Raw genomic sequence first — 57,185 nt, 5'->3', positions numbered from 1 at the left:
TTCTGCTCTTATAAAATGAAGACTGAATCCTTTTGGAATTTGGACTGTGGTCAGACAAAACGAAGCATTTAAAGGCATCATCTTGGAAAATTGCAATGGATTTTTTTTTAATTTGCTGACATATTATACACTAAACAAATACCTGGTTTTCAAAGAACAACAGATTAGTCGACAATTAAAATCCTTATTAGTTGGATCCTGGACCCACTATACGTTTATTACTACTATGCGTATATTATAATTTAAGTTATGTAAGTTTTGTTACCCAGGTCCAGCTGTCATTGGGGCTGTCGTCCTCACTGTGGCTGCTGAAGTCTTGCTCTTCCTCTTCTAAGTGGCTCATGGTTCCATGTCGCACAATTCACAGTCCTGAGCTGCTGTATGGACTCTTCAGAAATATACTGTTTAGAATCTCAGAATACGGCAGTATATCTGAAGGAATCCTCTTTGAGTGGTCCATGCAGAAATATTCCGCAACTGCAAATGTCACGCTGGACAAACGAGCTGCTTGGTCCTCTGAGATGTGTGATGTCAAAAATATGAATTTGATGTTGACTCTTTCCAGTTCAGCTTTCTCTAAAAGTTCATCTTTGTCTGTTTAAAACAGTTCAACAACACTTGTTGACGGGTGCAAATTGCTGCTTGAACTCTGAAGATCCTACTCTACTAATTCTGATTACATCTCTCCTAAGTGATTCTGGAAATCTGAGGGACTGTTTCAGTGAGTTGCTGCTGTTTGTGCTACAAGCAGTGAGCATTTTAGACTAAATTTATCAAGTGTGTTCTGGGAATGGTTTACTTGGAGGAAATCTGAGAGGGTCCAGAGTTGCTGGGCACACACAGATACACACATGTCATGGAAGGGTAATGTTTGCCACTTGACTCTCTCCCCTTGTGATTCTTCATCTAATAGCCATTTGGACTTTGGAGGCTCTGTTTGCAGTCTCAAATATCTCCTGAACACTGACTGGCATTGAAGAACAGAGCTGCCTGATGGGGGACAATATCCTTGTTGAGCACTTTAGTCACATAAGGTTACACAAACTATACTCTGCAGTACAAGGTATTCTAGTAAGAACGGTCTCAACAGCCATAAATATTTTATTTGGAAACTTTGTGCCCTGTTATTCATTTGAAGTGACAGACAGTAACATCAAGTGTGCAAACAGCCATTTGTCAAACCAACCCTGGCCTTTAGGATGCAAGCCTCCAAGTATTTTAACAATTCTTCATGTGGGTATTGTGAAGTTCAGAAGCATCAGTTAAAGTCTGTTCAGTTCGGTGTCTGAAAGTCTGAAGGAACAATGCAAACACACACACACACACACACACATGAAAGCTATTTAAAATGTCTGTACATTTATACAATTAAAGACATACAAAAAAGTGTACATCATGAAACGCTACCAACACACAGTGGATATGTGTTTCTTCAGCAGTTACAAATTAAATCAACATCTACGGAGCATTAAGCATAACAAACGTTCTACATCCAAACAGAACACTTTTCTTGTACACAGAGATAATAAGGACTTTTTTTTATCTTTATTTATTTATTTTTTCCATACACAGCAAATCTGACAAAATATATCATATGTAAAAACACCAAATTCGGCTACCATTGCACACAGATGATTGTGTCTACCCTCTTTTAAAGCTTCTTATATTATGTGCGCCTACCTCCTTCAAATATACTGTATGGATCTATCAAGAGGTGTTTTTACAAGATGAATCATTTAATCTTTTATCACCACAAAACTCTGCAATGGGTATTTTTATTTTAGGAAAAAAACTTTGTAGTAGATAACTAAATAAATTACAGTGAGTGTAGGACTGGCACATAAACCACAGTAACTGTAAACAACACAACTTCTTTACCAGAAAAGCCCCCAGAACAATCTTTTGCTAACTCACAGGATTACCACCAATCAATAAAAGCCACCTAAAAAATATATTTAGCAAAATGATTTTCTCTCTCAAAGATTACATCCTTTACAAGATGAATGTGTCTGTCATGATGTTGGCAGCCTAGAATTGGACCTCACCTCCAAAGGTCCTTTTTGTGTGTCCGCAGTGATGTGTGGTAATGATCATTGTTTCATGTTCCATCGATGTTTCCAGAGGGTCTCACAGGTCTGGGTAATATGCATTGTCTACTGTCTTTTGCATATCTTGCATTGTCAATTCAGAAGCTGATGTTAGTGTGTACTGGCATGCTATAAAAACACACATTTATTCTTACTGGCAATTAAAGTGATTTCCATCTTGACTTTGACTCTCTGTGTTCCAGTCATATATGTTTTCCAGTCAGAAAGAAGAGCGGCCGGTCTTCCTTGGCGTTGGCAGTCTGGAATTCGTCGCTAAGTCTGAACCTCCACTCTTCTTCGAGCTCCAACCTGCCCACCGTCTGCCTCAAGGAGCTACGATCTGCACTGATGACACACAGAGTCGCACCTACAGGAAGGCAGACAGGAGTGAGAAGGATAGAGACTTAAACTTTGACACGGAAATCTAAATTACTTTAGGATGCCATCCTCACCATAAAAAAAATTAGATCACAGTTTCACTGTTTGTGTTTATTTAAAGATTCTTTGGTTCACATTTTTCTGTTTCATTCCACTATCTATAAAAATGACAGGTGTTGAAATCCTATTCTTGTTTTATGCCATAATGGAATTGTCCTTTGTGCTGTAAAGAAATTAAACAAATGTCTTGTCCAGCGTGTTGCTGTTGGAGGTGGCCAACCTCTTGGTCTGGGTGACTGCTTTGTCAATTAGTAACAATGCTAATATGTTAAAAGGAGAATGGTAATTTTTTGTTACTAAACTGCTACATGTAGTACATTCAAGGAATCAGAATGAGATCTAAGATGTCATGCATAGCTTGCTTTGTATAGTACTGTTTAGGGCTGACCCCCAATAGTCGAAGATTCGATAATTCGATGGGCGGAGCCTGATTCAACTGTCAATCTCACAGTCGAAGCTTCGCAGCAAAACAACGATCACGCCATTTTGGCGATATGGGGGTGCTCAACGTATGATTTTACATAGAACTACCAGTTTTCTCCCAATAAGTTAATATACAGCCTATTACAATTCATTTCAACGTTTAATGCTGTAAATAAACATTTAAAAAGAATAAAACTTCCAATAAATGTTTTTAAACTTTCGGATAGTTAATCACCGTTGATGAACCACACAAAGAATATTTTATCGTTTTTAAATAGCTGGCTACTTGAAATAGACCTGCGAGGAACCGCGACATGCATGCAGTTGTCGGTAGCAGTAATGCACGTAAAATTCTGCACAAGACCTCAGTGTAGATGGAAATTTACAGTGTAAGTTGAATGAATAGAGACTACAGCTCTGCAGCTTCTCAAGATTAAAGCGGAGCTACCATGTGTAACCCCCCCCCCCCGCTCGCAATCACTGCACACAAAAAAACTCAACTATAGGCAGGACTTGACGATTCTGATTCGACTCTGTAAATCCTTAGTCGGGGACAGCCCTAGTACTGTTACTCAAAAATACATCATTGCATGTCTGCATTTGGTCTGCCTTTGTACCTTTGAGGAAGGTGAACTTCTTGAGGAACCCAGGAGTCACGAAGGAGTCGGCGAAACAGAGGAGAAGGCCACTGAACAGCAGCCCCGTGGTGCCTATGTTGACAGAGTGAGGTCTGGAACTCACAAAACACACCGTCACCTGCAGGACACAAGAAGACTTTTATATGCTATATGTTGGAATTTATGGATATATGAACCTAGATACTGTTCAAAGGTTAATAGTCGATATTGAGGTTTCTGTCCCTCTACATGCTTGTGTGTGTGTATGTGTGCTGTATACCTCAGGTCCCAGATTGAGATAACAGTCCACAGACAGCACAGGGTGTGTGTAGTTCTTGGTGCTGAGTGGAAACAGCTTCTGGCTGGTGTGCTGGAGGTATTTTTCCAGGAGGAGCTGAGCTGGTGTAGCCAAGAAAAGGTGCTTGCTGTCTGGGGCACAGATGTACTGCGAGGGCCCCACTGAGGTAGGGACATCTGTCATCTGGAGAAATGTCAAACTTTTTTTAATAACCTTTGTTACCATAAACTTTTGTAAATAAAATGTCTTTCATTAGCTGTTACATGCATATTTAAGCAGAATTAAGAAACAGATTTGAAATGTTAATTCTGCTCTGTGAGTAATATGTGGTTATATTTTCATTTGTCTTCAGCATCTACCTTGGTCTTGATAATAAATGTCCTGTATCCTCCTATGGCGATCTGCTTCTTCATGACGCTGAAACTGTTAAAACGGCAGATGAGCAGTCCAGCACTGTGTAGCCTCAGGGTGAAATCAACATCATGACAGGTGAAGCGGTTCTGGTCGTACTGGACGTTCTGACTCCGGTCGACATTGAGGAGGAGGAAGTCATGAAGGTGGCCTCTGAAGAAGGGCTCCCTCTGTTTATTACCTGGAGGTAACAAAATAAATTGCAACTTTAAATTTATTTTAATCATATACCGGACAAGTTTATTTTTCATTCCGCTTTATTAGAAAAATAATTGACATGTTTCTCATTCTGATTCATAAAGTAGCAAAAAATTATCAAAGTTGCCTTTTAATGTCCCCTCAAATATATGATTTAAACACAGATTCGGTAAGCCTAAGCTTTACATCTTGTATTCTAAGGCAGTAACTGTGGCTAATGAGGGTTTGTTTAAAGATGTGAGCTATAGCTTGGAGCCAGACATTCAGTAAATATGTTTAAACACAAAAATACCACTCTGTATAGGTTGAGATATGATATGTACAACAAGTACAATCTACCCGCAATGTTTCAAGTATCCTGTGCATTCCAATACAGCCTTGCAAATTGTTTGACCTTAGTGAAGCTCATAACAATACATTTTTATTCAGACTGTGCGTGTGTATGTGATTCCACTGTATGGTCATTTTTGAGCTTATGGCTTAGAGAAAAATATATCATCTGTTAATTTGTTTAGTATTGACAAAACTGAAATAGTTTTCTGATAAATATAGTTTTCTGATAAGGTTTCTGATATCATGACCCCTGACCTGTGAGTCCACGACTGCTCCACTTCCTGATGCCACACAGTCCATAGTGGGCCAGGTCTGGACAGGCCTCCATGTGCTGTAAGACCTGCTTAAGTGACACGGCATGCTCCACTGGACCACTAATGACAGCAAAATGCAGCAAACAGTAGCTTTGTTAAAACCGACTCCTAAAATGAATAAACATATTCTTACTTTAAATACAAGCAACAGCTATTTTGTACTACACACTTATTCCTATAAATAAGGCATCTGTATGTACTTGTGTGCGTCGAGGTCCACTGCATTCCACATAACACACGAGTCGTCAGACAGGATGATGAAGGGCCAGACGTCATCTGCAGGGCCCCCTCCCTCCAAACGCCGACTGCGCTCCAGCTCCAAGTTGTGATATGAAAGCTCTTTAATCAGGAAGTGAGCAGCACCTGCAAGACAATGGGAATGGTATGATCGTGCTGTATGTGTCAGTGTAACTGCTAAACAGGCCTGCGTTAAAGATCTATGGAATTATGGAATCCCTACATATCTAACCCTAGTAGCAGTAACAAACCTATTCCAGCTCCATTGAAGACAGTGGGCAGTACCAGCATTATGTGGTTGGGCCAGTACTTCTTATATACAGCCATCTCGTACTCCTTGACCACCAGAATATGTAGGTGTGAGGCTCCATCCATAGCATGATACAGGTTAAACAGACCATGCTCATGACGGCCAGTGGTTGGGGTGAAGATTGGACTCTTGATGCAGTCTGGGCTCTGAGGAAGTGGACAAAAAAAATCAAACCGAATTCATACTTTAAAGTGTGGCTCATGACAAAATGATGCAAAATATTAATAACTTTATTGCAGACACAGGTCCATATAACACATCATACAGTACACAATACAAGGAAATACATAAATATAAAAAGTACAAAACAATACATACATACATTTAGATGTTTCAACACAATCTCCAAAAGGTAGAAGGGAAGAAAAAAGTAATGAACCACTGTCATCAATGGCAACAGACTTTTACATTACTAAATTTTGATTACAAAAGGCTGTCCTAATTTCAATATAAGCCATAATCCAGCCTGTAGCGCCACCTAGTGGAGCTCAAAGGTGTTGCACTGTGGTCATCCCTGCAAATCACCACTTTAATAAATTGGTAATGTGCAGAGGGATATGAGTCTGTACCTACGAGGGATTGTCTGTAAGGGTTCTCAGTCATCTAGGTCTTAGTTATCCAAGGAAGGTTAAAATCAAGGGCAACTGGACTAGTTTCAAGATACGCTAAAATGTTTCACCTCTCATCTGAGAGGGGTTAAGAGTAGATGTGTTTTCGTTAAGGAGGGATTAACTAAAACATATAATGTGACAACAGGAAATGAATATTTCATAATATCAGTGTTCATGTGAAACTTGGCTCAATGGGTGATGCAGATCACCTTCTAATTAAAATGTTTGTTTTTATTAATTTTGATCATTTATATACCTGTGAGATTGGCAGTAACATAAACATTTCGGCACATTTACTATCAAGGGTGACATGACCGATGTTCACAAAATGATACCCTCACTAACGGCTGTGATCTTCAGCATAAGGTGTCAATAGACTCCACCAGAAGTACTGGATAGTCAAACAGACTAAGACCCCCCACCCCAATTTGAGATAATTAAATCAGGGTTCACTAAGAAAAAAACATACCCAATCTGAGGTGAGAGGCAGCCGCATGCTCTCCAGCTGGCCTCCTGGTTGGCTGAAGCTGAAGTAGTGTTCTTTAGACTTTGGGATGATGAAGTAGAGCTGGATATCTTCCCCAAGCAGTAGATGAGTGAATGTGAAGGCATGCAGTGTTGACTCATACACCTGAATATAAGATTAGAGAGGGCATCCAGCATTACCTGTGGCATTTACACTTCAAAAGCAGTGTGTGTCATTTATCAGATTATAGGTTTGTTCTGCTAACCTGGTATCTTGGGTTGAAGCCCAGATACTGATGACACTGTTCACAGTGATGGTAGGTGTTGTAGGCTGCATATTTAGACAGCTTGATCCTAGATGTCCGCCTACGTAGGTACACATCCTCCTGGCGCATAGGGTTTCCTTGGAAAGACAACGGAGACAAAAACAAATTAGGACATTTTAGTACAGACAAATATTGATGTAGGTGTGTGCTACTGACCTGACTTTTGTACGTGTTTTTCTGACAGTGCCTACCTTCAGTGCTTGGTATATCTCCAGGGCTATAGACAGAGCTGATGTCGTCATATTTGGGGTCATGGAGGGCGTAGTCAAAGGGCATTGTCCTTATAATGTCTGGGTTGGGCCAGGGAGCATTGGGTGGGTGGTACTGCAGCCCTTCTGCCTGGGCACCTAAACACACAACATATTAAGTGTATGCATTACCCATGAGTTTATAACAGGGTGAATATTGAAGATTAGAATCTATTCTTGACACATCCTGACAAAATCCTAATCCTCACTGCAATAACAGCAAAACAAACAAAAAGAAAAGGGCTAGGGAAACAGTAGACATATAGGAAATGAATAGGAGTAAGGTCTTTAGAAAGCCTAGTCTCTGTAATTTACATAATGTAGGTGACTACTGCTGCAAATATACTGACTGTAGTTGATGTCTTCTTCATCGTAGATATCCACCTCCATCAGCCTGATCAGCATCCGAGACAGAATACCCAGGAAGTGTAAGTACGCTCCTGTCTTACCCACCTGACGGTGGAAAGAAAAAAAGTGAAATTAGTTTAAATATTAAGCATAGCACAAGCCTGAGTTTGAATAAAATCAAATATTTAGACAGAAAGTACCTGTGGGGGTCCACTGAGCAGCAGCCTGCGAGGGTGAAAGTTGTCACTTCGTCCTTCAGTGCGATTGCTGCTGTCCATGTGGTAAGAGCGGGGGACTGTCCACTGGCGATAGTACAATGACTGCTCTGTACATGTCATCATCTTACTCAGCAAGGGCCTGCACACAAAAGACATAGATCATACTGTAAGTACATTTCTCCCAGTGAGACTTCCAGCATCTAATCTTTCCAGGACACACTGAAAACTACAGTCCCCTCCAAAAGTATTGGAATGGTAAGGCAAATTCCTTTGTTTTTATTGTTCACTGAAGACATTTGGGTTTAAGATCAAAAGATGAGTATGAGACAAGTTAGGACATATCACCGTTTGTATTAGACCTCAGCATTCTTAGGTGAGCAAAAGTAATGGAACAAATAATCTTAAAGTAAATAAGATTTAATATTTGGTGGCTTAACCCTTGCTTGCAATAACTGCCTCAAGCCTGCGACACATTGACATCACCAAACTGTTGCATTCTTCATTTGTGATGCTATTCCAGGCTTTTACCGCAGCTTCTTTCAGTTCTTGTTTGTTTCGGGGTGTTTCTCCCTTCAGTCTCCTCTTAAGGAGGTGAAATGCATGCTCTCTGGGTTAAGGCCAGGTCATTGACTTGGCCAGTCTACACTTTTTCCCCCTGATGAAGTCCTTTGTTTTGTTGGCAGTGTGCTTTGGCTCATTGTCCTGCTGCATGATAAACTTCCTCCCGATTAGTTTCAATGCATTTCTCCGTAAATTGGCAGACAAAATGTTTCTGTCCACTTCTGAATTCATTCTGCTGCTACCATCATCAGTTACATCATCAATAAATATTAACGAGCCTGTTCCAGAAGCAGCCATGCACGCCCAAGCCATGACATCACCTCCTACATGCTTCACAGATGACCTTGTATGCTTCGGATCATAAGCAGTTCCTTTCTTTCTCCACACTTTGTTAGAAATTAATCTTGGTCTCATCAGTCCAATAGATTGTGTTGCAGACCTTTTGCAGCTCATCTCTGTACTTCTTTGCAAATTTCAATCTGGCCTTCCGATTCTTCCTGCTGATGAGTGGTTTGCATCTTGTGGTGTGGCCTCTATATTTCTGCTCTCTGAGTCTTCTTCCAACAGAGGATTGTGACACCTTCACCCCTGCACTGTGGAGGTCACCGGTGAAATCACTTACTGATGTTTTTGGGGTTTTCTTCACAGCTCTCGCAATATTTCTGTCATCAACTACTGTTGTTTTCCTTGGCCGACCTGTTGGATGTCTGTTGCTCAGTACACCAGTAGTTTCTTTCTTTTTCAGGACATTCCAAATTGTTGTGCTTGCTTTGCCCAATGTTTGTCCAATGGCTCTGGTCGATTTTCCTTCTTGTCTCACTTTGACAATGACTTGCTTTTCTCCCATAGACAGCTCTCTGGTCTCCATGTTGGTTTATCCTCTTTAACAGGAAATGCAGTCTTTATAGGTTTGAACCAAGGAGGAAAACTTAGACTAGTCATGCAGAGCTATTTAATGTTTGGACAATCAACCTAAAAGGCAACAACTGGGCAACAAGAAACATCTGTCAGTCACATGTTCCAATAGTTTTGCTCACTTGAAAAATGGGTGGGTTCAAACAAAGGGTGGTATGTCCTGAGTTGTTTAACATATCTAGATGTGAATACAAGGAAATGAGAGCTGAAATTCTGAACTCTCATACTCATCTTTTGATCTTAAACCCAAATGTCTTCAGAGAACAACTAAAACAAAGTAATTTGCCTTACCGTTCCAATACTTTTGGAGGGGACTGTACATGACAGAACAATACTACATACTGTGTGTTCTGATTTTTATAGAATAATGGAGTGCCTCACAGAAAAGACAGGATTAACTAATTCAGCCCCTAAGTCTTCTGTCCAGAGTTTGATTCCCGTGATACTATACTCATTGAACCCTCATGACCTTTCAGTTCAAAACATTAATGCCCACTGAGCCAATCCACAACTTAAACAGTTAGATTAAACCTTTGGTGGTCTGTCTACATTAATGCAAATTACCATACCCTTGCAATGAAAGGTACAGTAGGGAGACCATCAGACCACCACATTGTTTTAGGTTTCAGCTGTATACACTGGACGTTCTGTGAGAAAAGGACCACAATAATAAAAAATGTATCAAATCTATCGATATACAGTATATTTTGCTGTATGTGTAAAAATACCTTTTCATCATAATAACAGTTCACGAAAGTTCTAGATAGTGTTATATCTATAATATCATACTATAGGTTCAGTTTTACCTGAAGCTGCTTGCCCATGCGACAGACATGTGTGGCAGGAATGAAGTACATCGTGGAAGCCCGCTGCTGTCACCGGCTGTGATAACATCATAGAGGGCACGGGGGAGGAGCACAGAAGGCGGGCGACTCACTCCCCTTGCCCAGGAGCAGCTCAGATGGGGAGAGGAGGCTTGAGGGGACAAGGAGCCAGAGGAGGTGGATTTGGAGTGTTGGCGATGAGACTGGGCAGGGGGCGGTTGAGGCTGGGGTATTTGCATCTGGGAGAGGGACTGGTGCTGAGGAGGCATTTGAGTGTAAGGCTGGGAACTTGTTTGAGATAATGGCTGATTTTGACTCTGAATTTGGGATTGTGGCTGCAGCTGAGAGACTGGTTGGGTTTGGTGCTGTAGTGCAGATTGAGGATGAGGAAAAGATTGAGACGGTGTTGGAAGTTGAGTCTGTGATTGTGAGGGAGATTGTATGGTGTCCATGGTCCCTTTCTGAACATTTGGAGAGGTGGTGCTTTGGGCAGGGAAGGGATCTAAAGTGCCAGTGTCTGGGCATGACTGGAGCTGCTGGCTGGATGACAGAGGGGAGTCCCCTGGAAATGGAAGGAGGAAAAAAAAAGTAAGAAGAAAACAATAAATTAGCCACCAAATCAGATGAGCTATCCCTTCAAACAGCAAATGAACATTTCACAAATATTAAAATCTCAATACTTTATGTGCATCTCATCTCACCGTTCTCCTGTCCCTCCTCCTCCTCATTGTCAGTACTGCTGAGTTTCTCTGCGTCACTCTCCAGCACGTCACTTCCTGGTCCAGGGTTGTGTGGGGGTCGTGACTCAGCCCTCACTAGATAAGCCGCCAGCCCTAGCTCTTGCTCAAGTGTGGTTCGCTGAAGGTAGGAGCAGCTTATCACTCTAAGATCACAGTACTTCACTGACCTGTGGGCAGAATTAGTTCACTGTTTAAACTCCAGATTACATTTACTATAACTTCTGTGGCTTTCCTGCAAGACACTATGGTTTACAATTTTTACCAAGTAGTGGAGACTTGATCATTCTTGACAGTGTGTGTACCTGGGCAATGATTCTCCCAGTGGCTCAGCTCCTGACAGGATAAGGATGCAGGGAAGAGCCTCCAGCTCCAGGTAGGTCTGAGGAACCCAGTCAGCATCCTGGATCTTCAGCCATGTCTGCAGGACATACACACACAAACACATACTTATTTCTCTACTCGTGAGCTCTAACCATATTAATGGTAAGGATTCCCACCCTGTATTTCATAATATTATGAACTACTAGCCCACCTTGATCTGGTCAGTGAAGCTCTGTCCAATATTCAGAGCTTGGTTTGGATTCCCCAGTATGATTTCAAAACTCTCCTCCAGACCCAGCTGCCTCCTCACTCTGGATAGCCGTCGGTGGGCCCATGCTGCCAGAGCCAAAGAGGGGATCCTCAGCAGGACCATGTGACCATGGTGGGCGGGACATTGCTGGGCAGCAGTGAGCAGTGATTGTACAATCTCCAGCGTCTCCACAGAGGTGTGTTTGTGGAGATTGTGGGAGCTGCAGATTCTGCCAGATGCAGCCATCAGAGCTACGCAGTAGTGCTGGATCAAAATTGTAGTCCGGATCACGGCACTGTGCAGCTTAGGGAACCTGGGAGAGACAGAGAGATTGTGAGGGCCTTTTGCTCTATTTTATGTGTAGGCCTGCAAGTAATTCAAACTTTTTTATGAAGTGTTTGTGATTAAGCATGTGTTCGATTGTGCTACCTTTCCTCCAGGGCAGATGCCATGCTTTCAAAGGAGGAATCATAACGCATCAGAGGCAGGCTGCTTCCTGAACGGGTCGACTCTAAAAGCTCTGACACACCAAAATAACGAGTCCTCTCGTGATACAGGTCAACATCCTACACACACAAGCAAAGAATGTTATGGATGCCCGCACACTCACAAGTGTAAACTCCCAATCAATCATGTCTGTTAACTTCTAGATATGTGCCACTTGTGCATTTGGTACACACTCTATATTTAACAGACACAGACTTTCGTCTTACATTACTGAATGCAGAGGGCCAGTGGATCTCGTTGTAGGGGCTGATACGAGTATACTGTGTCTGCAGAGCAAAGGGGAAGGAGGTGACGTGGAGAATTAGGATGTTCGGAGCATCTCTGACCTGACGGGAGTTTAACAGCTGGTCCACCAGACCCAAACCACTGTCTGAGCTACTGCAGGATGCACTGAACGAGCGGGAGACACAAAGACAGAGACTCAGAGAAAGAGAAAACACACTTGATTGCTTTTTGATTGATTTGTTGATGCTCTCGTTGTGCCTGGCTGTTGCATTGATGGAACAATAAGAATTGAACACGGTAATCATTCTGCATCACTTCTGATCTCACACACACACACACACACACACACACACACACACACACACCTGTTGATGTCCCAGTGAGCATGGTCATGGACAAGGATGTAGAGTGTGTAGGAGTTGCTGTGTGCTTCCTGGATGAGGCCGTCAATTCGTGCCTGAGCGCTCTGATCCATCTTGACCACATAATGCTCAGAATCCCGTTGAGACACACACTCCTGTTCTAAACCCCCAAGCTCCTGAAGGACACCTGAGATACACAGACAAAGAGAAAGAGGGTGGTACAGGTCAACATAAAAACACATCATGTTACAAAATAAAATGATGATTCTTTTCTCTCCTTTCAAAGACAAGAATGAATAAAGGCAACTGCTGACAAAGAAAGAGCCATGTAACAAACCAGAGCTCCAGAGGTGGAGAACGGTCTGCTGAAATGTGACCTCGGAGGGTGGGACCAGGATAAGGAAGCTGACCCTGTCAAAGGAACCCAGGTCCAGGTTCTGTGTGCTGGAGTCTGCTATGGCACAAACATGGGACAGCAGCTTTCTGGCCACTGCCAGCTGGATGGGACGTACCTCACGCCACTCTACAGAGTACTCTATAAATGAAATGGAAGAGTTGCATCAGCAAGTAGTCAAAAGGCAAATCGAAGACAAATACAAAATAAGTAACAAATGGAGTGTTATAAACTGAAACTTATGATAATAGCTAATATGTGAAGCTTAAGACTATGAAATAGTATGGATTAATACTGTGGGAAAGCTGTGGGAGAACAGTAAATCATCTCATCTAAGCACTCTTTCAAATAGCATTTTCACACTGTGGTGAGACACAGAAATGTGCAGTGTCCACCTCAACTTGTCTGTGTCTTACCTGAACAGGTGTCTTTGGGACTTGAAGCTCCCCCTTTAGGGCTGGGTGAGTCTTTTGAACACTGTCTGTGTGAATTCTTTGGACTGTGTGTGTCTTTGGGACTGTGTGTGGTTTTGAGACTCCTCTCTTCAGCTGATTCCTGACTACTGGATAAGGGAGATTGCTCATTGCTGTCCACAGTGGCACTATCCAGCAGGGAATCCAAATCGCCATCTGAGGAACAGAGAGGCACACCTCATGTTGGTCAATTATGAAAACACACATTAATATCCCTGTACTGTACCCACAAATGCAATGTAGCGCGTAAAAAAAGGTGGACACACCTTGTCCGAGGGAATTGCAGTAGTGGATGAGTTCCTGGGCAACACCAGTGGAGAGCTGGTGGTTGATTTCTTTCAGACCCTCATTTGGAGAATACATACTCTCTGCCAAGGCACGACACTGGTGTTTACCTGTAACACACACAAAAATACACTGAATTGAAATCTGCTTTAGTCTTTTTGTTTAATTTTAAGGATAGCTTTACATCAGTCATACATACACATGCATACAAAAACACAGCTCCCACCTGTGACTACCACACAGGACTGTGTTTCCTGTCCCGGCGCAGTGACAATAATGACCACATAGTTTGTGTTTTCAAGCCGTCCTTCCATTAACCTGCTGAACGTTTGCTGCATGCCTTGAGCTAAAGATCCGATCTGCTCCCCTAACACCACCACGCCCTCTCCACAGGACGACGCAGCCAGCTGGGCGAGCCAGGGGAGCTGGCTGGGGATCAGCGGTTGTTGGCTCTGGGGAGGTAAGGAGAAATGCTGGGGGAGCCCCGGCAAGGTGGATGGCGTCTGGAGACAGAGAAGAATTCATTTATTCTCATTCTGTCTTCTGGACAGCATGTTAAGCCTGACGTGACAGAATAATGTTTTCTGTGGTGTTAAAACAGCGGGAGCCTTACATAAATCATAAACATCTTTAAGGTCTCCCAAATGCCTAGACGATAAATTTTACTTGTAAATATTCTAGCATATTTGAATGCTTAATTGTCTGTATTTAGTCATTTTTCCTCAAACGTAACATTTCACAATAGGACACTTCTCTGACACACCATCTCACCTCTATGCCATAGTGCCTCCCTTGCGTGGCAGGTGTTTGGGGCTGCTGATACTGTCTGATCTCGCTGAGGTGGGACTCCCTCCATGACCTCATGAATATCTGCTCCAAGTCCTCTATCAGTGGTACCTGGTCAGGGCCTTGGAGGAATATAGGTTGGAGACAAAGAAAATAGTAAGTGTGGTGAAGACAAATTAGTCGTTTTATAGAATATGTTTTATTAATAGATTAATTAAGTGTTATGCTGTCTTCCTCCTAGTGGCCATTATGAGGCACAGCAATGATATCATAAAAGATCAACCACTTGCCTCCTCTCTGAGGCCCTACTGAACTGTGTATGATTACAGTCTTTATTCTGGAAGAAGGTTTCACACTGACCTAGCTGAACAAGGTAGTAGACTGTAAGTAGAATCTGCATCTCAGTTGACAATGGCTGAATGGGTGATGGTCCATAGTGCTGGTAGACTCTGGGGAGTGTCTGAGAGCTCATGTAACAACTCTGGAGTAGAGAACTGACAAGCACTTCACTGACATTGCCAGTCAGCTGAGGGAGTGGGCCATGACCTGTGTCAATGACAGGAAGACAGATCAAATACATGAACACAGTGACGTGGCGATCAGGCTCAAAAAGTAGCACTCCAAACTGAAACCCTGTCATCTGCTGTTTTTATGTTATGAGAAGAACATATTTGATCATGACCTATGTAAGAGTTTATTTTGTTGTTCACAGGTGAATTGTGTTGGGTCGGTCACTATGACACAAATGACAAGAAAGATTGGTTGGGTAATGGCAAGATGATGAATTAGAACAAAACAGAAAGAAAAAGAGAATTAGGAAGTAGTTGAGGGCATATAATATGCATAGGGAAGGTGGATGAGTTGACAGGTGATACAAAGGGGTGAAAAGGGTGGAGGGGGAGGGATGAGGGGAAGGCAAAAACGCTGAGAAACAGCCTCGGGTGTTGGCTGACCTCTAACCTGTGAGGAGAGGCGAGCTAAAATGGCCATCTGTTGAGCGGTTACTGAAAACCTCACATTTTCACCTGCTTGAGAAAGTCCAGTACTGACAGCTGGGTGGAAAATGATCAGCAAACTAGTCAATAATGACTTTGAATGATACAAATACTCTAAACTGTAGTCTATGACAGCATTTACTGTAGATGTGGCAGTGTATGTGTGTTTGTGTGGCCGCTGAAGAAAAACAAAGAAAGTGTGTTCTATCATAATAAATCACTGATATAATTGGTCATCTGACCTTTAAAGATGACAGGTTGCAGTCTGCAGGTGTGTAGCAGCTGATCAGGGATTGTTACAGACTGCCCTGGGGCAGAAAGCAGGGTTAAGGACCCCTGCGATGAACTCAGCGGGGCTGCAGACTCTGGAGAAAGTACAGAAATACATTTACATTTGCACACAGACAAAGAAACACTTCAAGCAACAGATACAGCACTGAATAAATGTCTCCAACCACATCATTTTCTCTAATGTTTCTCCCTTTATCTTCTCTGACTGTCTCTTCTCCTCTTTTTACCTGATCTGGCTCCATTTGTGTTGCCAGAGGACACAGATAATGTTGATAAGGCTGATGAAGACGGCGGTGTCTTCACAGTGCTCTCTGGCAGATTGTTAGCAGATGACTCTGGCGACCAGCCCTTGTGCCTCTTTTTTGGGGGTCCAGCATTTGCATGGGGCCCTGCAGGATAAAATATAGGATCACATAGAGTAAAAGCTTACAAGTTTGTAGTTTATACTTTAAAATACTACTAATACTACTAATAATAATTAATAACTGAGCTTGCCCCTGATATAATTTTTCTCCCATTTTTCCTTTTTTAAGAATATAAATATATTTCAAATATTTTATTCGATACATTAATAAAAATGTTTTTCTCCTATTTAACAATTTTTCAGTTTTTCCCCCAGCTATGGGATGTTCATAAACATTTTATCCTGTTCTAATATGGGGCATTGCAATTTCATTTGTTGAGTTAATTTTTTTCTTTTGTTATTGTCACATTTTTCCACATTTCAGTTTGCTTTATGGTGCTTTCAGACCAAAAGCGAAGCGAGCGTTCGGGGCGGTGAGTTTACATATAAAGTCAATGCAAAGACGCGTAGAGCCACGATTTCCTGTCGGGCGGCGCGAAGGGGGCGGGGCCGGCGAAGCAAAGGCAACGTGAAGGAATTCGTGTGAGTTGAATATTTTCAACTCACAGGGAGCAGCGCTGCAACCACTGGACAAATAAACACCCGTAGTCGGTCGGATTCTGCTCTGACAACTACGGCGTTTACTTGCGGGAGGAGCTCGGAGTTAACTGCTTTTATTAAATTAGCTTTTCACTTTAGTTTTTGGGGTTTCAACGTTGATTTATCTTCACTGGAGCTTCTCAGCAGCTAGTTTCCGTGCACAGTGATCCATTCCGTGATCCAGTGTTGTTGTTAGCGTCGTTAGCTCTGTCGGACTACAACTTCATATTTAGATAAAAAACGGACAAAACTGGATATTACTTGGAGAAAAGAAAGCGAGGAGGTTGAACTACCTGGTGAGTTCAGAAAACATGTGTCTGTAACTTTATTCCAGCTATCACTGTACTTTACTGTGACCCATAGCCCTGATCGATCCAAACTCCATTCAGAAAACAAACATTTTAGAAGTTGTTGTCCTGCTGTCTTCCTGACAGACCTGACAAAGCACGAATTCATATGTTTAACAAATCTGCATCATGTTGTAGTTATTTCGCCATCAGTTTAATCTGTGTATTGCTATTTAATCACAGCAAAATGTTTACTTTGGGTTCATACATTGTTGTAGTAATGGCGAGTTGTGTTTATTCATGTTATCGTGTTAAAATCGCCTTCTCGCGTTGTGTGTGAAGCAGCGAATGTACTCACGCAGGGAAAGCGTTGCAAGGCGAAAATTCGCGGTTGGTCTGAAAGCACCATTTGGAATGATTGCCTTCATAGCAGAATGGTGATTTTTCTAATTCGAATAACCCACAAATCAACAAAACATATGCAAATAAACATAAGTTAAAGCTGCAAGCAGTGTTGAGTGGGCCCTCGCCCCCATGCGTGCCTCGGGTGCAGCGACAGCTGGGCCTTTTCATTGCACGCCAGCTAACACAGTTCTGGAGTTAACAATGCACAAATCACACAGGTGACATGTTGAAACTATCTCACAAAGTTTGGTTGAGGTGTCGATTATTTATTATATTTAAAGTGGCTGGTTTAGGGTATAGCTCTCAAAAACAGCTTCCTGTTTTGTTGCGAATAATTACTCACCAAGGCAACAGCATTTGACAAGAACTTTGAAATGGGTTTGGTCAACCTGCTATGAGGAGCACATATGCTTCACTATGGACATTTTGTTCCTATGGTGCTATGTGGTGTAAAAATATAAATGAAGAAATGAAGTTTGAAACATGTTCTTTCCGGATGCCACTATATGGCACTCTCAATATGACAGGATATTGACATGTAAGTCTCTAAGAGGTTTACTTGTGAATTTTGGGACAGATCTGACCATGTCTAGTCCATTTACATGCTACTTCCTTTTTCATGGTAAAACACACACCACGCTATGGACATGCCGTTTGAGTAATCCAAAAAAGCTTCGCAATTTAACATGGCAAGACTCTTAAGATTGAGCTCCCCACATCTGAAGTCGATTGGGTTAAAGCTCTAAGAGGAGTTTGTTAAAGTACAGAGAGTGTAAACGGGATAAAATTTAGAAAATAATTCAAAATGGCCGACTTCCTGTTGGGTTTAGGGCCCCTAGAGACTTATTTTTAAGTCTAGAGATGATACATCAGTCTCTTGCATTTTGTACAGCAAGGTAAAATGTACGGCAGGGCTGCTTCGTTGAAATTTTGTAGGGGGCGCTATTGAGCCAGTTTTTGACAACCACGCCCCCAAACCATATCAACCAATACAAAATAACCCCTCTGAGGAGCATGAGGATTTGACTATCCCTAGCCACATGACAGCTTAAAAGCTATAGAGGCAACGTGCAACCCTCAATCTTAAAAATTACATAAAATCTAAACACTACCTAAAAAAAAAACTAGTTTTGTGGCTCTTTGAGCATCCTAAAGGCCTCAAATATCTGTTTAAAAATTGAAATTGACGCAGGAAATGCAACATGGCTGACTTCCTGTTAAGCAAAATCTCATAGAAGAAACATAAATGTGTTCTTTGTAATAACAGCAATAATCCCACCAAATCTCATGACTATCAAAGAAACTTTGTCCAAAACATAGTGTTTGTTTAGGGGTGCTATTGAGTCCCCTGGCCATAACTGACCTCAATCACTGCAGAAAATGCCCCACCAGACCTGAGGTCTGTGCAAATTTTCATGAGGAATCGAGTATCTAAGACTATGAGTTTCTGGGGAGAAAAAAAAAATCTGATCTGAGCTAAAACAATAGCTTCCTTGCACTTTTGTGCTCAGGCCCTAATAATGTTTCAGGATGGACCTCTGTTGATACAGTAATGGACGGTTGCTTTCTAGTCATTCATTAACATGTCACTTCCTCAGCAGTAACAGCGAGACACATAAAAGGTCCACTTGCTAAAAGGGCCATGAAAAAAAAAACCTACTTCAACAGGAAGGAAGCTTTTCATTCAGCGAGAAAGCAGGAAAAAAAAGACGAGACAGAGAGGGAATTTTACAACCATGGTTAACAGAGGTGCCAGACAGAAGGAGAGGGAGGGAGAGAGTCAGAAAGACAAAGGACAACCCCCAACACACAATGCAGCTGGCTGTGTCCTGTATAGCAGGGGTGTTATGCACACACATGCACACACAAACACACACAGGTCTGCTGGTGGTAGGAGCTCTCCCTTTCAGGGATGTGAAGAAACCCAGGAGAGGGGCTTAATGACAACAAACACAAACTGACTATGTTTACATGCACACAAGAAACCAGATAATCCATACATTAGATGAGCAGCAACACGTTACATAAAGTCTGCTAACTTTAAACACCAATTTACATGAAAGGGGCTTGGGTTTCTCATTTAAACAATGTTTCAGCAAGCAGGATACTCCACAAAGCCAGGAATAATATGACTGCAGATGCGTGTAAATGCAGTGAATGATTCCTCCTTTCACTCTCTCTGCAGGTATATGGGGCTTTATTTTTTTTATTTCAGCCAGTGGCGTTAAGAAACGTTAGGCCTAGGCTATATGCTTTGTAACAACCACACTCCTTGCTGCTGTTATGAATATGATGTTAGTTAAAAAGTTGTGAGAGAGGCTTTGTTTGGGGGTGAAGGGGGCTGGTAGTGAAAGCAGTGTTTCCCATAATTAGCCTATAATTTGGATAATTATCAACGCGGACCACCACATATTGATTTAATTTATTTTACTAGGTGCATTTAAAATCATTTATAGTAATAGTAGTAATATAGTAACGTAACTAGTTACTTTTATCACCAGTAATTAGTAAAGTAATATCATTACTTTTTAAAGGAGTAATAAGTAACTAGTAATATATTCGATTTCTGAGTAACTTGCCCAACACTGGTATTTAACCTAAAACATCACAGAAACACTAAAATACAGTGATTAACATAGGTGGATAACATTCTGATAAATCAAAAAAATGGTCAACAACAATCCCTCCAAAGATGAGTTCAACTGTCACGTAAACAACTTCATCTTTTCTCATTCACTTCTCACTCACGTTGTAATTACAATTAAGCATAACTTGAATAACATAAAGAAACCAAATGTGCCAGTCTTTCAAATTCCATGTTATACATACACGTCCTGGATATTAACTGGATTATAGAGATGAAGTCTCCAGCGACAGTACCTGAAGCTGAGGGTCTCCCAGGCCCTGACTGATTTACAGGTGGCTGAGCGGTGGAGGGAACAGCATGGTTGCCATTTGTCAACGAATGAGGGGTGTCAGTTATTTGTGGCAGGCCAACTGAGTCCACATGTGATCCAGCTGTTTACAGATGACAGAAATGATTTCATTGAAAAATATTTCTGTGACTTACTACTTATTGCCTTCTCTCTCCGTTACCACTGGTTCAAGAAAGATACAGGTGGCTGTCAACAACTGTTTGCACTGCTATTAATGTTTAAACTAGAGTAAAAAATACTTCTTTGGGCCTCAGAATGTGAAGAAATAACCAAGACAACAGAACATTTTTCAACAAGAACCCAGGTATTAATGTGGTATTTTTCCAGTGTGTCTACATTTCTGTGTGTTACCAGTTTAGCTTTTGGTGTGTGTTACCTGTGTAGCTGCCAGGTGTGTGTGATGGTTGAGTCAGTGCCATGTTTGATGGCTGTTCATCGGATGTCACATGGCCTTCTGAGAGGCTGGACCCCATCTGTCTCATCCTGCCATCTGAAAGACACAGACAAACTAAATATTTTGATATCCAGGGAGACAGTAACTTGCGGGGCAATCATATGTGAGAGAGCTGGAGTAACAACAGAGGCTGTTGCAAGAAGAGCGTTTACTAACCTGTTAACTGAGTAAACTGAGTAAAGCCTGGAACCTATTCAGATTTAGAGCCATCATCTGATGTAAAAAGATCTGTTGAGCAAATCCATTTAAATAACTCAGTATAGCTGCTTCTTGAAAAAGGCTGGAATTAAAAATACTACACAACTCTGGGGTGTGAGCCGTAAATCAGATGGCTCTGCAGCCAGGAGGGGAGGAGAAACAAGGGAAAGTGAATGACTGGAATGGGAGGGATTTTAAAAATGACTGCATGTGGAAAATGGCTACTGTTACTGTTTCAATCTGCAGGAAACACAGTGTATGCCTCTCCTTTTGTCCTACTTCATACCTCTCTCATACCAAAGCAAAGATCCAATCAATCAAAATAGGTTATCCCACCTATGCCACTGATGGTGACCCTGCACTGGATTTAACTCAGCTCTGACACTGCTCGGCTTTTGGTTTAGTTTCATTAGTTTCTTTGATAACTGATGAAATGTGGATTGCTATATGGTTACTACAGTTTAGCATTTAGTAGACAGAGTTTGCACATCGTTGCTGCATGGCAACATACCCTTTTCGAGGATAGGGGCTGAATCTGACCAAACATACTGCATATTCCAGAAAACTTCAAAACAGCTTTAAAAAAGACGATCTAAAGAGATTACCTGACAGGTAGTATAATTTACATTTATTGTAACAAAACATGACTAGACATTATATTAAAACCCAAGCTCTTACTCATTTTACACAAAACCCTTAAGCTTCACTCTTTCCACAGAATTACAGTATTAAGAACCAAGCGGAAACAACAGGATAAGGTTAGAAACACTGAGAGAACACAATATCTACAGGGTTAGTGTCCTTTCCCACAGACCTTTTCACCAGGTGGTGTCCTCCAGCCTATGGCCTCTGTGTACACTATGTAGTCTCACCTTTCACCTGTTCCTAAGGCTTTAGTACCTATCCATCTGGTCAGACCCGTACACTCACAGCTTTCCGGTCAATACAAGTCAGAGTTTTAGACTTTTAAAGATAAAGGTCTCTATCCCAGCGCATGAACGGTTCATGTGAACTGTTGAGAGTAAACCCATATACCTCTCATATAAACCATTTTATTCGTGTTTTGTTTCACATTCATTACACATTCTTCTACAATGACTACATCTACATTAATTATTCAGAACAACATTGTTATATTCCAATTATGGCAATAAGGACAAAAAGGCAGAGTGTGATTAAGACCTGACTCTTCCCAGCACGCATGTACGTATGAAGGCCATTTCTATAGTCATCTGAAAGTGGCAATGTTTTTCATCTGCAGTCCGACCTAGTGCAACGTCAAAAAGTGATGCAAACACACACACACACACACACACACACACACACACACACACACACACACACACCACATACAAAGAGGTTGCCTTCATTAAATTAAAGACACACAGCACTGCTTTTAAAGTGCATGTGATTGGCCATAATTTTAAACAACCCCTGATAACATATGATAATCAATTTTTCCTTATCCCACCCTGTTTCTATATGTTCCCCAGGTGATGCATCTCTAGCCAAAATACACGAACAATTTAGTGTGCCCAGTACATGTTTTACTGTGTTGGTCCACCACAGCATAAAATAGGCCCACCACATTTTTGATAAGAAAAATGCACAGGCACAATGCTGTTGATCACATGCCTGTACAGTGTCCTCCAAATCCCCCAAAATTAGTGTTTGTACATCATTTTACATGAGTGACTAATAAGCTGCCAAAATACAACACATGTATCCATCTCTTACCGTGTCCCCTCCAGCAGATGGGAGCTCCTTTGACCAGCACGCCCTGATTGTTTCGGTACAGATGGTACTTCAAGTGCTTCTGTTTCTTAGGCTGGGTGCTGAGCTTCAGGTTAATGTGGTTGGAAAACTCTGTGAAATAGCGAAAGCCTTTCTCGCCACAGGCCATACAGTTCCCTGAGAAGCCTGGAGGAGCATGCATACAGCAAATGTATGATTACAACAGGCTGTGTTTTATGTATTCCTACAGTCATACGTAAAAATGTCACAAATGCGTTGGCATCAAGTATAAGGAGTGATAATATTTGCAGAGAGCTGGGGTTGCTTTTCTTTTTGTCTCCATTATAAATGCTAAGCTAGGCTTAACACGTACCATCTCCTCTGTACTTAATATGCTGACATTAGATACATTTTTTCATCTCAATCTTGGAAAGAAAGCTAATATTTCCCAAAATGGTGAACTATTCCTTCAAAAACCCACACTGTAAAAATTATCAAGGTGGTTCAACTTAAAAACTTAGGTTCAATTGCTGCCTTAAAAATGTGAGTAAACTCAACTTTAAGAAAAGCTTCCTTCTCTTGCTCCCATCCCTGCACTCTTGCCTCTTTTTTCAACTTACAACATAACATGTTCAATTCGCAAGTTCAATCAACACAACAAAAGTCTCAAATAGTCAACACAATGAATTAATGCAAGTTTAACTTTCTAAAACTCATACAGTTGAGTTCAAAATCCAAAACTTGTCAGAGCTGTCTGAGTTAAAAAGAAGAAGTAAGCTGACATAACTATATAGGTCTATGATTTTTTTCAAGGTGACATTTTGAATAGTTTTTCACTTTTCAACAAACAGTGATTATATTTTCATGTCTTCCCCGTGAGTCTCCTGCCTCACCCAGCAGTGCGTTGTGACCCCGTTCGTCCGGCAGGAAGCGGCGGTCCACTGCGCATACCAGCAGGGTCTCAGCGAGGGAGGGTGACTTCACCCCGACCAACATGAAACCAGGGGGCACATCCAAGGGATCTGATGCCAGCGAGGACAGACGCAGGTCCCTGCCTGCCTGACAGAAACCTGTGGTGAGGAAAAAACAGGACTGTTATTTTCACAAAATGAAGTGATAGCTTTTTTTACGTCATTTTTCAATTACTTTGTCTTATTCTAGCATAAATATGAATAATAGTAATTTACAGTGTGCAGACAGCAGGACCTGGATACCTTTCTGGTGCTTATTCACTCATATCTGTTGTTACTGAAGTTTCTAGGACAGGAAAATGACATGTTCTCTTCCCAACAACACAAAACCAACCACACTCACAAAACCACAGAACTAACCCTTGCAATTTATGTGATTACACATCCAGCAGAATGCACCACCAACCAAATTCCTCATATCTCTCCTTCATGTCTGTGTACAAACCATCTGTGGTGCAGCTTCCCTCAGGGGGGGGCTTCATCTGATAGGGTATTGGGCTGTTAGACTCCGAGCCATCTTCATCGTCCTCGTCATCATTCTCTGTATGGCCTGAACAAGAGTAACAAGCAGATACAGATGCAATAGAGATGTTAGGATTTACTATGGAGGAAATTAACTCACTATCACACCTTCTCTTTAGCATCTATGCAACCCACCATCATGTACCAAAGGCTGCTCTGTCTCGAGGTATAGTTGTGAGAAGACAGGTCGAGGCACTACGGTATTCGACCTCAGTGATGCCTCAATAGAGTTATGGAGGACCTCCTCAAAGCGTGTGGTCCGCAGCTGGCCCGCATAGGAGTTCCCCATTGGTGTCCTGCAAAAACACAACAGAAAGATATTTGGAAGCTGACATTTATTTATTTTTGTTTCCATTAACCATTCACAAAAACCCCAATGAGTTTTGTCTCCAGTTTTATCTTTACTACACTGAAGGTGTTGTGCTTTGTTGCTTTCAGGTGCTGAAAATACAAATTTACAAGCCGATCCATTATACTGTAAGATTTAGTGGGAAAGTCGTGTCCGTTTCAGCTTCAAAAAGAAACAAGAAAAACAGAATATATCCCATATAATAATATCTGACCAATTGGAGAAAGAAATGGAGTAGAAAAAAAACCATGAGAAAAACCAACAGGACTACGTATGTGATAAAAGGCTATAAAAGAATACATCTGCTGTTTACACCAGTTGAAATCAGAATAAATGCACTGCTTAATATTGTCCAAGCCACACACACACACACACACACACACACACACACACACACACACACACATACACATAAACAGTGGTTCATAGTGGATGGCATCTGTTCAACAGCATCAGCTGCACTGACAAAGTCAGGGCACCCTGACCTAGACGCTACTCCCTCCCTCTGTTTTTCTACTTTCTCTCTCTCTGCATCTCTCTCTCTCTGGTTTCCTCTCTAGTTCACCTCTCTCATCTGCTACTGAACAGATGACAAACATCCCAAGAAAGCTTAACATGCCCTTTTCTAAAATGTGCACAGAATATTGTTGTTGTATATAGTTACTGTATTCATGTTTTTATTTTATAGACATATTGTTCTTAAAGTGTGATGAAGAACAATAGAAAATCTAAACATTTTTGAACAATGCACTTTAAAGGAGTGCTGTATCATTTGTTTATGTGCACTCATGCAGGACACCTCACTAGTGATGATGAGATTTTCATAATGTCTGTGGAGTAATGCCTGTAACTGCTGCCATCCTCATTTTCAGAATTAGAACCATTGCTTGAACATGAATACAATGCTGAATGAATAAGGTTTCAGGGTAGAAGAAGACCACAACATGTGTTGTACTGCAAAGAAAAAGAAATGGGCCAGTGAGGAGGGAAATAACATGGTTGGATTGTAAACACAAAATAATTTCCCCTCCTCTAAACCTTTGACTGCCCATATGCTGGCTGCTATACACTTCAGGTTGTGTCTTACAGGTTAGCAGGACTACAACTCCCATCGGATTAAGGTGTTGTAACCAGTAGCATCCAGGCTAAGTCAAAGGCAATATTACAGCAGCACTTTGATTAGACTTTTTAAATATAAAACCACATACATGAATAAAAACAGCACTTTCTCTGTCTCCAAAGTGATGCATTATATCTCTAAAATAATTTAATTTGAAAGTTAATGGAAAACCTTTTTGCATCACCCTTCAGCAGGAAACATCTAAACATTAACCAATAATAATCTGCCTCACCAAAAATGAATCTCCATTTTCTAAGTGGCTTCTCAATTGTGCTGTACCCAGGCTATGTTCCACATGGAGTGCTTGCTTTTAATGTTTATCTGCCAATGCTTTTGATGAATGGGTTAAGACTGAATTATGTTGTAAAGCCCTGTGAAGTAGGTACACTGGCAAAAACTACAAAAAAAGACCAATATTGTGAAAACAAGATGATTTAATTTGTTTCACAGTTATACTGACACCACCCTGAGCTGCTCATCCAACCATAGGCTATTAGCAGAGCACATTAGAACTGAACAAGATTAAAGTGTAAACCTGCTCTACATGAAACGTGACCTGAGATAAATTCTGTTATGATTTGCATCCATTCTGCTAAGCAAAAGTATTCCCCTTTGTGATCTTGCAAAGTTGAGTTGAACATGACGCACACAGAACTTTGGATATTAATAGTTGTGGAATGTATTTACTTTTCTGACCCTTAGGGAATGTGCCTTGATCTCTATCTGCCAAAAAAAACTGAAAGCACAGCATCAGCTGCAGATTGTACCCGCTACACTGGTTGAGACTTTCTCTAGACGTCTGCCCTCTTATCAAATAAAAGTTCCACATGATGATGTAAACAGACCAAGCCCATTCTCCTCTTGAAATTCATGTTGGAGCCGAACACACGCACACAAACACTCTCTTCTCTCACTCCTCACCTCACCAGCCACCTTCTGCTTCTACACTTTCATATGTAAAGAAGCAGTGCAGACTTTTAAGGCTTTGCACCACTTTGTAGAGAGACAGGATGGAAGACAAAAAGCCCTGTCATAACACAGCCGGCAGTGAGAGGAAGTAATCACACCTTCTACCAAAGGGTGGACTGATCTTTTACAACCAGAGAGAAGAGACAGGGAGGGAAACAGGGAGAGAAGAGATGAAAGCAGAGAGGTGTATTCCACCTTTTATTGAATCCTGACCAAAATCCGAAACTGGTAACCAACTGGTAACCAAATAACCAAGTACTGAAGCTATTTCATATGTTTTTTTTGAGTGGTTACTAATGCTCTGGGAAAACACCTTATCTGCAAAATATTAGGCCAAAAAAAATGTGCAGTAAAATCTAAGGGCTGTCAGGAAGCACACAAAGGAACCTACTAGTGCTGTGATTTGTACTGTTCAGTCAAAATGTCCATTTTAATCTCTAGCTGCACACAAACTCTTGCAGTGCTACACAGATCCCACATTTATTTGTAAAGAGTCTGTGATCAACCCAAAGGACCTGCAGCACATAATAGAAGACATGTAGCAGAGATGCCAGAAATAAGCAGTAAAAAGTGTAAAACTCTTAAAGAGGCTTTGTTGATCTCTTCTCCTCCCATCTCCCCCTCCTTCCTCTCTCCCTCACTTGGAAGTGGGAGATCCTTTCATCTGCCCCCCCCCCCCCCTTCTTCTCTGTCTCTGTCTTTCTTTGACCCTGGGGAGAGAGACACTATTGTGGTGTTTTATGACCCCTTGGACCCCATTCCCACCACCACCACTATCAAACACACAACCTCACACACACACACACACACACACACACACACACACACACACACACACACACACACACACACACACACAAACTTGTAGTTAGGATCCCTTTAACTTCTGAGTCCCATGCAATAGCTGATGTACAAAAACGAACTAAAACAACACATTCATTTTAACCTACTATGATGAAGTAAAATTATTTGTAAGTGTCGTGTTATATTTTGTATTAAAGTCATATTCATATACTGATTAATGCCCCTACAAACACACATTACGTCCTGCTCCTTGCTAATATATGCAAACCCACATAAACACTCTCTGCTTTCAGGGCAAAGATGTATTACTTTGAGGGGTATCTCATGACTGCAAAGTCAAAGGTGAGTCCAGATAACAATGTTTCAGTAAGACTTTGATGTGGCCTATACCTCTAATACACACGCACACAAACATATGCGGATGCACACACACGCATTTGCACCTACACACATGCTCTCCCATGGGCTCAGGCTCAGTGGACACAAAGGGCTTGTCTTAAGGGGTGAAAGGTCATCCTGGGAGAGGTCAGATAAGAACCCCAGGCTCTTTCTCTGTTGGCCAGGCCCACATACCAGTCATACACACTCACAAACACATGCAGCATCCCTGCTATTCTTTTTTTTCTGTTCAGTCTGACAAGGGGGATTGCAATCTTCAGCCTCCACCGCACCCCACATTCAGTAGCTGATCATATTACACAGTCACACACATAGACGCACACACACACACACACACACACACACATGCAGACATGCACAGTTAAATGAATGCATGCATACAAATATGAGTAGTGATGTTTGTGTTTGTGGATGTGTGTGTGTGTGTGTGTGTGTGTGTGTGTGTGTGAGAGAGAGAGAGAGAGAGAGAGAGAGAGATGAGGCAGAGAAATGTCGAGTAGCGTCAGCTTGTCAGTGCAGCACCTCTTTCAGCCCTGAACATTAGAATTAAAAGAGAAAAACTTCAGGCTTTGCAGATGCTGAGTGATCACTGACCCACAGCAACATATGTAAAGGGATGTCAGTTGTACACACACACACACACACACACACCCTGTGGACCCTCAGATGGGCTCATCACTGACCAGTGACCCACATCAAATGCTCTCATTCACAGTATGCTCAACAGATACTGGATCAATGGCCAGCCAGCCAACTGGCCAACTGCTCAGGCAACCCCTCAGTCAGCCGTTCAACTACACATCCACACACTCGTCCACACATATAGACCTGGCCAGTCACTCAGATAACCTGTCAGCTCTGCCAAAACACAGAATTTCCAACTTCTTTCCTGTTTGCAACCTCCAACTAATAATTTACAAATAATGATTTTTCTTCTTATATGTAATATATACTAGGCCCTAAGTTTGCCATGTCAGTTTATCCAGCATGCGATAACAACACATGGAAAACATACAAACTACAGTGAGACAATGCAGGCAAATGCACAGACATGCTGTCAGTGTGTCTACATACTGCAGAGTTACTATCTTCTAGAGTTAGTGTTAAGAAATGGCTGGAAGGCCCTACAAAGCTGACTGAATATTCAGTGTCTGCTCTGCCTGTTGGTTCACTATCATGTTTAACGTCCTTGAGCAGTTTTTTTTCCTTCTGTTCTGTCTATCTTGCATAACTCCAGGGGAACATGTGTTGTCTACAGGCATGTGAATCTGGCTGGAAGTGTACCTGGTTTTAAGCCTTTCAGCTGCAGGAGGTGTCACAAACTTAAAGATCCACATTGTCACAAGTTACATCAAGCCATATTTGTGTCATTTAAGATGTTTTAAAACAGATATTAGCCACGGGAGATGTGGAAAGTTTACACATGCTACTAGGTATCAAATGTTATGAGCAGTTGACACAGACTTCCAGGTACACACAAGTGGGGCGACTGTGGCTAAGGAGGTAGAGTGGGTTGCCCGTTAATCGGATGGTTCAATCGGATGGTTCAGGCTGCATGTCAAAGTGTCCTTGGGCAAGATACTGAACCCCGAATTGCCCCTGGTGGCTGTTCCAGTGTATGAATGTGTGTGAATGGTGAATGCACAAGTAGTGTAAAAGCGCTATGAGTGGTCGAAAAGACTAGAAAGGCGCTATACAAATACGGAGCATTTACATTTACATGCACAAACTGTATCGATACACATATACAAACTGCACTAACTGTGTAAACACCATGGCCAATAAAACATGTTAATAAAACAATATTAAATGTATTATCTAGTTTAGAAATGTATTTACATTTAAATATCGTTTAATATCATATTTCTCTGTTGCACAGAGACACACAGTCCCCTATTCTGGTAGGCTACATCTTGTACTTCAGAGTTGTTAATAACACAGTGCAGCAAGACGTTTACCCAAAAATCATAAACCTTGTTACATAAAGGCAACAGGCACTGTAACATCTGTTAACATTTCTGTTAAAAGTTTTTAGTGGCAGCCATAACTGCTTGGCCCAAATATATTTTTTTCTGAATACGAAATTAATTTAGGAGCTGCAATTGGAATATTATTCAGTCCATATCTAAAATGTTTATATTACAAAATAACTACTAGACTAGACTAGGCACAGAAAAAAAGACCAGTGTACAGCATGGCATGGAGGAAACATCTATTGTTACTGGAAAAGTCACACATTGTAGCAATGGTACCCATAGGACAAGTTAAAAAGCGCTTGAGAAAATTAGAAAGGAATACAGGGGGGCATTTTGTGGATATAACGGGTTTACCACTAGATCCCCAAACTGCTCATGACATAGACAACTGCCCTTTAAAGTGTAATGAGTGTGACGATAAACATGAACAAAGTGTGAAAAGCGCATTTATAGCTACCACTATTTTTTCCAGCAAAATCACAGCACCACAGGTTAAACCCCTTCCTGTTTCCTAACAACATCAGCAACAACTGCTTCGCATCACCAAGAAGACAGGGAAGGTATCTTGATGTGCTCTACCTGCAGAAAGTAGGCTTCTACGGTAAAACCAAAAATGCGAAAACAACCGCTGAAAGGACTTACTTCTACAATCCAGAGGGGGAAGCCAAATAATTAGTCTTCATGAAGAGCCTGCAAGTTGAACCAACAACACGCTGTCACCATGTCTCCAGCGCGAGACCTACGGCGGGACTGGGTGTCGTTCGTGTCATCACCTCTGATCCTCTGCGACGAAAGGTCCCTCCCTCTTCCTCCACAAAAATGGTATGGTCCGATCTCACTCTTTTTTTCTCCACGTCCAACCCCCCCCCCCCCCAGCTTTTTTTTTTACCACCTAATGTAACCGGTTGTAACCCTACTCATTTCTCTTTTTAAATGTGATGTATTATATTTGTATATATGATGAACAGAACAGGCAACAAGTGAAAGGTGTCAAAGGCGTAAAAGTTTAGATACATCAGCTATTTATGCAAAATCAGACATCGCCTCGGAAAATAGCCAACATAACAAATAGTCAGCTGTAGTCGACGTGGTCTGGGGTGTTGTTGAAGAGCAAACGTTTTTCTTCCTCCCATGAACCATTGTTGTGGTAAGTGGTTAATTGAGGATTCATGGACCAAACCAGAGCCTTTAAATTAAATAAGACTAATGAGCATGTCAGTGTGAGTGCTCTTGTGTTAGTAAACACAGGCCCATTTGAAAAACAGAGTTTTTATTTGACATACTTGCATTGCAGGATATCAGATCTGCTCTTCATAAGACCCTGGGAACATGCAACGTCCACCCGTGAAGGTGTTTTTTTGTTTGTTTTTAGGTTGTTGTTGTTTGTTTTTAGGTAGTTGTTGCTGAGAACCAGAATACCATTATATGACACATATCCAGGATCGGTAATCAATTAATTTCTTACTTAAATACTTTTACGTAGCTCCTAAAATTAAGTATTTCGATGCATTCCTTTTTTAATGATATGGGTAATAGGCTACCGGTATACAGAAAATCAAGTGAATTAGATTAATAGCCGAAGAGTAGGCTACTGCGTATTTATAATCTGCACATCATTGGACATCAGTTCAGATCACGAAGAACTCCACAAAACACCTTTAACGTGTAGTAGTTGTAGTAGCAAACCATCTTCCCTCAAAGAACACATTATTGGGAAACGTAACAAAGTTAACTGTGAGTTTTATCAGTTTAGTCAAGTTAAACGTTTCTGGTCATTCATAGACATCTGTCGCCCTCTATTGGACAAAACGTGGCCTTACAGTGTATAAGCAGGAGAGGAGATGCAACCTCCCAATAAAATATCGCACAAATGGATGAACTGAACAGTATTTCATATTTTATATTAACTAAATATTAATGTTTATGTTTTCTAATAAATATTTTTTTACTGAATTGCAGTGTCCCTGTGGCGACAACAGACCAACAGACAGACAGGTGAGTACATAACCAACAGACAGACACGTGGGCATGTAAGTGGGATTATAGCTCTCCATGTCACATTGGCAGAAACGATTTCTGGTTTTCTATTCACCTTACATCACTGCAGACGTTTGTGCAAAGTGTTTGATATGGAGTCTTATGCATTAAATTGCATATTTCATATTTTCTAAATTGTGTGCCTACATATACACATCCCATAATTCCCTTACAGTATTCTTATCTGCCACAAACCAAATGATAGTGAGGTCACCAATCAGCTATTTATTAGATATGTGTGGAAACCCTGACTCTGCTGAGCCATGTCACCTGGCACAAATGTAATATTTTTGAACTGTATATTTAACAAGAGAACAGGAGATTCCTTTTGTTTTTTTTAACAATCTCACAAAACCACAATTTCTGTGATTTATGGCATGGTGGGTTATGGCAACTCTGCTAGACACAGCGTTGCAGTTTAGACTTTTAGGGCAAGCAACATGAGCATTCAGACGTGTAAATGAGTTGTAAACAAATCCTCTGTGTAATCAAATGAGCTACAACACTTATTTGGAAGACAAAAAGTAGCTGAAAAAGGCTGACAATTGAGATAAGTAGTGAGATTTTAAGCTTAACTATGAAATATCAAAGTTAAAGGAAAACTATAAATACTTTACTAATGTTAAATTATAAAATTGTACATCATGACTAAAAGATAAATGTCTTTAGTTAGAAATTTAAAATTAGTTGACATCCTAACTTTAGTTATGTAACTTATTTATTTAAAGTGTTTTACTCACTATATTAAATGTATGTAACAGCAACCAAAATGATTTATCCATCTGCTAAAATAATAATGTATTTTAAATCATGATTAATTTCATTAATTTATTGGTTGCTAAGCCACTTTATGACTTTTATTCCAAAGTGATAGCTAAATCATAAAATCCAGAGGATATTTATAAAAGGCATGACCGTTTTCCACTGCGGTCCTCCCTCCTAATTACAGCTTACATTTTGTCACTGGGAATCTCATACTTCATCCTTTCCGCTGCCCCAACTGGGCAGTGCCAATCTGTACAGTGGCATAGCCATGCCACGCCAACACAACATCCCCTGATGGGAGAACAGGTGTTGGACAGGGTCCAGTGGAGCAGAGCAGAGCGGGCTGCCATGATATATCAGATGAACTGGCCAGTACCGACTCCTCTGGCCCGAGGGAGGGGGACCCAGTCATTTATTAAGTGTGTGTGTGTGTGTGTGTGTGTGTGTGTGTACACGCGCACAGAGGTTCTGTGAGGGCAGCAGCAGTACAACAATGAACCCCAACAAAACTGATTGGGACCCAAAGACCCAACAGGGAAGCAGACTAATCTGGGAAATCCCTGAACAAAGACTATATATTTCAGCTCAAAGCAGTTCAACATTTTACAACCCACAAAGGGCAAAGTGTTTTCACATTTTGTACCATGATATGAGACAAAGAGATGTCAAATTAAAATACTGCTAATGTTTTGTTCAGGTCTTTTTATATTTTAGATGACTCTTCTCTGTCAGCATTGCATAAACAAAGCAGGAGTCGTATTGACAACCTATTCAGCATCTATACAAAAAGAATACGGTTTATTTGCATTATACCTAAACATATTTTTCCTAAACTTTGGGTGGCCTTAAAACAGCTCCCCATGACCCATTTCTGTTTCCTGACTCAGACCTTAAGAAACTGCTTTATTAGGTTTTTGAGATCAGTTTCTCAAGTCCCTTTACTGCTAATTTTACAGCCAAAATGACACTGGGTATGATGATTTGCTCAGTCGCTGTGGAGCCATATTGGCCGAGGCAAGGCTTGCAGTTCCTGTTAATGGGTTGAATATAATATTTTATGTCCCGTTGCTATAGCCACGCTGCTTAACTTGATGTAAACGTGATGTAAAAATAGTCAGGCCCATTCATTTTAGTATAAATACTTCACTTCGCTTCAAGACACAGAACTGAGCTGTGTGTAAAACATGTCTATTTGAATGTGCCCCGCAAACGGAAAAGGTATTGCTACTTTACACATAATGACGGCCCAGGTCGTTTGGCTGAGAATAATGGCGGTTTCGCTGTAAAGCATATCACTCTCATTAGGTCTTTACACACTGGTCGTGCCTAACTGGAGATGCACTTGCCTGGACACACATGCATGCATTCACACACAGAGTGCACCCACACGCACACAAGCACACATGCACACACACACATATCCATCTCCAAAGTCATTAAATCCCTTTGAAAAGAGGCCTCATTTGAGAGGAGCAATAAAATTTTTAATCATTTTATTACCAAAAGAGTATTTAACAAGTGGGTAATGAAACGCCAAAGGCAGGTTAGCTGAGTTTAACCTTCATAGAGGAAGCCATGTATCACATGCTGCCCCGAGGCATGGTGGGACAGAAATGTCATCCTCCATTATCCACCATACCTGAAGTGTGGCGTTGGCAGGCAGGCGTCTCGCTCTGCAAGGCGAGGCTGACGGGAAATTAGGGGGAATTCAATTAATGGACGTTTTTTACGCACCAGGGATAGGGCACAGCTGCACACACGCACCTTAATGCGTGATACACACACATTGTAATAAAAGTAACACACTTGTGAAAGCACGCGCGCATACCTCAAAGCATATCCTACACATCACCCAGTGTGAGGGGCTAATGACAGGACAGGAGAGTGAGAAGAACACATGTTCTTTACAATCACTCTGTCTCTCTCTTTAGCTCTCTTCACTGTTTCTCTCTTTTGATAACTCTGCTACTTAACTTTCTGTCTTCCTCACTCTGCTAGTAGAGTTGGTTCTGTTGAATCCCCTTCGTTCTCTGTCTCTCTTTCCCCGAGGTGATAGTATAGTGGGGTCGCTCCACTGCTTTCCCTCAGCAGGTCAATTAAGGAGAAAATGAGGCAGAGGGGGACACTCTCAGTCTGTCACCATGAAAGAACCCTACCTACCAACCTACCCGCCAATTGCTCATATGATATACCGCTAAACTGCCCTGCAGTGTAAGTGCAAGTCTGACTGTGTGTGCGCATAAAAAGGAAAGTATGGTAGAAAAGCACAAAGGGAGGGGTTGAATCATATAGGTACCTGTTAGGGAATGAAAAAAGTGTTTTTTCCAGAAAAGCTATCGCCAAGTCCTTAAGGGAGGGGAAATACACCGGCCACCTCTGGAAGCACCAAATACAGGCCCATACATTACATATTTCAATTTCTTTTGACACAGGAATAATTTATGGCTGATAACAAAAATACTCTATTTTCAATAACAAGCTTCCGCGGTACTTAGAGGGACTGGCCCCCAAAGTTAATTGAAAAGTGTCCTGGCTCTCATTTGCATAAGAAACACATTTAAAGGTGAAAAATTATAAATAAATATGCAGCCACCTGTGAAATATGGCTTTTGGCCTGCTGGTCATTTATAACTTTGCCTTTAATTACGTGACAGGCTGGGGTTCTGCAGCTGTAATGAGAGGCTGGAGTGATGGAGAGGAGTGTGTGAGAGACAGAGGGCTATAGGTCATTTAGTGTCTGAACAGGCAAACATGCATGCAGACGCACACAGATGGACGGACACACACGCAGGTGGAAAAGATATTGTAAATGTACGGACACACACACACATACACACAAATAGACTGACACCCATGTGGACTTAAACACACACACACACACACACACACACACACACACACACACACACACACACACACACACATAAGTGGATCCACATGGTCATACACACTAAGATGGACCAGTGAAAAACTATACATACATAATCCCATTAAATAATGTAGAAGGTTTTCTATGCAGTAGATTTTGATGATTTATAATCCAAATTATTATGGTAGCAGAACCTATTACCTTTTGATACGCAGTCATCTGTTACAGTGTAGATGTCATTCTGTCAAATCTCTTTGCCTGGATGTCCAGATGAGCAGGGTTTACAAACATTGTTATGCCAAGTGACTAGTTAGTTGTAGATAATTTGGCTTTATCTCAATCTAAATCCATGACTGGGCAATCTTTTCTCTCTCAAAATTACATATAAACACAACAAAGCAAAACAAAACAAGCAGACCACAGAGAACAAAAACAGAGGGATAAAAATTCCCTAACTGGTATTTTTTTCTTATAATGATAATAACTAATTTACTTTAATTGAATTTGTCTCAACCCTAAAAGAAAACATCAAACTGCTCTGGATACATTGTATTTGGTGACACCTGCAACCGTAAAAATTAAATGACAGTCATATTAAAGTAATTAAAGGGTCATACAGAGAAGTTATGACAAAAGTCAGGCAGAGAGACAGACAGGCAGGCATTACAGAACATCAGACAGATAGTTAGACAAAAGACTGGGTGGTGGATATGCGGCATGTGGCACTTCTGTCTCAGTGTCTCATCCCTCCCTCCCTCCCTCCTTCTCTTTTATGCATAAAGAAAACAGCTTGCATTGCCCTGCAGGTACTACCAGAGCGCTGTGCCGCCACGCGCCGCTTTCACCTTCACACCTTCTCTGCGGTCACTTCCCGGTAGAGCTTGCTTCACAGCAGCAGCACTTCCTGGGGTGTTCTTTCTTTCTCTCTCTCCCTCATCTCCTTTTTTTAACCCTCTTTCTCCATCTCTGAATAGCAGTAGGGAGGGAAGGAGGGAGGCACAAGCATGCCCCAGTCCAGCTCCCTAATTCCTATTACAAGTAGAAGAAGGCAATATTTCACCATTTCACCCCCCAGAAATATTACAAGATAGACAAGCAAGCGGGGGCTAATCCCTGGGATGAAATTAGCAGCAGAGGGGTTAGCGGCAGGATGGAGGGATGATAGAAAGTGGGGCTGGGGCGGGGAGCTGAGCCCAGCTAGAGGCAACTCGTCCACAGGGATAATTACACGATGCTCCCGGGATCTGTCTGTCTGTCTGTCGACTATGCTGGGCTGGCCTTCATTTTTGATGGCTCTATTTTCAACAAGGAGGACTAGTTCTCTCCCTCCCTTCTGTGTGTGTGTGTACTGGAGGGGGGTTCTATGTCTCCAGTGCTTTAGATACATAGTAAAAGCTATTAAAATTGAAATTGTTCTAGGGGCAGTGAGTGGACGGAGGAGAGAAGCGGCACACTCAACCCCCATGATAGACTGTTTAATAATGGGTGAACTGTGTGTGTGTGTGTGTGTGTGTGTGTGTGGGAAGTGAGCCCATGACCCACCTGGTATTATTTCAAGGTGTACTGCCTTCGCAAAAATATAATGCCTTTTGCAGAAATATTAAAATTTGTCTTCCTCTTCTTCTTCTTCTTCTTCTTCCCTTAACATAAGAAATTTTGCTTAACTTCAGAATACAAAAAAAGTTTGTTAGTAGTTTTAAAATAGTTTTATTTGCTCAGTTATTTACCTGTCTAATCCAAATATCTACTTGTTTTTTTATCTCTGCAAGAGTACCTGTAGTACCTTTTTACCGTTGTTTCCCCCCATAACAATTATATTCATATACAAAACAAATAAAATTAAGAGTAAAAGCAGAAACAGTGAAAGATCACAGTGTTATTTTAATGTCCCTACGTTACAGGTTTTAGTGAGTAGGTCTCCCTCCCTCCCTCCTTCCCTCCCTCTCTCTGGTCAGTGGTGGGAGGTGAGCATGGCGGCAGAAAGCTTTGACCAGCACACTGACCCCTCTCTAGGGAAACAATGACTTTGAGAAGGCTGGAACACACACACACACACACACACACACACACACGCACGCACAAACACACAGAATGAAGAATGGAATGGGCAAACTCATTCATCACTATAACAAATATAACAGGCTATTGTAGGAGCTTGCAAAATAGAAGACAAAAGCTAAAGCAGTTGCTCTTAGGCCAATGACTGCATTCACTCAGCTACATACAGAATATGTGCCCTCCGTGTTCAACACACACACATATACACAAAATCTATTTTCACATAAAGTTCAGTGCATTCAGCAAAAGTTAAATGATGTAACTTGTCTTTGAAACTTTTATCTAAAAGTAGTTTAGTTTAGTAATAAATATGAGCATATTCAAAGCAAACGCTATAAATGTATCATTTTCAAATAGACCTAATTTGCCTATTTGGCAATTATTCCAGCCAATAGTGTGATATAATAAGAACCTGTTTAAGGCATGTAAACCAGGAAGTTCAGTGCCCCCCCCCCCCTCACCCCAGGTGATATATTGCATAACTGTATGTAACTGCAACATGCAACAACCAATGTCAGTGACTTCATATCAGAAATTTCTCATAAAACATACTTCAGTTTTATTCTTCCAGCAATCCAACTTTCCAGGGAACTATTCATTGCAAAACAGTATATTTCACACCGAGTAAAATTATTTACTTTAGAATAATTTGTTTTTTTATGTATTAATTTCTATTTGTTTGTATTGCGTGCATGTGAGTTACAGCTGAGGTGGTCCTCAGAGGACCTGTAGATGGCGCTCTCTACCAGGAAATGACACTGGACTTTGATGGAATGCGGACCGCAGCGCAGAATAAATGTGTGTGTGTGTGTGTATGAGTAGGAGGGAGGGAGAAATAGAAAAATAGAGCAAGAAAGATGGAAAGCGTGTGTGTGTGTGTTTGTGTGTGTGTGTGTGTGTGTGTGTGTGTGTGTGAGAAAGACTCAAAGAGGGAGAACTAGGGAGAGAGAAAGAGAGAGAGAGGTATACGGCACCTGATGTTACAGAATAGTCTAATGACCGTCCTTCTTTGTCTTTGAGCTGGCAGACAGAGTCATCCAGCACATTCAGCACCAGAATAGCTACAGAACAACCACGCATAAAGTGAAGTTATAAACAAAAAAGAGCACACTAGATCATTGAGACAGGCAGAGCCAGGATGACATTTTCCTTCTGATAACTGCAACCTCTCACATAATTCACAAATTCATCCAAATGCTTGGTCTGGAAGCTCCTGTGGGTTCAATTAGTTTTGAAAGGTTTTGTTTTGCTGCTAAACTTCTATTAAGTATGTGCAGGTAGATGGAACAAGCTAACACTATTACAGGTTGAATCACACAAAACAGGCCAACACATAGAGGTTACAGTAACAAGGAATTCAGAGGTAAAACTAAAGTTCAGGGTTAGGATTTTTAAATCATATTTCAGATGGCGTTTGTTCATATATTTTCCTAATAATCAGCATGACCTGTCCATACCATATCATCATTTCCATTATGTTGATTACTATTTCCTCCTCTCAGTAATTATGGAGTAATAAAATATAAAAAATGGTAAATTGTGAGTTGTTCTACAGGACAGGACAGGTGGTGTATTTGTTTTATGGTGTCGTCACATCTAACAGTGTGATTAGTAAATTCAGTCAAGGTCAGGTGAATAATTGGCCTGGTGGCAGCAAACAGCTGTGTCATATTTTGTTACATGTAGTTATTTTGTAATTACACTGTAATTACAGAAAGAAAGAAAGCGGCAAAATCATTTCTGTTACCCCTATTAAAAACAATGTGATGACTATAGTGATTTAAATCTTTGTCATGTTGAGTCACATGAAAATGCATTTGATTTCATGGCAATCATTATTTCTTTTTCCAAGAGCAATTCCGCATCAAAGGGCACTTCAGGGATGTTTCAGGGATGGTCTAATTCTCTGATCCTCTGCGTCACAGACATGTCACATTGTTTTTATCCAGCTTTTGAATGAAGATGTTTCAGGGTAAAATCGGTTTATTATTGAGTTAGTGGCAATGACATTAATCTGACTAGGATTCCAGTCTAAAAATAGAAATACAGATGTGACCAAACAACATGCTCAGTGCTGCAATCTCCACAACGACCTGCATGTTGCAGATGCATGTATGTATAGCCAAAATACTGCACATTTTTAAAATCATAGAAAATTTTAAACAAAATGACATAGAGAGAATAAAAGTGTATACTGACAGATATTCTTCCACAGCCACATTTTTTGTATAATATGCATAGTTAATATAATACGAAACAAGTATACCTGGTTTATATATTTTTATTTTTTAGCTGACATTGTCTTTGGTGAATCTCATTCAAATCGGATGATTAAACATCTAGCTGATAGTCCATGCACAAGTCATGAGAAAAAAACATTCAAATGCCGGGCTGAATCTCAATCAAACTGACGTTTAAAAATTCCTCAACATTTGGTTTGAATAAAACATACATATGCAGAAATTAAAGACCTTAGATATTTTGTCTTTTAAGTATTTAGCCACAGATTAAAATTGCAGAACACTTTTGGACCATATGCTGTCTTATTGCCGACAGTGAAGTCATAATTTATTAGTAGCTGCAGATGCATGATCACATATGTCCTACCCTGCGCTGAATATAAAAAATGTGCCCTTGACAATGACTCAGCCTTTCTGTACTGATGCTTTCTATCCTCATTTAATTGAACTTTTCTGAGATTTATTCTTTGTGCTGTACCAGTTGAGAAGTAAGAGAAGCAGGTGAGGTTTCAGACAGACAGAATGGTAAAAGGCAAACTTATTTTTTTCTTCTCATAAGCTGTGTGATTAGAAGTATTTAACAATGCTGACAAGGGCAATATCCCCGTTTGTCTTCAAGTAATTAAAGAGAAAAAACAATTCAGACTTTGTTAATATGTTTCATTGCACTTTATATAATACTGATAATATCACACACAGCCGCCATTGTTCTTGTGATGTTGTGTGTGTCCACTGAACCAGCATATACTCTTAAAAGGTATTAGTGAAATTTAGCATTTTAATATTTCATTCCTGTAGAGTAACTTATTTCATTTGCTGCCTCCAGGGAGGTCAGAGGGAAAGGTTAACTGTAAAATGGGACCTATGGGAACCAGTGAGGGTCCAGTCTCTTTCTCAAGTACACTACAGCAACACCGAAATCCTTTAAAAGCAATGCTGCATATTTATCCATAGTTTGCTAATTATTATATTGTGGTAAATTAAGTGTTTCTCCTAAACAGACATGCTGTATGTGCTGAAATTAGTGCCTGGCTGTGAAGCTGTATTACATTGTACTAAAAGGGTCAACACAGTGTTCATGTCATTCATTTAAAAATAGATTTTAATCTTTATCTCCTATTAGAGGGTTAAGGTCTAATTCATGCACATGCCAACAGAAATATGTTACAATTTAAATTTTCTTATTTATAGTTCAAACAGGCTTTGACTTGACCATCATCACCTTCATACTCCCTCAAGGTGTCTCTCACATATAAGGACGCGCATACACACACACACACACACACACATACTGGCTTTTTAGCGCTCACCATTTAACTGTTCAGCATGTCCCACTCAGCAGTGTATGAAAATAAAGACAGCGTCCTTGACAAAGACACACCCAATGTTGCCAGTCCGTTTTTTTTTCTTTCAAGTTTTCTGATTAGATTCTTTGTTCGTCACTGCTCTAGCAAAACTATGAGGCTGTTATAAGCATAGCTATCGCTACATGTGGACTTTGTAAAATGTAGAGTTCACATGTCTTTGTCCTTTCCTCTGTTAAAAGTGAATTTAACATTTCTTTAATTGTTTCAATAGGAACTGAAAGTCCATTATTTATTTCAATACTACAATAAACGTTAACAAAATATCAACTCAGTTTGTTGAAAATTCCATTATTATTATTACTTTAATAATAATAATAATAGTTATTAATATTATTAGTTATAGAAGTATTACAATTAGTATTACTACTTTAATGATTCTCTAACAATTGACTGCAGTGCTAAATACAGACATTTAGAATTTCGAGATTAAGACTGAAATTAATCTACAGGAAATCAGACATAATGGTACATAATAATACATAAGATATTAAACTATTTAACTGATAATTAATGAAATTGTGGTAGTTATTTTTAATAATTATTTGAGTATTTTCAAAATACATTAATTTGTATTAACTGCTGTTTGGAGTAGCTTTTCATTTTTGAACTGTATTATTAATGATTTAAATGTTTATAAGATTTTACTTACTTTTATTTATTTACCGTTTATTAAGAATTATTTGATACACCGTCTTGTAATAAAAATCTGCTTTGCTGTTTCTGACACGTCTCAAGAAAACATGAATACAGACGTGCAGTCACACGCACTCTTTCTCTCCTCCTCTCTGTCCCAACGCTCTGACTTTGTTGTGTGCGTAATAGTTCCTAACAGTTACAACTAATGAATTGACCAGCCTCGGGGAGGTATATATAAACCTATTAGCTTTAATAAAGTCTGAAGGTAGAAAATCACTCTCCGAGGTATTTCACTATACACTTAGTACTCTCCCCAACCTAATAATACCAGGTTCTCTTCCTTCATGCTCTTTGATTGCATTCTAGGGTCTGCCTGCACAATTATTTTCAATTTAACCACTCAAAGGACAGTGGAGAGAGAGAGAGAGGGAGAAAGAAAGAGAGAGAGTGGAGAGAGAAAAAGTGGGGGTGAGATGTGTTGTCTCCCTGCTTTGAGATGCACGTAACCTCAGAGTCAACTAAGAAATGGAGGGAGATGGAGGTAGAGTGAGAGGGGCAACGAGAGAAATTAAACAAATAGAGGGGACTGGAGAATAACAGAGAATGTAGACGGACTGACGAAGAGAGAACATGACAAAAGAGAGACAGAAAGGGAGAGATGAGGAGATATGACTTCCCTCCAGTTAGCTGAGTATGTAGATGTGCGCTCATTTGGCTGCCTCTTAATCCCTGATTCAATTTCCAGCCTTTAAACATGACGAATTACATTCCTGTCCTCTCCTAATGCTTTTAACACATCGCTATAAGAGGCCTTAATCAGGTGAGATGGGCCCCGATGCTGCTGGCTGTACACACACGCATGCACACACACACACACCTACACAAACACATATAGACTGATTAGCCTAGCCACGGTGCTAGCCACCCCGGATAAACCACCAGGTGGATAATGTGCTGCTTTAGCGCCTTAATTACGCCATAATCTGTTCAGCGCCTCAACCCCCTGCACAGAAGGACAGAGGGGGGGGGGTGGGGTGGTTGGAGGTAAGGGGGACTGAAAGACGGGACAAGAGAAGAGCGGGTGGAGTTGGGAGAAGGAGAGGGAAAGAAGCCTGGAGGCACTCTGCTTCTTCTTACCCACACCCCCTCCCCCTTCTCTCATCTCTAAACTATCTCTGGTCTTGCTGTGTTTTACCTGCTTGTATTGTGTCTTTTATTTCTCCCTTCTTTCTCTGCTTTCATACTTCGTTTCTTCCTAAATTACTTCATACACCCCCTGACACACTTTTGAACCCATTTTGTTGCCTAACACAGCTCAGCTCTTCAGTGTTAGTCTCTGGCCAGTCTCCCTCTCCTTCTGTTTCCCGTGCGTGTTGAAGCCCTACTGTACTTCACATCACCATCCTTCACTCTTTCTTTTCATCCCTCCAACCCCCCACCTCCCCGGCTGTTCTCCCTCCATCCACCTCTCTCCTTTAGTTGCTGTGTGTCTCAGTATCTCGGGTCCTCCTGTACCCTGTACCTGTCACCGTGTGCAGCCCTTTGACAAATTATGTGAAGGGCAGACTGAGTTTTGTAGGACGAGACAAAGCTTAAACATATGGCTGCCCTGTCCCCAGGTGCTCTGCTGTGTGCTGTAGCAAGACCCCGGGAGTCCTTATATATAACATTACTTAACTGTCTATCTACCAGGCTAGCTGCCTTTTTGTCTGTCTGTTTCTGTGTGTTTGTCCATCCAGATGTTTCTGATGGTTATATCACACTTTAATTTAAATTAATTGGTGAAACGTATATAACATTATAAAAGTAATATTATTTGATGACTGTATGTCACTTAAAATGCCCATTGGACTCCCATAGTTATGTACATAAGTCAAATTAGTTAGAATGATGATGATCATTGTCTCTTATGCAGCGTTGGAAATACCCTGTGGCTTTGAACGCTACCTCTGTAACCAGGAAGTGGGAATTGGCAAGTGGTACTGCACAGAAACAAACATCATATATAGCCACCCAAAAAAGCTGATATTTTGCAAAATAACTTGAACACATATTCAAACATTTCAAGATAAACAGATGGACCAAAAACCAACATAACCACTTAGTGAGACATTTTCTTCACAAGTAATCTGCCACAGTGTGGAATAATAGATATCAGCAACAGTTGATTCAAGTCTATTCTGTAATTTTGTTTTTGTGGCTGAGAAACGTGGTATGTGAAAGGGTACAAGTGACAGCAGGTTTGTCATTTACATATGATTGCAAGCCAAACTGTCAAAAGCCTATTTTGGCTTGTGAAACTGAACCATTTTTGTTTTTACAGCTGATGTTGCTCTGTTAATACTGAAAGAATTCTGTTGAATTTACTTTTTAAATTTGATATCTTGAAATTTGCAAGAAACTCTGATTGAAAATATATGACCCAGTAATATTGTTTTTATCAGTGCCTGCTGGTTACTGTTCCTTTCTGAAAAACACAAACACACAAGCAAATAACATCAGTTTTTCCCGCTAATGAAGATGAAGTGAGATATGAGTGTTTTCTCACCGTGCTCGATGCCCCATTTAATGCCAATTAGCCACTGAACCTCAATTTGTGTCATGTTATTTATTCTTTTGCGTTTTTCTTTCTTTTCATAATATCAGTCAACATGGGAGAAGAACTCTCTGTCCTTCACACTACAAAGATGCTTTAGGTGGGGACACAAACACACGTGTAGACAGTAGAATCTAAACACTCAAATAAACTCACAGTGAAGGATTTACCACAATATGTGCAGACTTAAGCATATGCTCCACTAATAATTATAATATAATAATTTATCTATATTACAGTAAGAACAGATTAAAGGTTCAGTGTGTAGTATTTCTGCGAATTTATTATAACTATGTTTTCAGTGGTGTATAAAGACCTTACATAAGGACGCCATGTGGTTCTTATGTAATTACGGCAGTTTAGATGCTCATCACTACGTTGAATGAGTACGAAAAAGAAGAGAAGTGAAATTTGGAGAAACGGAGGAGCACACGTGTTATTTAGCATGAGCTGACAGAGCGTAACTCTTCGTCCTCTAAGAAGCGAAAACATGATGAAGCCAGATGAAGTCAGGACAGAAGTTTTCAAAGCAGCGCTACAGTTGCCTGTTTTCTACTGGAGGGTAATTAAGGTAGTCTACCTTTAGCAACGCAAATGAAAACTGTTGTTTGATAGCTTAGCTTGAAGATGGCCATAATCACCAAGAGAAGTGATGTGTTTCCCCTGTCAGTGTTGTAAAACATACAGTTGGATTCATTTCATGTAATGTAATTCTCCTGCGCTGTGTTTTGCGAGACAAACAGCTGCTGAATATTATTGGCAATAAAACTGTTCGGCATGGAATTTCAGATCAGCCAGCTGAACATCATATTTTACTGCCCTGGTGAAAAACACTTATTTATTTTTATTGCTAATGGCGTTAAGATAACAAGACTGTGTGCAAGTGACCAATAATGCTTATATTTTCAGAATTTGCATTAAAAGAAACGTATTTGTTTGTCGGTTATTGCTTCGCTACTGTGCACACAAATGTGTAATTTTATAGTTCACATACTAAATGCCCATTAAAAAACATTTTACCACAAGTTAAACTGATGGCAAATAGTACTACTTTGTGTTCCTATTTTATTTTTAAAAAAAAAGACAATTTGGTAAGATTTGCAGCTTATCTAATTGAACAAATCGGAGAGGAGCTTTTATCGGTAATCCGCAACCCTCACCACTAGATGTCGCTAAATCTTATACACTTAACTTTTAAATAATCGAGTGTAATGTGAAAGGGGTCGCTTGTGCATAAACTGCATGCAACTGTGCAGTCCCTTTCAGCTCTAAGGAGTGCTTTAGTGTCTTTTAGCTCATTGTTTTGGCACTAAAGAAGTGTATTATGTGCAGGAGTGGTTTAAGAAGTTTCTAATAAAGGTTTACTTCTTTTTTATGCCATGAACACTACTCGGGATGAGTAAAAATTTCTAACTTTCTAACAAAAGCTAGAAATAGATACGCTACATACGGAAAACATTTTAAGTATTGTTTTAAGATAACTAAGAGAGAAGTAAACATTGCTCACAAGAAATTATGTGGCCCTCCAAACCATTTTGATGTTTGCATCTTAGATTTGGTAGTCTGAATGTTTTTTAATATTAATTAACAATTGGCTAAATGTCTAATATTAGCTGTCACTGAGTGTAATGTTACATGTATTCATTCTGTTTGAGTGTTTGTAGCACCTCCTGTAGGCCATTAAGTAAATGTCACCTGTTCCTTTTAGATGTATGCGTTCTCACTGGGTGTCACATGATCAGTTCAGCCATTTTCCTGTAGCCCTATTTGGGGTCTGCCCTAATTTTATACTATTTATGTACATTATTTCATAGTCACTTTTGTATTATTTACAGTTTTATACCACACAACTTGACCACATTGCAGTGCTGTGTCTTCATTAAACATACATTAAACTTACTTTACTCTCCTTCGTCATTGAAGCCATCCAGTTTATCAAGAGTGTTTAGCTATCTGTTGATGTGTGCCTCGCTACACGCTCAGGTGCCAGAATACTGAGGAATGGCCAGCAGTAGCATGTTTCTAAACCATAGGTTACTCTTATAGTAAACAGACATTACTGTAGTACCATACTTTGAAATAAACAGTGCATATACTATATTTAACACATTACAGTAACACTAGCAACACTAACACACAGTTAAGGTTAATGTAGTCACATGAACCGGGGTTAATATGGAGCCTGTGCATTTGTGGGACTTGCAAAGTGTAAAAAACATTTCTCTGTTGTTCAAAAATGGCTTTCCATTTTCAAAACAAGCTATAATGACATGTTCGGGACACAAAAATAAGTGTAAAACTTTATTTGAGACCTATTTGTAACTTATTGGCATACCCTTTGAATGTTCCACCTCAGGTGTGTATTGCACATAAAAATATGATAAAAAGTAAAAATCCAAACTATTAATTGCTTGTTTTGTGTTAGATAATACTGACTGGTTCCAGTGTGGTGGGCTTCAGCATATCAAGACAAAATTAAAGTCAATTAATATCAAGGTCATTAATAACACTGGTACTCACACAGTCATGTACATTAATTGTACAGTACAGTTATTACACCACTGTTGACAACCAGTCTGAAATGATCACCCACCCAATTCTGCTAAAACTAATGCTTATAAATGTGTGTTGTCAGGCTCATATTTGGTAAAAATCAGTACATCCCACCCAATTGTAAAGGCAAGTCTGTCTTTTGTATTATGTGAAGTTTAGATTTCAGAAATCCTAGGTTCCCAGCGAACGGACACTGTATTTAACAAGTGCATATTTCTCTCTCAGTGTTAAAGTAATGGCTATACTGCTTCTGGTGTTTTCTTCTTTATCCACTCTATCAATCTTACCTTAAAAGCCATTTTCCCCTTTCTCCCACATGTCATGTCAGTTCCACACACTTTGCACTAGTAGGTTATGTTTTTGATTTTACATCAATTTACATAAACGCCATTTCCTAATGTTATCATCTGTGTAGGAATCACCCCTCCCCCCCAAGCATCTGAGGGCATTAACATGAAATATCAGAAATTGATGGCAGATAACTTCTGCCAGATAGATAGATAGATAGATAGATAGATAGATAGATAGATAGATAGATAGATTTAAGAGTGCAAGAGAAAAGTGAAAGGTAGGCAGCAGGAGAAAGAGAGAGAAGGAGAGAAAGACCATGTTTGGGAATGTCCTACAAAGTTTTAAAGTTCTTGCCTTTTTCAAACTTTACGTGTATTTGCTGTCATGCAGAATAATTTTGGGCTTTGCTCGTCTCTGGGGCAATGGCCTCAGGGGCAGGCAGACCCCCATGGGGGACAGGTGTCAGGCAGGTGTGTATGCGTGTGTGTGTGTGTGTCAGTGAGTAATGGCGCTATCAACTGGCCTCCACGATCCATCATGCGCGTCCCTGGCCTAGCACCTCGAGGGCCGCAGCACACACGCACGTTTAAATGAGCGAACTCACACGCACATACACTCACATATGCACATAAATACACGCCTACACGAGCAGATGTACTTAAGCATGAAAAGAAAATTCAGATGTTGCAGCAATCAGTGTCTTTCTCCCCTGCAGAGACACACATGCACACAGAGTAAACATCCCATACTGTACACTGTGTACACTAAAACGTATGTTAAATAAGAGAGCAAGTTGAGAGAAAGTTTCCCGATTGTTTTTGAAAAGTCTTTATAGTTTATGCTTTTAGCTGTTGTAAAAACTGCATCAGCAGAGGGCGAGCATTTTCAAGAGGTTGTCTAGATTTCAATCAGCCATCGTGGACACTTGCTGCTTCAAAGAGCATTCTCCTAAAAACTTAATTAAACACTGATCGCGATCACTGTTGTATTGTTCAGTTCGTTTGAGAGTGAAAAAAGGACCATTTTACATTCTCACTACCATACATCACCCTCCACTTCCTGCTATTTTGTTAGTTCATTTATATTTTGTCTCTTTTCGTTTCCCGTCTTTCCTTCTCTTTCTTTCGTTCTTTGTACAGCCAATTTGTCCGTCATCTTCCTTCATGTAGCAGAAAATCTTTCTGAACAAATCGCTCTGCTCCGTTATTATCTCAGCGGGGGAGGGTGGTATTATAATTAACAAAACAATAAAAGTTTATTAATGAACATTAAAATGCAAAATAGCAGCAAGAGAAGACGGTGGGTGCTATCAATCAAAAAAAGAAGTGACTCCCCCGCTTTTTTGAGTCTTAATTAGCCGGCCGCTTATTAATGGGATGAGTGTGTTTGTGTGTGTGGGTGCAGGGGAGGTTACAAAAGGACTTTAATTGATCAGTGGCCCCTAAATGGGCTATCAGCAAGTTGAGACAAAAAAAATGTAATTTATAGAACGGTGTCAGTTTTATTTCTACACCAAGTAATTATGAGTCCCAAGGAGTGCAGCTTTTACTTGGTTGAAGGCTTCGTCCAATCAGCTGAAGGCTGTGGGAACAATACAGTACATTAGACTGCAAGTAACCATAGCAGCAAAAGTAATGCTTTACACTGTGATAATGGTTAAACTCACTAAAAGTTCAACTAACTAAGGATTTAAGTGAAAAAATGAAATTAAAAGTTGAGAGCCATCTAGGCCTATAGTTTCATGCTGGTAAAGTGGTGGACGTGGCCTTTAGCACTGTGTTCACTGCGGTCTTAACAGAATCTCTTGCATACTGTTTACATTTTCAATGCAGTCCTGCTGAATGATAATATGCATCTCCTGCCACTTTTATACCACAGATGAAAAAAACTAATAAGCATAAACAATATCAATCAATGGCATATTTAGGCTAATTATTATTTTGTATGCACAAAAGTGAAAATGGATTTAAATATGGTTCTTAAAAGAAAAGTTAGATTGGAAGATTTATACCACTCTTATGTGCGCTAAATATGTTGTTATAATATGTTATAAGTTACCACCAGCAGCCGGCTAACTTGCTTTAGCACAAAGACTTGAAATAAGGGGACTCTGTTCAAATGCTACAAAATCTGCCTGCCAGCACCTCTAAAGATCACTAATTAGCATGTTGTATGTCATTTATTTCATGTGTACAAATATGGAAGTGTGTGAAAATTCCCGTTTTGCAGGGGTAAGATGCCGAACTATTTCTATTTCCCGACCAGTTGCCTGGCAACCAGCGGAGACTCCAGGAAGTTATCAGTCCTGTGTGCTCTTGTGAAAGAGGCCCCCGGCTACTGAAGGGACCTGTGCAACTAATTCTTTTAATTTAGCCCAACTTTTTTAGTAATACTTGAAAAGTGTTTTTCAAGAGTCATTCTTTCAGATGCTCTCTATAAGTTGTGGCTACACTGCCATATTTGAGTGCAACTTGATTTATTGTACTGTATAAGGTAGGGGTTTCCAAAGTTTTAGGTTCCCTTGAGGTCTGAGGATGGGCCAAGGGTGCCACGACATCGAACATATTGTTGATTTATTGTGCGTTTCAGCACAAAAATTACATTCACTACATTTTATGTCACGTTTTCAAACATGTCAAAACAGAAGAAAAAAGCAAATATCAAAATCACTGTATTAAAAACAGTAATGCCACAGCTGACCACATGACAACTCACAATAAACGGTAGTCATAGTAGCACAATGTGCTTTCACGGCTCTGGGGGTTTTCAGGAGCACAGCGGGCAGGAAAATTGTAACCGTCAGAGCAGGGAGGGAAAAATTTGACACAGTAAACAGAGCTCAAAGACATGCTGATACATTTCAGCCCTCAGCACACTCTGAGCTGCCCAACAAAACTAAAATCAGACTCAACACTACTCAGCTAATGGCTTAATGGACAGGTTATATTAGCATCTATAATTGTATGCATTGTTTATTTTATGTTAAATATTTATTTGTAAATCTGCAGAGCACCTGTTGGAAAAAAATTTAAAACCGATGAGCATCTGTGTAGAAAACATCTCCTTTGAAGGGGTGCCATGACTGGTATGTACAGTATTACAGTAATCACAATAATTTATCACCACAAACATGCTGTGGGGGCGTCCTGAATCATTGCTGTTGTTGTATTTCTTCTACCGCAATGGATGCAAAGAAACAGAGGAGAGTGAGTGCTGTGACAGGACACAACAGTTGTGAGTTGAGTGTAAAATATCACAAGAATATCTTGCACCAGTAAGACACCAGGCTGCCCTGATGAAGCTATATTTAACAATATACTTTGAACCAATCAGAAGCTGCCTCCCTTTTTCCTCCTATACCTCTCACACACATACACACAAATTGACACATTATTACACGCACACAGACACACCTGAACACATATAAAAGCCAGCTCGATTTATAATAGTTGGCATGACCCTGTGCCCCCTCTCAGGGAGGAACTAAGAGAGTTCAAATCGTGGCCTAATTACACCCTGCTCCACTTCGCTCCCTCCGCCCTGTGCTCTCAGAAAGTAGAGCGCACACATAAGCACCATCATGCACACATGCTCTGCTTTTAGAACAGACGGCCTGCTTGAAACGAACTCCCATACTTCTAACACACACACACACACACACACACACACACACACACACACACACACTTAATCATACACACACTTCTGCAACTGCTCCTTTGCTTCTTTCCCACAGATCTTGCCTAGTATGGAATTACACACACACACACACACACACACACACACACACACACACACACAAACTTGCTGGATCAACCTACATTTTTCTCTCAGTGAGGCCCAGTCAGTGTAATGGGAGTTAAATTCAGATGCTGGAGATAAAAGGCCAAACAGCCAAAGGAGATGTGAGAGATACTTATATATGGCAAATCTACTGTATGTGTGGGCAAACATATTATGAAAGCGAAATAACATTATCAAGGTATCAAACAATTTGATACCCTTGGTTTTACTTTTGGCAGTCCACACTTCAGGATGGCGAGGGCACATAGAGTGTACTGAATATGCAAATTAAATCAAGAATGCCACTTAAGGTGCTTGTATAGTCCATCAGAACTGCTTGTTGGATGGTTGAATTGCTTCAGATCCAACCTCTCCCCACAACTTTCCTACCATTTCTGTAACTTAACAAAACCGACAATCCGACTGCATGCCATGTTTTTTTTGTCACTTTTTATGTGAACAACCGAATTGATCTGTTACAACACAGAAATTTTGAAGGACCTGAAGACAATCCTGCATTCTTAACTCTTTTAAAAACAAGTTCAGTAAGTCTTCTGAAAGTATTTTCAATAACTATTCTACTTTAGTATGCTTCCTGACAGCCTACCGACAAGCTCCAGTTTCCACGAAACGAAACAATATCCGGGTTTTGACTAACAATCAAAATGTAGTTAAAGAGTAAAAAATCACTGGAGGCGTAAAACGTTTCAGACCTCTCAATGTCACAACAAGTTTAATTTTCATTCCATTCATTGATCAAACACTCTCACACGCACGCACACGCACACACACACACACACACGCACACACACGTAATATCTGTTGGTGTGTGAGAGGAGAGCCATCCTGATGAAAGAATAGGAGGAAATTGGACGCTGAGTGTTTGATAACTCCATTTCTTCTTCTCCTTGCATTTTTGCCATATGCTCACTCTTCCTCCTCCATAGGTTGTTCAGTAACATTCTGCACTTCTTTCCACATGTCCCTTGGTTCAAACAAAGATTACTGTAAAAAAAAAAGAAAAAAAAGATACAGATACAGAGCAAAACGGAGGGAGAACGAGGAAAACAGAAAACCAAAGAAGAGACTGAGATATGCAGTAAGTGTGAATATTGCAGGCATGCGTGTGTGTGTGTGTGTGTGTGTGTGTGTGGTTGTGTAGGTTGGTGGGTGTGAGATCTCACTAGAGAGAGGGAGAGAGATTTGAATTGGCCCATTGGAGAACGGCTCTATTCTATTTTTGCCTTTTTTCTCGGGCCAGACCCATAGGCTTTTCCCACAGAGCTGCCACAATACATACAGTACTACCTCCCCAATACATGTATGTCTGTGCCTGTGCATGTGTATGTACGTATGTGCACGACTTTGACCTGTCCTTGAGAAGATGTGGCTTCCACTGAAACTGCCGGGAGAGAAAGAAACAAAGAGAAAGGGAAATGGTAGCAAAGAATCAAAGGGAATGACAGAAGCAGAGGAAGAAACTTGACTACCACACTTAATTTTCCCTTATTAATTTTTTCCTACTGATAAAGACATAATCTCAGACATCTTAGACCTTTTGACATTTTTACATTTTAAAAATAAAATGTGATAGTGGCCACACACTGAGCACATAAAAATATATGATCAGGGATGTTTAACTGACAAGGAGAAGAGGATCGAGGCATGCTCAGACAACAGGATCTGTAAACAAAACAATGAACAGATGAATTAGAAAGCACAAACAACACTTTTCCTACAAAGACTTTGTGACACCACTGTTTAACAAATAAACAGATCAATTCAAATACAGGCGTGACATGAAACCGGAAATTTGTTTTTATATTGTTGCGTCCTGAGCCTGCTTGGGTCATTTCATATCTGCTTAGTCATTTTAACTGACACCGATCCAGATTCAGAAAATCTTAAGGGTCGCAAAGAAATCTCTCAACTTTGGAAAAAGAAATGTCTTTGACATTTGCTCATCTGTAGCCTTTAACAATACGCAACACAAATAAGTCCAATACCTGATATTTTATCATGAAAGTCCTATCAAAAATGTTGGAACACAGAACCAGCGGCCATTGTCAAGTGCTCATTCAGTAGCATGATGTCATGATGTGACATGAAATGATTTTGGTTATGGACCAAACTTAGTAGATGTTGTTTAGAAATAATAGGAATAGCCCTTTTACAGTAACATATAACAGTTTCATTTAAGCAGACGATTCTTTTCCTTGCCTTCTTCATTTTAGCCCTGTCTTAACAGCTCTAATATGGTTATTAGAACTTTTAGACAAACGTCATTGATCTGGTCTGAAACAAAAAAATTAGCCAGCTTTCTAACACTGCAACACAGGGACACAGGGGAAAGGGCTAAATGATCCCTGTGCAGTCTTCTCACCTCTGTCTTTTTCAACTCTTTTATCTCTCACAAATTATTTTTACAATTTTCCTTCCACTTCCCTTCATCAGTGTAGAGTTAATAAGAGCTTGCAGTGTAATATATCCCTGTCTCATTTAACTGCTGCGCACTGCTTGACTTCATGGTAATGCAATTGTTTCACGGACACATGCTTGCAAACACACACACACACACACACACTGTACAAACAAAGCATTGTACACACACACGTATATTTTTTCACAAAAACACTCAAACACACAGTTACACCAGTCTCTTTGATGAGAATATGACAGGACAGACAAATGTGATTTGATTCTCTTTACAAGCCCGCCTGTGACAACCGACGCCAACACTGACTGACTGTAAGTGGAGCTGATGATATGGCACATCACTCTGTGCATGTTTGCTCTGTGTTGACATTTTACTTGAAGGAGCATAGACAGAGAGATTGAGATTAATGAATATATGAGGAACAGGAAGGGTAGAGAGTTGAAGAGAAGTAAGGAGAGAGAACAATGGGAATTGTGGAAAAGAGGAGACGGGGGAGAAGAAAGAAAGAGAGCTCAGGAGGAGAGGAGAACAACTGGAAAATCTGAAAGAGAAGGGCAGCAGCAAAGTTGGTGTATCGTACGCAGTCATAGTACAGTATACGGATGCATATTCTTGTCTGTGTGCGTACAGTCGGCTTCTACTCTTGGTTATATATCATAGTGTGTGAGTGTGTGCATGTGTGCTTTTGTATCAGATTACCTACAAACTAGTTAGTTCTTGTAAACAACAGGACAATTAATACTTTCTCAATTACCTTTAAAAGGATAAAACAATAACTTCAATTACTCACACTGGACATAAATAGCACTCTACTGGGCAAGCAACCTTAAATGTTTGTGTTCATACATGCATGTGTGTGCACATCTGTTTCAGCAATGACACAAACACACACACACATATGTATTTGTGTGTGTAAATGGATTCTTTTGGTAATTTGGCATCCATTATAAATGCGCCGCAAATGTCTTTTTAAGCTGTTGGGGGTAATTACTGTTTGTATGAGTGTGGATCAACCCCCAGTGGTTGCATGTGTGGTAGGTTTCAGTGTGTGTGTGTGTGTGTGTGTGTGTGTGTGTGTTTGTTTGTGTGTGCGCGCGCACTCCATCCCTAAGGGAATTTTCTCCTGTTTAAAATCAGCTGTCTGTCTCTACAGCAGGCTGCCAATATTTCGGTCTTTTGTGTAATTCACTATTTATTTAATATACTGTGTGTGCATTTGTGGGCATGTGTGTGTGCGCCTAGAAAAGAAATGTCTCATCTTATTCAAGTATTGATGTGCTTCAACCTTGACGCCTTCCTTTCTCACACTACACACACACACACATAACATGCCTACAGTATACCTGACTGAGAATAGATCACTCATTACTTGTCCCGAGGTCATCACATGTACACACACACACAGCCTGCGGCTGCTGGCATACATCGTGTCTACCTTCATTGTGAATCATGGCAGCAGATGCTTTTTCGTTGTAATAAGAGCAACATGACACTAACACTGCTGGGCTGACGGCTCTATTATTACCAGCACCACTTGTGGTAAACCTGAATTATATGTTATTGACATTAAAAAATATATTTCCAAAAGGAGCTATTAAATCATGTTAGTATTACTGATTACAGGCTCAATGCACAACAAGATCATAATGACACTTTTTCAAAAAGACATGTTGTCACAGAAAGAAAAGCATAGGTGTAAATAATTAAATGTATGATGGCTGAATTCCATTTAGCTGCTTTAGTGTGAGGGTCTTGGTATTCTGCATGCTGGCTCACTGTCACACCATCATGGTTTACTTATAACAGTGTTATTGCAAATTAGTAGCATTATAGGAACACCTGTGCTTTTCCTACTATGACAAGTCAAAATGTCTGCTGTAAAAAAGGCCTATGCCTGTTTACTCAGAGTCAGGCATCAATGACTGCATCATTTGAAAGGCAAAAAGCGCTTTAGACTCTAAAAAAAATTTAATACCAATGTGGAGTTGCCATTATATTTGTGGATATGTGTGTACACAAGCTAAACAGGGCTAGGCAGCATGGTGGCCCAGTGGAGAGCATTGTGGCCTCACAGCAAGAAAGAGAGCTCCTTTCTGTGTGGAGTTTGCATGCTCTCTCCATGTCTGCATGGGTTTTCTCTGGATGCTCTGCCGTCAACAAAGCATGTTAGATTCTCCAGTCAGTGCCATTGACCAGGGTTCTAGAGTTGTGGTCCCCGGGTGCTGCACAGTGGCTGCCAATTGCTCCTTTGAGGGAGGGGTTAAATGCATTTCACTATGTGAGTGTGATAATAAAGTACCTTTACCTGGATGATTTCATAAGCTTTTGTACAGGGGTAAAATAAAAATGTTTACCCACACAGGTGTTTTCAAATTATTTTGCCTGATTAGACTTTGTCAGAGGACTGTGGGCGTGCACAGATTGTGTTTGATTGACGTCTGTCTGACCATCCCATTGGTTCCTGCTGATTTGTGACCTCACGTAATTCTGGCTCCAGCCAACCTGAACAGAAGTCTAATTAGCCAGAGGAAGTGAAAAAACCTGTGTTCAAGATTACACACTTTAACCTTCCTTGGATTACACACACATAAACAAAAAACACTGTAACATCTTTTCACCAACAATTCAATTTGACAGTTTCTTTTGTCTTCACTTGAAGAATCCACACAAAATACTTGTTTACTTGCTTTTTGTTTTCATTGTATGTTGAACAAATCGTTCCTTGACAAGAATGTTGATTGTGATTGGTCAGCAGCATTTTGTATATGTGTAGAAGGGAGGCAGACGTAGCTCAGTACGTGGCGTCTGCTGAAAAGACAACATCTCTGATCTCATCTGCCACAAAAGTGACATGTGTTGGTCTGCATATGTGTGTGTGTGTGTGTGTGTGTGTGTGTGTGTGTGTGTGTGTGTGCGCACAGTGCCAGTCAGGGCGAGGGCCTGCATCACACTGCTGATGACCTGTCTAATCTAGTCAAACCCCAGTGGGTGTGTGTCTGTGTGTGTTAAGGGGGTGGGAGGCAGTCTTAAAATGTCACTTGGCACTCTTCCCTGCAGCTGCATCTTTGACCTGACAGTAACTTCAACACACACACACGCACAAACACACACACACACACACACACAAATACTAAAGTTTTTCTTGCTCTCCATTTACAGAAATAAATGCTGTCAACAGACAGATACTAAACAACAACCATGAAAGCAACACATAGAGACTTAGCATATAAATTGTCATACTAATGTTATATCACTGACAGGTGAATCAGTGGAGGCGTCTATGATGGTTACCTCTGTAATCATACAGTAGAGTAGTTTTGTGTCAGTGTTATATGATTACCAGTGCTTTGGCAGTTAATGTTACATTATTGACACAGGTTTTAAAGTCAGAGTATTGACGTTGTAAGGGTAGTAGTGGGCTAATTGATCAACCACTTGCTTAATGCTGACAACATTAACAACACATTGGAACTCCATTAGCAGGAGGCCCTGAACAGTGTGACAGCAAACACACACACACACACACACACACACACAGGCCTACTTAAGAAACGCATGCGCAAATTTACATAGAAATAAGCAGACAGAAATATAATCAGGGATGGGTATCATTGAAATTTTTTGATACTGGAGCTAATACGATACCTTTCGCAAAATATATTTTCCAAGAAATTC

General features: G+C 40.5%; 1 protein-coding gene across 1 annotated transcript; it reads right to left on the bottom strand.

Moving 5' to 3' along the window:
* Positions 1–1,338: 1,338 nt before the first annotated feature.
* On the bottom strand, positions 1,339–30,644 carry greb1 (growth regulating estrogen receptor binding 1). Its single transcript, XM_038701879.1, has 34 exons — positions 30,521–30,644; positions 24,397–24,557; positions 24,185–24,289; positions 23,662–23,838; positions 22,772–22,954; positions 20,759–20,872; positions 20,327–20,464; positions 16,039–16,200; positions 15,763–15,885; positions 14,886–15,071; positions 14,511–14,647; positions 13,966–14,242; positions 13,721–13,849; positions 13,398–13,610; positions 12,925–13,122; positions 12,591–12,774; positions 12,207–12,390; positions 11,923–12,059; positions 11,455–11,806; positions 11,225–11,340; positions 10,884–11,089; positions 10,165–10,744; positions 7,865–8,021; positions 7,667–7,769; positions 7,260–7,415; positions 7,009–7,145; positions 6,747–6,908; positions 5,608–5,812; positions 5,320–5,482; positions 5,061–5,179; positions 4,223–4,455; positions 3,846–4,046; positions 3,566–3,704; positions 1,339–2,454 (listed from the first exon to the last, which is right to left on the bottom strand). Exons 2-34 carry the CDS (start codon positions 24,548–24,550, stop codon positions 2,291–2,293), a joined length of 5,994 nt encoding a protein of 1,997 aa, XP_038557807.1. The 5' UTR covers positions 24,551–24,557; positions 30,521–30,644; the 3' UTR covers positions 1,339–2,290.
* Positions 30,645–57,185: the final 26,541 nt, after the last annotated feature.

The sequence above is a fragment of the Micropterus salmoides genome, unplaced genomic scaffold (assembly GCF_014851395.1).
Source record: "Micropterus salmoides isolate LMB-PRFRI ecotype aquatic unplaced genomic scaffold, ASM1485139v1 Ms_hic_scaffold_6, whole genome shotgun sequence".
NCBI lineage: Eukaryota > Metazoa > Chordata > Actinopteri > Centrarchiformes > Centrarchidae > Micropterus > Micropterus salmoides.
The sequence above is the reverse complement of the archived record's forward strand: the minus strand, read 5'-3'. Positions and strand labels throughout refer to the sequence as shown.

Bases quoted from the DNA above. Each gene is read 5' to 3' on its own strand.
- greb1 (XM_038701879.1), bottom strand. From the start codon at position 24,550: ATGGGGAACTCCTATGCGGGCCAGCTGCGGACCACACGCTTTGAGGAG. The intron at 13,850-13,965 runs GTGGGAGCTGTG...TGTGTGTTACAG, and splicing joins GTCCTGTGTGGTAGTCACAG to GTAAACACCAGTGTCGTGCC. The intron at 12,775-12,924 runs GTTTGTTACATG...TGTGTATCTCAG, and splicing joins TCTCCACCTCTGGAGCTCTG to GTGTCCTTCAGGAGCTTGGG.